At 43.3% G+C, this 51,277-nt stretch overlaps 3 protein-coding genes across 3 annotated transcripts; 1 reads left to right on the forward strand and 2 right to left on the reverse strand.

Annotated features, from left to right (window-relative positions):
- Positions 1-5,330: 5,330 nt before the first annotated feature.
- Positions 5,331-6,922, reverse strand: foxl1 (forkhead box L1). Its single transcript, XM_086109342.1, has one exon. It carries the CDS (start codon positions 6,887-6,889, stop codon positions 5,930-5,932), a length of 960 nt encoding a protein of 319 aa, XP_085965468.1. The 5' UTR covers positions 6,890-6,922; the 3' UTR covers positions 5,331-5,929.
- A 16,028-nt stretch (positions 6,923-22,950) lies between these two features.
- On the reverse strand, positions 22,951-25,068 carry acd (ACD shelterin complex subunit and telomerase recruitment factor). Its single transcript, XM_086110321.1, has 2 exons — positions 24,974-25,068; positions 22,951-24,771 (listed from the first exon to the last, which is right to left on the reverse strand). Exon 2 carries the CDS (start codon positions 24,686-24,688, stop codon positions 23,084-23,086), a length of 1,605 nt encoding a protein of 534 aa, XP_085966447.1. The 5' UTR covers positions 24,689-24,771; positions 24,974-25,068; the 3' UTR covers positions 22,951-23,083.
- Positions 25,069-25,558: 490 nt separating this feature from the next.
- Positions 25,559-49,593, forward strand: gan (gigaxonin). Its single transcript, XM_086108811.1, has 13 exons — positions 25,559-25,672; positions 27,184-27,414; positions 27,532-27,646; positions 27,780-28,130; positions 30,047-30,115; positions 30,257-30,408; positions 32,281-32,402; positions 33,706-33,818; positions 35,372-35,521; positions 43,725-43,861; positions 44,929-45,063; positions 46,828-46,937; positions 47,027-49,593. Exons 2-13 carry the CDS (start codon positions 27,230-27,232, stop codon positions 47,197-47,199), a joined length of 1,812 nt encoding a protein of 603 aa, XP_085964937.1. The 5' UTR covers positions 25,559-25,672; positions 27,184-27,229; the 3' UTR covers positions 47,200-49,593.
- The last annotated feature ends 1,684 nt before the right edge of the window (positions 49,594-51,277 follow it).

Consider the following 51,277-nt stretch of genomic DNA (forward strand, 5'->3'; position numbering starts at 1 on the left):
GTGTGTACTGTATCATAAAATAACAATTATACAACAACAAAAGAAATTGGAAACAGTAAATCAAAAAATACAAAATTAATAATACTAAATCATATACAGTCGACACCAGAAAACAAAATGGTCATCCCAAAGGGAAGGAATGGCAATGGAAAAGGCTTGATCCCCTCTGAGGTTAGTCCTTGGCACCTCCAGTAGCATCTGTTTGGCAGATCTGGGGCACAGGGCAGGTGCGTCGGGGTGGAGAAGCTCAGAGAGGTAAGCTGGGGTGAGAAGATTAAAAGATTTGAAAAAAATAGAAATATCATAAAATGAACTCTAAAATGTACCGGGACCCAGGAAAGGAAATCCAGAATTGGTGCTCCCTCTTATCATCTCCAGTTAGGAGGCAAGCAGCAGCATTTTGGACCCACTGGACCAACTGGTAATGCTCAAAGGAGGACTTATCATGTTTAGGACAAGCACCTTCACATTTCAGTGTCATCAATTGACTACAGTTCCTTACATTCATTGAAGTATTCATTACCTCGTGCCATGCAGGTACACATCATGTACACCTGACATGCGTTGTGTTGCAAAAAAAAAAATGCATGGGTTTTCAATCAACATACTTTATAGCTCAAATTAATAGATGACACAGAAAATCATGAGACACAGAAAATCATGTTCATATTTTTTCAGCAGAGTACATTACTGTAATGGTGTCTTTACCATTTTTAACAACAAAAAAATCAATCAGGCAGCTGCAGTTGATTAACAATGCTACCACAAGAGTCCTTACAAATGGCACAAAACTGGACACACATACTGGTCCTAAAATCACTGCACTGACTTCCTGTAAATCAGAGGACAGATTTTTTTTTCATAGCCCAGAACACGTGCAAGATGTATTAGTTGCCCATGAAACATCCGTAACTCTTAGGCCAGGACTATGGTGTATTCCCAAAATTGGAATCTAACAAAATGAAGTGGCACTGATAGTTCCAAACTTTCTGAATATTTGAGGTCTGCTCAAACCTCAAATATTCTGCTCAGTTGATTTAAATCAAGGCTAAAAATATTTTTTACAGCAGTAGTCTCATGAATTGGTCATTTCTTCACTATTCCGAATGCAACTTTATCATCTTCACTTTATGTTTTATTTTCTTTTGCCTTTTTTTACTGTCATTTTAATCTTGCATTTTAATTCACTTTTACCTTTTGAATGTTCTTTTATTTCAATCATTTTTGATAACACTTTTCTTGATTTCATTTATTTCGTTGCCTTTGCAAAGCACTTTGAATGCATGTGATGGAATTGTGCTATGCAAATAAATGCCTTGCCTTCGATTATTTTTTTGTCACAGAAGAATTATTTTTTAATCTCACTACTATTGAAAACGACCACCAAGGGAGTTGATATTTATGTGGTAAAGGAGTAAGCCTACTCTCCTGAGTAAAAATGTTGATGCTTAAAAATGAAATTGTCATACTTTGTTCGTGTAAACAACTTGTGATTTGAATTCGAATGGTATTAATTTGGACCATGTCTGTCATTGTAATTCTTCCTCCCAACAAAGAGCAAGAATGTATTCAATCCCCATACTGTTTCCCGAAGACTCATTTATGTATGTTACACTACACGGTGACACTGTGACACAGCCGCTGTACTTTTTAAACAAAACCGATATATTCAGTGTCCCTCCAACAATAACACATCCAGCACAACATGTTAGATTTGTTCAAGAACAGCTGTATGATATAAATCTTAACGTGTTTGTTTGAGCTCAGCGCTCAAGATGCAGTGAGGTCGTGTGCATGTTTACATGTGTGTGTACCGAGGGGGTGGCGCTCCTAAGTAATGAAGCTCCGCCTCAATGTAAGATTAAGCGTCAGGGTGGTCCCAGTCGTGGGATGGTAATTCTGCTGCTGTGTAAAATTCCTTTTATCAATGTTCAGACAAAAAACACACACACACACTCACATACACAAACATCAGTATTTATTAAACATTTATCAGAGTAAACTTTCTACACCAAAATCAAACATTTCCACGTTTCAGAATAAATATAAATTGTTAATAAAGTTCTCAACGGGCGTTTGTGGATTTCATGTTAGCAATAAAACCATTGTTTGGATTCCAAAATTGGCTTTATAAATGCAATCCACTTGAGCAGTGTCAACACTTTTGCCTTGGTATTAAGATATTTAAATGTCAACAGGTTTTTTATTTTGATTGCCACATTTGCCTCTGAAAGAATGTTTCCGCAATTGTTCATTGATATGATTGCTACAGCTCGGGCTCAACATCACATTTGACCCTCTGTCTCCGTGCCTTGTCTGGTTGTGTTAAATTCTTTTAAACCTGTTTCTTCAAGGTTTTTAAGAGTATGCGATCCGTCTTTGGTTATGACTCTGTTTCCTCCTCATTTCTTTAAGGAAGTCCTCCCGAGTACTGGTCAGTCGGTTTTAGCCATTATCAACAGCCATTATCAAGGCATGCTGTCAAATTTTAGTCCCCGCCTCCAAGCTGCCTTTTCATTTCTAGAAAAAGCGATGCACACTCAGGTGCCTTCTAAATTCTGCAAAAAGCATTGCACACTCAGGTGAACGATATTGGGATGAACATATTGATTGGGATGAACAAAATAGCATGGACGTTTTCCAGTCAGGTTTTAAGATGCCGCATTGCACACAGAGTCAGCCCTATTACGTGTTTTTAATTACATCCTCCTGGCTAATGACACCAGAGATTATATCCTCCTGACTACGAGGGAAAAAAATGTTGTCCAATTACATTTATTTTGAAATTCCCTAATCTATGTGAAGTAATTGGACTACTCCAAAATAAATTTTTGAAATCCCACTACATTTTTTAAACAGGCTCAAATACACTTAAAACAACTCAAACAACACTTTAACGTGTTCATAAGAGTCTTATAATTAAAATGCCAACAGCATTTCAAGACAAAATGTGTTGGATAAAAAGTCTTACTTTTCCTCTTCCCATAAAAAGTGCTTGCACTGAGGGAAGCCATTTTCTTACTTTTTCTAACCCCTACAAATTTGGTATCATTGGAAAGCACCGAATGTCCTCTTTAGGGTAACAAAATGAGTTAATGCGATTGGAGGCACTGGGTGGGAGATATTTAGGTTCACAAATGTCCTCTACAGAGGACAAATTTGAACTACTGGTAGTCAGGAGGATATGTGTGTCTTGTTTTGTTGCCCTGACTGCAGCATTCTATACGATGGACCACAGTATTCTGTTGGCTCGTTTGCGACACCAGGTGGGCATTCGTGGTAACGCTGGAGAGTGGTTTTGATCCCAGTTGGCAGGATTTTTAGTGTAGCACGTCAGCCTCACATTGCAGAGGTATGGGGTTCAATTCCCGGCTCCGGCCTTCCTGTGTGGAGTTTTCATGTTGTCCCGTTTGCTTGTGTGGGTTTTCCCCGGGTACTCTGGTTTCCTCCCACATTCCATAGAGATGCATGGCAGGTTAATGGAACACAATAAATTGTCCCTAAGTGTCATTGTGAGGGTGAAAGGTTGGTTTTCTATGTGTGCTCTGCGATTGGCTGGCAACCAGTTAAGGGTGTACTGCCCGAGGTCAGCTGGGATAGCCTTAAGCACACCTGCGACCCTATTGAGGAGAATCGGTTTGGATATTGGATGAGTGGATTTTTTTTTTTTTTATTGCTCCGAGTCCCACTTTGCACCAATCATTTTGGCGCAATAAGCTTTTTTCCATCACATTATAATTGTTTTTGACTATTGTTTGCATCGTGCTGGGAGCATTTAGGATTTGTACAACTACTTCTTTAGAGAGATGCCTTAACCTTTCCCTAAAATATATTTAAAAAAGGATAACCACTCATAAATCAAACACATACAGAATGCAACTAAATTAAAAGGTCTTGTTGCTAAAGTTAACCCATCGGACACGTTAATTTGCTTATGTACGTCGTAAGATCAAATAAGACAGCAATTCACATTTTGTCAGTGCTGCTTCTCATGAAGATCATTTACAGGACAGACACTCACCATCAGATAACTGTCACATTTATTAATTACTTTCATGATACAAACCTTCAGAGAAGACAAAAATGCAGCTGGATGGATATTTGTGTTGTTGATCAGCGAGGATTGCAATTCTTGATACGATCTTGTTTCTTTTTTCTTTCTCCTCTGACATTTACTGTATGTTTTATTTCCCAAAAAAAGAGAGAGAAAAGACATGGTCAACACAGGAAATGTGTATAATTGTTTGAGTTCCATCTTCAAATGAGCGGAGATTTATTTATTTCAACAAACATTCCTGATTTGCACAGTCCTGCAGGGCCAGGCGTTCTCAGGCTAGTGGGTGTCCGACCTGTCAAGCTATATTTAGACACAGCGACTCTCTGTTTGCAATGATGCGGTCATCTGACTGCACTGATTTCATGCATGTGTCATAAATGCAGCGGGAGTTGAGATATATTTTCCACATGCTTTGGAATTTCAATAAATTAGACATTGTCGGAAAATCATTTAAAAGTGAGGTTTCCCCTCATGGTCCAAAGTATCCAAGCACAGGGCTCGTCCGCCATCTTGTTTGATCTTCTTCAAAATAAAGTGAATCAAATTTCAGTTTGAACTTTTATTTTGAGTCTTAAGCTTTTCATAATTTGTGACCAAGTTTCAGGAAACCTCAAGATACTTCATACCAGTGGGTGGAAATTCAAAGAATGGATCCCAAATCAAACTATTTACGTTGGTGGACTTCAAAGCAACAAATCTAGTATTTTGGTCATTTTTTTCCAAATGTTTAAGTTTCAGGAAAGGCATTTTTTGTTTTCAGTGTTTTTGTTAGCTCACAGAAATTGTCTGTCTTTGTCATATTGCGTCATACATTTGTAGCATTATTTAAAAACAAAACAAAACACTTTGACTATAACAGGTGATCAACACACTGTTACAGTGATCCTCGGTCATTCAATCACATATTTCGGTAGAAATGTAACAAAAGATTCCATATTTACTAATACAGCTTTTGTTCTCCCCACCCCCCTTTTTTTATTTTATTTTTATTCAACTAAATCCTATTCTGTCCTTTTCTATTCTATTTATATGGTGCCTATCCTGGAGGGGCCCCAAACTCTCGTTGAAAAATATCCTTTAATCTAAACGACAATTTCATTTTGAATGGACCACACACAAAGTACATTTCCAGGGGTTGGGAAAGTTTTGGAGTGTTGGCCCAGACTGTGAAAGCCCTTGATCCTCGTCGCCCTCTGACTTCTGCATTTCCACTTTTTGTCAGTTTTAAAAAATGGCCTCCTCGAACAAACGTTCATTGATTACCAAACTAACCTTTCTTTATTTTATACAAGAAATTCAAAGCAGATGGAAATACAAAGTCATGCATGCGTATAAATCTTACTTGTCAGATTACAAAAGGCTATACACAAAATGTTTGAATTAGCTATGCACACTACAGTACCTTATTCTTAATAACATGCTATCTTATTTAAGAGAAAACTATATGAGAGCCAATAAACAGTTAACTGAGCGATATAGAAGGAGGTATGCGTTTCAAAATAATTAGCTGTGCATCTACATGGAATGTACACTATCATGCAGTGATTTCGGAGCTCGGGTGCTGTGGCAGTGTCCCACAACAGATCACCAGATGCACAGTGGGAAATTATTCCATTTTATTTCATTGGTCCAAAAACGATTTAATAATGCATGTTTGTTCAACTTATCTATGCCAGAGAAACAAATTGAATGCTCTTCCACTTAGATAGGATAATGCCTGATAAATCCTTGCCTCCATTTTAGTGACATTTTTATTTGGTAGTTTACCTTGAGATTTTTTGTTGTTGTTGTTGAAAAAAAATATATATGCCTTAGCCCCCAAAAGTCAGACAAACACAGTTCGAATGAATAAGAATGGACATTTGTGAGGCATTATCCTGATTTGTAATGCAAAGTTTTATCTGGACAAGGGAGTGACAAGCAAGAGCAAAACGGTAATCCCATTCCGTATAAGTGATGCTGTCGAGCGTCCGAAAACACGTTTGGAGCAGCACCTGTACTTTGGCGCTGCGGGCCCAGGTCGCCTTCACTTTTTGCTAGGATGTTCTCGATGCTGAAAGCTGTGCATTTGTCCTTGCTCGGAACACCTGCTTTTGGAAGAGAAGTGGACTTGTCACCGGGAATTCGCAAGCTGATTCCGGGTGCGCCATGTGCCCGTGGTGAAATGTGCCTCTGGTCTTGCTTCCTCCTGGTCAGCTTCATGGCATGACACACTTTCTGTCTGTGTGTTTGGCGGGGTTGCTGTTGCACTGATTCCGAGTGGTGTCGCGTCTCCGATCCCTGCGCGTCGTGCTTCAGCGTCATCTCCACCACCAAGGAAGATGAGCGGGGATGGTCCTTTTCCGATGCTGATGATGTCCCTTTGGTGCGCTCCTGTTGACACTTGACCTTCCTCTTCCTCCGCCGGTAGTTCCCATTCTCAAACATGTTCGTGCACTTGGTGTCCAGCGTCCAGTAGCTGCCTTTCCCGGGTCGGCCCTTCTCCCTGGGCACCTTGATGAAGCAGTCGTTGAGAGAGAGGTTGTGGCGAATGGAGTTCTGCCAGCCCTGCTTGTTATCGTGGTAAAAAGGGAAGCGATCCATGATGAACTGGTAGATGCCGCTCAGCGTGGCGCGCTGCTCCGGCGTGCTCTTAATAGCCATGGCGATGAGCGCGATGTAACTGTAAGGCGGCTTCTGCGGTGGGTCCTGGCTAGCCGACACGAGGCTCAAAGCGGCGGGCACCACGCCGCCGCTGTCTCCTCCGTACAAGTAGATGAGCGGAGGTCCGGTAAAGTTCAGAGCGGGGGATGGCACGCCGAATGTCGTCACACGTCCGCGGTAGAGCGTCATGATGCAGAGATCGAGCACACCGGAATGAGCGCCGGAGGAGAAGCTCTTCTCTCTGTCTCACTCGTTTCGCTTGTGCTCCACTAAATAAATGTCAATCATTGTTGTACTTTTGCTCCGTTTGTGTTGATTTTGGGCCGGGAAATAAATTGTCCACCGTAAACCGTCGGTGCTGTTTCAGCCCACCCACATTAATTCAAATTGCATTGCGCCGGATGCCGCCCACCCCACCAGCCCCTAACCCCGCGTTCCCCATTCGGCCCCGCGACCAATCAGGTGTCGCTTTATTCCTTCGTCTGTTTATAGAATTAGTCGCTTGATAAGCCTGCCCACCCAAGTTGAATCAAGCTGTGTTTATTTGGAAAAAAATTTCCGGCCACCCAATACATAAACGCATTGATGTGCTGTTTGAAAGATAGCGTCCACCCCTGACGCTGAGACTTGCTCGCACAGAAAGAACAAGCAAACACCGCAGACTCCATTGCTGGGACTTACTGTGGCTTCGGTCAAATGAAAAACGTGTTTAAATGGCGAAAATATAGCTAAAAACATTGCATTTACTCTAGTTGTCCATCTATCTCTCTAAAAATATATGGAGCTACATTTGCAAATGTCATGGTTTGTTCTAGTGACGCGGAAGTGGCGAAAAGCCAAATCAATGGTATTAACTCGAATGTTAGACAACTTGATCAGGTTGACTATTAAGTCAAATAGTCGAACTCTGATTGGGATAGTGCGACAACTCGGCTAGGGGGTGTTCTAGCCCCGTCATAAATCTGTTTTGCTCAAGTTAAGCCTCTCAAGCATTTTATTCGAAAATTATTTTCTTCGCCCCCCCCCATATCTGTCACCCTCCCCCCTTTAGCCACTGGAAGACAAAAACAAAAATCCAGCCTCTCTGCGCATTAAGTGAAATATTAAACACCCAAATAAATCGCTTACTAGCTGCCTATTTGGGAAAATGTGGGTGTGAGTAAGCCATTCTGCACTCGTGTTAGTTATATTCCAGTAATTTAGATCCATTGTAAGTGTTCTGTTTTGTTTTATCAGTTTTTAGTTATCAGTTTTACTGTGTCATTGTGAAACATAATGTGGAGCAGGCTACTTTTCCAACTCCCAGTAATTGGCGACATTATTGACCAAAAAAGGAGGAAAAGCTTTTCGTGACGCATTCCTGTTGAAAGTCATTCCTTTGGCAAAATACTATTTGTTAAAATGTGCAAATTTGATTTTGTCCTGTTTTTCTCTTCCTAATAACCCTCCATTTGTGTCCTGTGAAGTAAAATCCGAGCCCCTTTTCACTATTCCAAGTCAGTTGTCATTTGGAACAAACACAAATTAAGAATTATGGCATATGCAATTTTGTCCAGCTTTCGACAGAGCGAGATGGTTGCTGTTTTTGCCTCTGGGTGTGAATCTGCTGTCCAGCTGTGTTTTTCTGAGTAGACCTTTCATGTTGCTCTTTGCTTTGACTTTTTTTTAAGCCTCTCTGGTTTTCACCCACAAACCAAAAACACACAGCTTTATTAGTCACTTTAAATTGCCTGTCGATGTACAGTGTGTGGGAATTGTGATCTGTCAAACCTGTGATTGACTGGTCCAATAGTGATGTGTCGTTCGCGAACGAGCCGGCTTTTAGAGCCGGCTCTTTGAAGTGAACGATGGGAGCCGGTCCGACTTTTTTTTTCTCCTGTTTTTTTCCCCCCTCCTTCGGTTAAAGCCGCACGTGATTGGTCAAGATCCGTGGTAGAAGAGGAAGGGGAGGGTTTTACACACACACACACGCTGCAGTTTAGAGAAGGGGGAGGGGTTAGAGAGGAGACACAGCAGCACACTGAGCAGCACGCAAACAAGACAAACGAGGAGACGAGAGAGTTAGTTAGCGAAAAAAACAACACGGTGGAAAGCGGAAAGGTGAGAAAATGGATAGGAAACGCAGTGAAATTTGGACTCATTTCAATTTAATTGATAGTTCAAAGGCAGCGTGTAGACTGTGCAAGGTTAAAATATCCCATCGATCAGGCTCCACAAATAACCTGCACAGGCACATCAGAAAAGTCCACCCATCAGTACAATTTGAAGAGAAAAGACAAGCAAGGGAACCAGCTATTAATGAAGGTGCTAGTGTGTCTGCAACTGTTGCTGCTGCTGCAATGTCACAACTGCCTAGATGTACAACCCAGAGCTCTATGAGCCACTTTATGCAAAAAGCTATAAACCAGCACTGGGTAAAATGATTGCAAGTGATTTTCAGCCATTTTGTGTTGGCTGTGTGTTGTCGCAACATCTGTCCCCTCAGAGAGAATCTTCTCCAAAACAGGGCAAATATTAACAGAGAGGAGAAACAGGATCAACCCCTCAAAGCTGAGGCACTTGGCTTTTCTTCATGCCAATCTTCGCGAAAGACAAGTTAAAACCTTTACCTGGGTGCTGCTTTCTTCTTTTTGTTTTACAAATTTTAACTTATAATTTGTTGTGTGGTATTCAAAGCTTACTTATGTTGTTTTACTGTAAATAGTTAAAAGCTTATAAATATACACATTCAGAGATTGGAACTTTTTGTTGACCTTGTTTTGATATGGGTCTTTGTACTTTGTTTTTATTTTTGTAGCACTCCATGTTGTACTCCATGTTGAGTATGTTCAGAAGAATATACATAAAGCCATATAAATAATAAATATTTGATATACTGTCTATTTTTTGCATTAGTAATTCATTTTACGCATAATATTACGTTATTTTTGGTAGTAAATTAATTTAAGCAACAAAAAAACTGAGGAGCCATTTGGGAGCCGAAAGAGCCGGCTCTTTTTAGGGAGCCGAGCCAAAAGAGCCGGCTCTCTAAAAGGAGCCGGAATTCCCATCACTATGGTCCAACCCCCTGTGAGATCCCAACATAATCCAGTAAATGAACCACTACAAGTTGAATATGTTACAAAACATAAAACCCTTTTTAAAGTGCATACAGTGGACATGGCATGAGCTAGCATGATATTATTTCGCACAGCCTACCAGTGAAGAAAGACAAACACAAAAAGTTTAGAATGAAATATAATAATGGGAAAGTAGGGTTAACTTGAGGGAGGAGTGGTCAATGTGGGTAACCCAAAGTTCTGAGGTTTGGGTTTGAATCTTGGCTTGGCTGTCCTGAGTGGAGTTTGCTTGTTCTCCTCCTACGCTGGCTTCCTTCCATATTTTGAAAATGTGAATATTTGGACAAGTTGGACACACAGATGGTGGGAATGTGTGCATCAATACTTGCTTGTCGATATGTGACTGGCGATTGGCTGATGAGCAGCAAATAAAATACCTTACTAGGACAAGAAGTATCGAAAATGGAAATACAGTATAGAGAATGAAAAAGTATATCTGTGTCCCAGTGGTCCAGTGGTGTTAGCACGTCAAACTCACAGTGCAGAGGGAGTGGGTTCGATCCCGGCTCTGGCCTTCCTGTGTGGAGTTTGCATGTTCTTCCTGGGCCTGTGTGGGTTTTCTCCGGGTACTCCAGTTTCCTCCCACATTCCAAAAACATGCATGACAGGCTGACTGAACATTCCAAATTGTCCCTCGGTATGGGTGTGAGCGTGGATGGTTGTTCGTCTGTGTGTTCCCTGCGATTGGCTGGCAACCGGTTCAGGGTGTCCCCCGCCTACCGCTAGAAGACAGCTGGGATAGGCTCCAGTGTGACCCTTGTGAGGATAAGCGGATCGGAAAATGGATGGAAAAAGTAAATATTAACATTGTTTTTAAGTTTGGTCATATTATTATTAGTTTAACATTTCCAATTACAGCATTTCAAACAGTGCCCACCCGTTTGATTTTGGGACTATGCCTGCTTTATTTTCATGCCTTTAACCTGACTGGAGAATAGAGTTACGACAGCAATCATCTAACATCGCAAAAAGTACTTAATAGACTACTCTGCATATTGACTCTGCTTTGACCATAACAGGACAAAATGGATTATGATGTTTTTTAATTCTCATTAATGGACTAGAGTCGGGCTCTGAGGGCTCAATTCCTTACAAGGACAAAATGAAAAATGGTTTTTTTTCTTTTTCGGAGATGTGTGTGTATATTCCTTATTATAAGGATTTTCCTGTTTATAGGTCGAAAGAGAAGAGTATTATAACAACTTTACAAGTGCTCGCAGCTGGCTCCTGCTTACATTAGCGGTTGGGAGATTTCAGCGAATAAACCTCCAAACTCAGTCTTTTCTCTGTTTGCGTCTCAGCAGACAATGATTCACTGTAGCATGGGAAATAAAACTAACATGCAAGTACACAGGACGTGGCATGCAGAATGATGAAACTCTCACGCTCTGCATCGTGCAGAAGATATTAGGTGCGGGTGTGCACTCATGATTTATTGCGGCTATTACTAAATTGTTTGTTGTGTCTTTGTAAGGAGTAGATTTTGAATGGACTGTAGCATTTTCAACAATAACAACATTCAGTAATAACATAATAAACGGTTCAGATATGGGCTGCAGCGTGACATAGTTGTTTGTGCTCATTTCCAAATATTCCATCGATGTGCCAAGGAGACAAAGAGATGGCTGACATTGGCACATTTGAGTGACAAAAAAAATGTTGAAGCACATGTTTCGATGCTGCAACGGCAAGCCGTTGTTGTTGCGGGCTGGTGGTTCAATGGGTGCCATGAGAGATGACTTCTATCGGTCCATATCAACTGGAAACCCCCTCGACGTCGCAATGACACGTCAAGATCGAGGAATCTCCCTACCTAGTGTGCCCGCTATAGCAGGCTTGTTGTCAAAGATTTAAGACACCTTTACATTTTTCCTGTTTTTTTTTTTGGTCCTCAGTGGTCTTTCTTATTCGTCACCCCAACAGGTCCAGAAATGCCACGGCAAGGTCTCTTATCCAGTATATACACACACACACACACACATAATATAGCATATGAATAAAAGTCTTCTGTATTGGAATAGTTTTTTAGTCATATGTGTCCTGCAAATGGCTGGAAACCAGTTCGAGGTCAAACCCTGTGTCTTCCGTAAAGTCACAGAGATGGAATCCCAGATAAACGCAACGCCAACGGATCCAAGTGGACACGCAGGCAGTTTCTGCAGTTCTCTTTGACGGAAAATAGGCGGCATCTGCTGGACATGTTGAAGAGCAATCCTGATGGTCCAGTATACCAGTGTTTTTCAGTCTTTTTCGAGCCAAGGCACATTTCTTTCATCGAAAGAATCCCGCGGCACACCACTAGCTGAAAATGTGAAAAACGCTTATTTTAACAATTAAGTGTTATATTGTTACTATAAGCGTTTTTTTAAACATTGAAAATTAACGCAATATTAAAACACATTGAATAGGAATCAAATCAACATCAATCTAATATTTGGTGCATTCGTTTGAATGGCAAGTAAAATGTAGTTAATTACAACTTTAACTTGCCCAGGGTCAGATTTTTTTCTGTGTGACAGCCGGTTCTTTTTCTCCCGGTTGTTTGCGCTCTCCCGCAACATTGGACCGATCCCTTTTCCCATCCTGCGTCTTTAGGGGTGTTCACACGGCACACATTTGCATCGGTGCTGCACCAATGTATTTTGTTGCGATATATCCTACACCGGTGTAAATTTTGTGGAGTGTTCACACGTATGAAGCTGCTTACTAAAGAGAAGCGTGTTCACCCTGGTGCAGCCCCACTTGCGTTCACACGGCAGTTTCTGCGGCCGTGCAATACGATAAATAAAACATGCGCATGCGTTAAGTGTACTTCCTTTTCCCCACCTTGTGTGTGACATATCGAAAAACCGTAGTTTATACTTCTCCAGACAAATCAACACTGTGGTCTATCAGTCACCGTAAAAGGATGAGAGAGAGAAAGGAAAGATGGCAGAAGTACAACAAAGCACGAAAGCAACGCATTCTACCCGTATGTAATCAACTCTTCTCATGCGTAGCGAGTCTACCCCTGTAGCGTTCACACGTCCCATTTTATATCGGTGCTGCCCCGCAAACTAGCATTTACTTCAGAGTAAATTTTTAAACCACCTCCTGAGCAGGGTTAAATTTGCTCCAGTTTAAGCTGTTTTCAGGGGCTACTCCGGTATAACTTTGTACGTGTGAATGCTCTACGGGGGGCAGCCCCAGTGCTACACCGGAGTAAAAGTTGCTGTGTGAACACCCTTTTTGTATAATTCCAACATCATTCAAATTACTTTTCTGCTGAATGTGTCGCTTGAGGTAGTCCAACTTCCATTTCGTCCGTATTTTTCCATCGGAGAATTTGCTTACTGCTTTAGCTTTCCTGCATGTTTTCAGGGCATACCTTTCTCACTCGAAAAAGAAAATATCTCACCCAGTTTCACTGCCTGTTCTTCTATTTGCACATACTCCGGCACCCATTCCAACTTAAAAGAACCGCAATTCATTCTTATTTACTTTACATACTTTACTTTACATACTGTAATGCCCTTCAGTAGCGGAGAGAAGGATGCTCGCAGTCGCTGATACTATTAATCATTTTTAATAACAAAATAAGTAGTAAACACACGCATTCAAAGGAGTTGCTGTTAGCCACAACTCACGGCCATGCACTCCCCACTCAGACTAACTCCCGGAGCCAATATTCCCCCCAACCTGGCTCCTCCCCTCCCTATGACGTCACACAAATACAAGAAACAGATATTACACTGCCCTCCCCTTTATGAAACCCTCGCCCCGAGGGTTCAACAAAAAAAGTCCTCCAGCCGTCGTGGTCGTCGCCTCAGCCTCTGTGGTCGGCCTGGCTCTGAGTCGATACCACCTTCAGCTGGCTGGCTTGGGACAACATTGGTGGGATCCGGGGAACATGGATCCACCACATGTTCTGAACTGGTGGATGAAGCGGACCCCACCTCAAATACAGGAACACCGCTGCCCCGGTAGGGGGCCAACCTGTCCCGATGTAGGGCAACCTTTCTGCCCCTGGGGGGGACTGCCACCCGATAAACTACCTCTCCCACCCGCTCAAGTACCCTACATGGACCGTCCCAATGGCTGTCTAGCTTGGGGCAGCGCCCTTTTTTTCTTTTAGGTGTATACACCCAAACCAGTTCCCCAATCTGGAAGTTCCGCCCCTTGCTCCGCACGTCATAGTTCCGCTTTTGACGTGCACCGGCTTTCTCCAGCTCGTCCCGTGCGAACGCGTGCGCTGCCTCCAGCCGATCCTGCAGTTTCCGGGCATACTCCAGTCCCGGCTGGTCCTCTGAGCTGCCGGGAGGTCTTCCAAACGCCATCTCTGCCGGTGTCCGAATTTCCCGGCCCAGCATCAGCAGAGCAGGAGTACAGCTCGTGGAACTTTGGACCGCCGAACGATAAGCCATCAGTACCAGCGGAATGTGCTGGTCCCAATCACGTTGGTGTTTGGAGGTGAGGATGGCGAGCTGCTGCTGCATGGTGCGGTTAAATCGTTCCACAAGACCATCGCTCTGCGGATGCAAAGGTGTGGTGCGTGTTTTCTGCATGTCCAGGCGTTTACAAAGAGCAGCAAAAACTTTGGACTCAAAATTTCTACCTTGGTCACTGTGGAGGATATCTGCAGTCCCAAACCGACAGAACATGCCCTCCAGTAGCGCATCCGCCACTGTCTCCGCCTCTTGGTCTGGCAGTGCGTATGCCTCAGGCCACTTAGTAAAATAGTCCATCGCACATAGCACGTAACGGTTCCCTCTGTCCGTCACGGGGAAAGGGCCCATAATGTCCACAGCAACCCTCTCCATGGGCGCCCCAACCCTCTGTTGCTGAAGCGGTGCGTGCGATTGGTCTTGAGGTCCCTTGTAGGCCGCACACTCATCACAGCGCCGGCAGAAGTCCTCTACGTCCCGTCGGTGCTGACCCCAATAGAACCCCTGGCGTAGCCGTCGGAGGGTCTTGGTGCTGCCAAAGTGTCCCGAGCCGGTGCTCCCATGGCATGCTCTCAGCACCATCTCTTTAAGAGCTCCGGGCACTACCACCTGCCATCTCTCCTCCCCGGTGGCTGGTTCCTTCCAGGCACGCTGCAACACGCCGTCCTTCATGCGTAACACAGCAAACTTGCTCCAAAAGCCTTTGGTGGCAGCGGAGAGTCCCATCACTCCTTCCCAGGGTGGCCTCCTGCCACTCTGGACCCACTGTCGCACAGGGTTGAGATCACGGTCCTCTTCCTGCTTGGCAGCCCACTCTGTAGTGTCCACAGCCTCCAAAGTGCAGCATGACGGTCCAGCAGCAGTCGCTTCCCCACGCAGCTCCAACTCCCTGGCATCCCGCCGGTCGCAGTAGCTGCAGCCACTAACAGAACATGGCCGCCGGGAAAGGGCGTCCGCATTGGCATGTTGAGCCCCAGCCCGATGTACCACTGTGAAGTGGAACGCCTGCAGCTCCTCCAGCCACCGTGCTACTTGGCCCTCTGGTTCCTTGAATGACATCAGCCACTGTAGTGCGGCGTGATCTGTCCTGAGGGTGAAAGGCACGCCACACAGGTAATACTTGAAATGGCGTGTAGCCAAAACAACTGCTAACAGTTCACGTCTGGTAACACAGTAGCGTCGTTCACTCTTGTTGAAAGTGCGGCTGAAATAGGCCACCACTCGCTCACCTTCCGGCCCCACCTGTGACAACACCGCCCCCATGCCGACATTACTTGCGTCCGTGTCCAGCACAAAAGGTAAGGCTGGATCTGGCGGGGTGAGAACAGGAGCATTCATGAGGGCTCTTTTTAGGCTGCAGAACGCCTCCTGACAATCCGGCAACCAGAGGAAGGGTTGGTTGTCTTTAAGGAGGTGGAACAAGGGCGCCCCGATGCAAGAGAATCCCTTCACGAACCGTCTGTAGTACGAGGCCAGCCCCAAGAAGCTTTTCAACTGCTTCTGGTCCCTTGGTACTGGCCAATCTTTAATGGTGCGGACCTTCTCCTCCAGCGTGCTGATGCCCTCACCGTTCACTCGGTGGCCCAGGAACTCCACCTCCCGCTGCATAAAGTGGCACTTTTCTGGGTGCAGTTTCAGCCCAGCCGCTGCAATTCTTCCCAGCACCAGTCTCAGAGACTCCATTGCAGCCTGAAAAGACCCACCATGGACGAGGACATCATCCAAATACACCAGGCACCTTTGCCTCGGAATGTTCGAGAGCACTGTGTCCATCAAACGCTCAAATGTTCCTGGTGCATTGCATAGTCCGAAACTCATGACCTTAAACTGCCAGTGTCCTCGGGTGGTGCAGAATGCCGTCTTGGGTCTGGACTCCGTGGTGATGGGGACTTGCCAGTAGCCACTGCGCAGGTCGAGTGATGAGAACCACGCGGAGCCTGAGACCAAATCCAATGTCTCGTCTATCCGTGGGAGCGGGTAGCAGTCCTTCTTTGTCACCTTATTGAGCGGCCTGTAGTCCACACAGAACCGTGGTCTGGTGCTCTTTTTCCGGGGGACCATGACCACACCAGACGCCCACGGACTATCAGAAGGCTCTATGATCCCTGCCTCGAGCATGGCACGGATCTCCTGATCCGCGGCCTCCTGCTGGGCCAGAGGCAGGCGTCGGGGCCGAACCTTTACTGGTCGCGCGTCACCGGTGTCGATGTGGTGCTCAACCAAGTGAGTGAGGCCCACCTCATTCTCACTGAGGGCAAAGATGTTCTCAAAGTCCCACAGTACCTGCCACAGCTGCTCACGCTGCTCGACATCCAAGCCGCCACAGTTCTTCTCCCAAATGGACCGGATAGCCCCAGTCCGGTTCTCTGTTGGCCGACCCGGGGTTAACTCCACTGACGTAGCTGGGCTGGATGTCATTGGCCCCGCCAGTGAGAAGTCCATTACGGGGCGAGCGGACTCTACCCGATCTACCGTCGACTGTCGAGGAGTCAGCGCTGCTGCTGCATTGGACAGGCTGGGTCCGGTCATCCGTACATCTGTGTTCTCCGCTGCAGGGTCTGCATTGTTGACGGCCACCCCCGGAGTACCCTGCCTAGACGCCAGGATCAGCCCTACATGCTGACCACTCGGCAGGGTGAGCACCCCAGCTCCCAAGTCCACCACACATTTCGCAGCTTTTAAAAAGTCCCGTCCAAGAATACAGGGATCACTCACGTCAGCTACCCAAGCTGAGTGGGTTGTCGGAAGACCCCCCAGGACGAACAAAAATGTCCCTTTGCCTCTCATCTCGGCTGTTTCACCGGTCACGGTCCTCAGTTTTGTAAAGGTCGATGTTAAGACGGTCCCTACTGGAACAACGTCAGGCCTCACAATTGTGGCTGAAGACCCAGTGTCCACCAGGGCTGTACAGGAAACGTCCCCAATCTGCACACGAACATGACTGGGGTCCCCCACGTCCGTCCAGCCCACCGTTATAGCTTTCTCTCCGAATGCGGGTTGCAGTTCCCGGTTAACAACTGTAGGGGTCCGCGTTGTCGGGGCTACACGGACCCTTTTCCGTTTCCCTGCTGGTTCAACAATTTTGGGCAGCGCCGCAGCAGGTGACCTGGCTGTCCACAACCCCAGCAGACAGCCGGGCGTGCACGATGTCCGCTTCTTTCCTCCTGCTGTGCTGGGCGGGTCTTTATTGCGCACACCAGCTCCTCCAACCACGCTGGCCTGGGCTCCTCCCCTTCCGACAACGAGGTGGCCAAAACGGGGCAGTAGCGCCCCCTTGGTTGCAATCTCCCACTCTGTAGCGAGAGAGAGTGCCTCTCCCAGGGCTGCCGGGTGGGCAAGCTGGACGTGCAGGCGCAGCTCATCCGGTCTGAGAGCTTGGATGAACTGATCGCGTATCAGTTCATTTTGGATCTCATTTGGCATTCCAGCATATGCGCGCCGACCCAGGCTCTCGATCTCATGAGCAAGACAACGGAGTGGCTCACCGGGATGTCGATCCCGCTGCTTGAACTCACAGCGCAAAGAGTCTCTCAAATTAAACTCCCCAAAGCGCCTCTGCAAAGCACCCACCAGGGCGCTGTAATCGAGTCTCTCTCCGGGGCTCAGCAGCAGCAGACAGGATGTAGCCTCCTCCGTCAGCGAAAGCGCTAACTGCACCGCTTTCACCTTGTCCGACCAATCCGCTGCGTTGGCCACCAACTCGAACTGTGCTCTATAAGCCTCCCAACTCCCTTTTCCGGAGAATTTAAGAGCTTTCATGGAGGGCCACGCGAGCCCAAGGGCGCCGCCATGCATGTTTACGTCCGTTGCGATGGCGGCGGCACCTGCCGCTACGTCATGGCGTAACTCAGTTTTGGCGGGCCCGCGCTCATTTTGGCGCGAATCAACAGCTTCATGGCGACCGCGCCCGTTGCAACTCGACTCAGGCATATCAATCACGCACGGTACGGCTTCATCCTTTACCGTCCGCCGGGTAACGGCATCGCCGCACAGAACGGCCTCTTCCTTCACCTTCCGCCGAGTACCGGAGTCGCCGAACATCCTTACGCAAAAACGGGAGTGCGACGGGTGAATCCAAAACTTCTGACACCAATGTAATGCCCTTCAGTAGCGGAGAGAAGGATGCTCGCAGTCGCTGATACTATTAATCATTTTTAATAACAAAATAAGTAGTAAACACACGCATTCAAAGGAGTTGCTGTTAGCCACAACTCACGGCCATGCACTCCCCACTCAGACTAACTCCCGGAGCCAATATTCCCCCCAACCTGGCTCCTCCCCTCCCTATGACGTCACACAAATACAAGAAACAGATATTACAATACTTTGGGGAGTCGAAAACGTATCACGTTCACTGCCCGGTCGTTTCACCATGATAAAGGATTAGTATTTTAGTGTCACTTAACACCGCCTCACCGTTATTTTTATAGAGCAGAGAACATGGGCAACTACTGGCAATGCCGTGATTGGCTGCATAGCATCATTGCATCGTATCGTGTGATTGGCTGGGCACCTGTCACTCACTGAATTCCACAGCGAATTGATACAGAAAAAAAAGTTATATATGTAATTCATTTTTCAGTGCGTTCACTGCGCTGGATAGCGCAGCTTAGAGGGAACATTGATACCATTAAATCTCCTGTAAACGTAAATCTAAATGAAAGATACCTTTCATTGTATTGCCTCGTGTCGGAAACTTCGCTTGTCTCGAAGCATAAGGCAACTTCCTCGCTGCTGCTGCTCCCTACCGGGATGGAAGAGTACTACATGATTACTGTTCCAGGCGATCGACCGCACAGGACAGCATATTGTAAAATCTCCCACGGCACTTCAGAAAATACCTCGCTGATCATCAGTGTGCCGCGGCACAGGGTTTGGAAAAACACTGCGTTATACCACGTTTCTGTTTTGTTGTTTGTTTGTTTTTTTACAGTATACTTATTATACGACTGTATGTATACATTTATTTATATATTTTACTCAAAAAAATAATTTTATAGCAAATTGAGTTTGTTAATCAACACAAACGTGTAAATTCACTTGAATGAAAGACACACTTGGAAAAAAAATTATCATACCCAATATGTAAATGAAAGAAAAATCTGCAGTGGTCACAAAAATAATAAAATAATTTGAATCCGACAAAAATAAAAAAAATACATGAAAATGTTAATGAAAATTAACCATCAAACATTAGACATTGATTTTCAATTGTGGTCTAAGATAATTATTTGGAAAAAAAATACAATGTTATACAGGGCTGGAAAAAATGATAACATTGGAAAAATAGTTGTTTGTGACAAAGTGCACTCCATGGGAGATGATCAAGGAGGACCTCAGGGTTGAAAATAAATTATAACAAAAGCAAGACTGGAATTCACCAAAGTCCATGTTGACAAGCGACAAAACATCTGGGAGAATCTCCTATAGACAGAAGAGAGAAAACTGGAACATTCTGGCAAAATACATCAGAGGCTTACAAATGTGCAAATGAGGTGTGTACCTATAAAAGAACACTGCACCAATTATGGAACAGGTAAAAACACTGTTTTGCAAATTTTGACTCACAGCATCTTGAATATGGGCAGAATACAACAACAGTTTACAAATGTCAAGCATAGGCATCGCAATCAGCGTGTCCATGCATGCAAGATTGGATCATTCTTTATCACACAAGCCAAAGTCAGGGTTTCTATCCATCCATCCATTTTCTGTTCCGCTTTATCATCACAAGGGTTGCGGGGGTGCTGGAGCCTATCCCAGCCGTCTTCGGGCAGTAGGCGAGGGACACCCTGAACCGGTTGCCAGCCAATCGCAGGGCACACAGAGACGAACAACCATTCATGCCCACACTCACACCGAGGGACAGTTTTGAGTGTTCCATCAGAGCTTCCATTCATGTTTTTGAAATGTGGGAGGAAACCGGAGTACCTGGAGAAAACCCACACAGGTCCAGGGACAACATGCAAACTCCACACAGGAAGGCCGGAGCCGGGATTGAACCCACGACCTCTGCACTGCGCTCACGACTGGACCACCGGGCCGCCAGTCAGTGTTTCATGAACTAAAATCCACCCCTATCCAATACAATGTTCAAGCACAAACAAGTCTGAGTAAAAAGCAACAGAATTCTTAATTGTCACAGTTGCCATTTTGCAGACTGCCATCAATGGCTGATTTGTTCAAATCATATCCAAAAATCACAATGACACAAACATTTTTCACAATTCAAAACGTGGCTTTTTACCTCGCTTTGTTCCATCTGCTCTCATGAGTGGCATACGTGTGTATTTTATCTCTTGAAACCATGACTGTGGATGGTATGATAAATGCATTAAATGGTATGATTGCCTTCTCAGGCATGTGATCTGCTTATCATAGTATGAAAGTAATGACTGTTCCATTTTGACTAAAATGGGTGGATGTTTGCAATAAGATCACTTCTATATGAATTTTTTGAAATATTAGCGAGTATAAATCATTTGTGGGAGCATCAAGGAGTCAAGAAATATTGCATACATGTGAAAATGGTAGAAAAATGACAAAGATTAGGGCGGGTGTTGCCAGAGCGTGGTCAGGGGTGACCATGACCTTGCAATCAAGATATTGAAAGAAATGTGCCTTCCTGTGGCAGAAAGCTTGGCCTCAGTCGCAGGTCGTGTGTCTTGCAACAGGACAATGACCCAAAACACGCAGATAAAAACACCCAACAATGGACCTTTCCAAGTGGCCTTCCATGAGCCCTGATCGCAATCTTATTGAACATTGGCATAGGCCAGGGGTGTCAAACTCATTTTTGTCGCGGGCCACATTGTTGTTACGTGCTTGATTTGCTTTCGCGGGCCACATAAAATGGCCTTGGGCTTTGACTTTGACATCAGTGGTGTAAGCGGAGCCATTGAGCAAAAGCACCCATCAAATCTGAGACAACTGCAAGAGTTTGCACATGAAGAGTGGGCCAAAATACCAGCCAAGAGATGCAGATTTATATAAATGTATGTACAGTGTGTAATGAATGCGTGTGTGTGTGTGTGTGTGTGCTTGAACTCAAAAGGATGTGCAGTGTGCAGTTGTGCAACAAAATATTAAGGGTAGCATCATTTTGTCCATTGTTTCATTAGTTTGTTTTTTCAAATCATTCTGTTAAACCTGAATTCAAAAGCAATGTTTGTTTTCCTTGGATAATTTGCATTAAATGTGTATTATTACTTTTGCCAGACTCAAGTTATTTCTGTCACCACTATGGGTTTTTTCATTCATTATCACAGGAGTCCAAACAATTTTGTCCACGCGTACAGTGTATATGTTTTGACATTAGTTGACCAACATTGTTTCCTTTTATTCTGTGTTATAACACATTCAAACACATAGATATTGTCATGATGTACACACGAACATTTTTTTTGTAAATCTATATGTGCTGATCACAAGAGCCATCAACTCAGTGTGCAAAATTCAGACATTCACCAAATCGTGGGCGCGCTGCAGCCTAACCCAGCTGTTTTGGGGGGAGAGGCAAGGTACACCCTTGAAGTGGAAGTCAAGTCAAACATTTTCTCTGTACCCACACTTGCCTAAATCTGGCATTCTGATTAATATTGCATGTACGGACTATGAAATGAGAAAAATCCTCCCTTTTTTTCATCCATCTCAGAGCTGCCCATTTCGCCACTTGCTGTCAACTGAAAATGACATCACAGTTGCTCAGGGCTCAGGTAATGACCAATCATCTATTTTCTGGGTTTGGTCATGGGATGATGATGATGGGGCATGTGGCAAGCTGAAGCCAAGAAACATGCAAGCTCTACACAGGGAAGCAGGAGCCTAGGAGGCGGATGTGCCAGCTAGCAAGTTGGCCTTGTGCCGCTCGGGTGTGCAATATTCAGCTTTAACTGTTAAAACAGGGGTACCCAACCAGTCGATCGTGAGCGACCCGCAGCCCACAGACTGGTCCTATGTCACTCCGGAGGGCTGTAGGGTGGAATGGAAAATAAAAGATGTGTGTCTGTGTGCATATTATTATTATATAGGTTTGGGTTAGTGTACACTGCACCCTAAGCATCCTAATAGTTTCAATTTCACAAAAAAAACCTATTTCAAACATAAAAAAAATCTGGTGACCTGCATCACTAGAAGTGGTTAGCGCTCAGTAGCGGTAGTCTGCAATTGCATCTTGAAATCAGAGCTGTGGCAATATATTGTTTCCAAAAAAAAATCTCATTTAAAGTTTATTTCTCATGGCACTGACAAAGAATGGAAATATGGAGTGCCAGGAGAAACATTTTAAAACGGTACAGGTGAGCAAAAATAATGATGTTCACACACGCAGCAAAAGTCTCCGCGTCAGGTGTCAACTAAGGTAGGAAGTGATTTCCTTTTCTGAAATTCTTGTATCCACTTTATTTTTCTGTTTTGTTCATGTTACGGGCCACTATGGCTGTTGCTCATCATGGCATGTGTGTGCGCGTGTATGCGTGCATGTGTGGTAATGGGTCGATCGCGGGAGGTTGGGTGGTTGCAAGAAAAGTAGATCTTTGTTCAGAAAAGGTTGCACATCCCTGATTTAGAAGGTTCCAAATAAGCAAAATGATAAGTGTGATCACGTTTTAAAGATTCAATGAGTTAAGCACTATTAACTTACAGTGTTCCAGAAGAAAAAAAAATTGACATAAAAAGATGCACTGTGTGTGGCAGTGTATCTTAACTGTTAAAAAAGGATCATTTTATTAGAAACTATGCAGGATGTAACAAACACACAAACATTGTTATTTATAATATTTAACTTTCTTAAGAAACAGATTTTCAATGAAAATGTCAATTAGGAATAACAGAGTGGTGTTTCAATCACTTAGGGTGCAGTCCAGCGTTCTCTGTTTTGGAACAAGATATTTGACAGCCCACGCCAGCAGAGATTTTGCTACTTGAAACTTGCTAAAGTCGTGAAGATTCTGCCCAGACACCATGTAAGTGTATGAGAACGGCTCTCCACCAGCGTGAACAGTCAGAGTTTTTCTTTTTTCAGCACCCAAAGTTTCAACGTGAATGCCGCCTTCATCAGTGCCAGAGGCCATGACCTGAGCTTCATCTTCCTCCACTGCAACTGTTGCTTGCGCTTCTTGCACACACTCAAGATTCAGTTTTCTTTTTGCCTTTCTGTGTTGTCTCCCGATAGTTTCTTGTTGCGCATCTACATTCCCAATCAAGGACTGCTCTTCTTCGGGAGCAGTGTGACAAGTTGGTGTTCCTGTGTTACAATTGCCAGATGAGAATGACGGTTTTTTATACGGCGGAAATGAGTCATGGTCCTCTTTGCTGTGTTGTAAATCCTCAGATTGTGTGCTCGTTATGGGAAGTTGGGTACTGGTTATGCTCAAATGACAGTTTTGTTGGTGGGACTGCATTGACTGTATTGGAATGGCTTCCTGGGACATACCCAAGAAAGAAAAACCATTAGGTGGAGGAAACATTTCCCATGGTTTCTCTAATGGTGTGATCTCCTTATTGGTCAACTTGACACATACACTGTCAGGATCGGTGATGTTATCTCCACAGTTTTGGACTTCTCCCGCTCCCTCCGGAGGTTTTACAGTTTGCCAGTCCACAGGATCAACAGAGGATCGGGTACATGGCGAAGGCTGCAAATTCAACATCATGTCCCCATCAGTTGTCGATATATTGGCGCTTTCTTTCGGTCCATGCATGGCATGTCCTTCTGGGATGAGGAGACACTTGATCGGAATGCTGAAGCATCCCGTGTCATTTTCCCGTTCGATGTCCCAGTTTGTGGGAGTGAACATGTCTGATTCAGTCACTGTTGGATGGCCATTAAATGAGGAAACCCCCAGAACTGCCAACCTAAACATCATCAGTCTCTCCTGCACATCCTGAAGCACGGTTTGAAAATTGTCATTCTGCCACTCCCCAAGCAGCTCAGACAGATTAAAGTCATTTACATTCGCTAGAGAGTCCTGCGTTTCCTGGACCATAATTGCCCTCCATGTCTCAAAGATTTTCTTTTGCGCAGAACGCAAAGTGGTGCAGCATGGGGTGCGGGGTTTGGTCGGGCCAACTGAAATTACTATAATCCTTCCAGCTGACAAGAAGAACTTGGATCTGGTCGGGTCCGTGGCAGTGTGAAACTTCAGTCTGTGGCCTGCGACGTAAACGGTACAATTGATCAGATTACTGAAATTTTCAATCTCTTCCCTTTGAAGATACTCCACGGCAGTTGGGGTGAGAAAGGTGGGGATCTGCACTACGCCGTCAGATAGAAAGATCAGATCTGGGGGGCCTTCTGTGAGCCTAGCTTCAGAATTTGACATCTGACCCACAGCTGTAACATAAGCCCTCGGCGTGCTGCAGTCACTGGTCCCCTCCTCACTCCCATAACTCTGGATGAGGCTCTCAATCCACGGAGCCAGTACGTCCCTCTTACGGCGGAACATGTTTGAGGATTCAGGGGTTGGTTTTTTTTACTGCTATTCCGTTAGGCAATCACTTAAGACATTCAGACGCTCCACCAGACAATCTATGAAACAAAAACAATAACACAGACTATTAGCACTTCACAATACTGTACATACACATGTAATAATGTGTCGCTATTGTTTAATACAATACCGTATTTGAATTACGATCATTTAAGCGGTTAAACAACAGGCAGTTTTACTGAAATACGGCTCCTTCATTTATTTTAACATAGGTATATTATATTATTTAAATCGCATTACGTTTGTTTACTTTCCCTAATTCCAGTTGTTGCTGCAGGCTCGGTGAGATTGGAGTGTACACACGCCGGAAGTATTTGTCACGCTCGTGTGACGCTTACATTATGGCTCCGTTCCGTTTTGCTTCAAGTCGTCCTTTACATATAAACTTTGGAATATAAACATGATACAGTACTGCGTCCTAAAATCGTTTTATCTTCGTACAAAAATATTGTAACTATATTTCAGCACTGTGATTATTTATAAGTGCCAAAAGTGCTAATTTAGAATGCAAACAACAAACCAAAACTACCTATAGCTTATTTGAATGCTACTCAGATACGTATTTCCGGCACGCAGATGGTGTGTTCAAGTACAGTGACAAGTTTGCACTAACAATATTTTAAAATTACGAAGACCGACTTGTTTAGGTTGTTCAGGAATCGTTTACAAAGATTATCATAGTGAAAATATAACATTTATATTATATTATATTTATATAAAATATAAATTTTATATTTTCACTGTCAAATCAAATCTACACGGGTTAAGTTTTTGAATGAATTTGAATATTACAATTTTCCATTGGCTTCAAATGCAACACAAGCACTGTCTTGATTTTCTCAAAACAGTGTGATGTGTGCGGTCTAAAATGTAGTTGGGTTATTCGCACAGACAAGACTGCACCCATGAAAAAGAGTGACGCATTTTTTTCATCTCAAGGTACGGCATATCTCTGTTACATTCGAGTTTGGATTCGTTCATAAATGACATTGCAAGTTTTGAACAATTGCAAACCTACATCAAGTAATAGCGGAATACAGTATATTCTTATTAATCACACAGTTATTGACCTTTTCTGCGAGCACTTTCGTGTGCACTATATTGCTAACTAAAATGTGTCATTTTGGGGAAAGATCACAATAAAATAAACCTTCTGCTAGCCGAGTCTTTGACTAACAAATGGGCTAAAATCCATTTGGGCACCTGGTAGTTTGCGTGTTACTCTCTGTTAATCTCATATGCAATTCGTCTTTCTCGTTGACATATTCTACTGATTCGCCATTTTGCGTATATTTCCAGTATGCGTGGTATACAATAATCGCTGTCTATTAAACCGGTTTTTGTGAGTCATGTTGGCTTCCTAGACAGCACAGTCGAGATAATGTGCTCTCTATTCTCCCCTGTGGCGTGTCGTTGTAAATTCGGATTGTTTTTTTTGTTTTGGTTCGGGTTTTTTTAGGGCGACGTTAATGTAGTTGTGTTTGTCTTTTTGCATGGCTCCACGTTTTATTAAAATAAAGGATATTTTAAAAAATAATAACATCTAGACGACAAATACTTCATAATGCGTCTTAATAGCATGCCTGTGATATAATTGTCAACTTACACCAAGAATCAAGAATTGTATCACAATTTACACACCATATTCTTGTCTTGCTGAAATCAGCCCTATGTAAACCTATGCAAATAATGCTAAGATGTGCTAGCACTGATACTGCAGCTCTGCTTAACCTTTGGCTTTGAAATGATAGTGTTTCGGCTACTATTTAAAAGTGTCTCTTTTCACTCTGGCCAGCATTGCTGCCAAGTTATTGGCTGAGAGGTTGTGGGGATGGTGATTATTTTAGCTACTTATAGTGAGGCAGACACACCGGACAATTCGCTAGTAGAAACATTTTCAGAATTTGGCAGATAATATAGGACAGTGGTTCACCCAACCAGTTCATATGCACGTTCACCGAAGCCTTCATTACAAATCCAAGACATTAAAGAAACACATTTATTAAAAACAGAAAAAGTAAATAAAATTACAAGGCCTAAGTATAGTTTTTAAAAATTGTATAAAGTACAATCACGACAGTCACATGGTGACGACTGAGCGAACGAAATTTCCCGCAGCACTGATTGGACAAGCAATGTAATGTGATTATCTGCAGCCAGTGATGGCCAGGTGGGCGTGTCATAACTAATTGGCATGTTGAGTCACTTTATGTCTTAACCTCCATGGCAGAGGCTCCATCGAACCCCTGGGGTTTGATCGAACCCATGTTAAGAACCACTGATATAGGATGTACTTAATCTTTTAATTTCATACCTGAAGCGTGTGCATAATATGTCCCATTTTTTATTCAATGTCTTTAATCTGATTGGTTCCAACCTTTTTTTTTTTATGTTTGTTTTTTTGTCATTGAGCTATTTTTTCACAATACTGATCTGCAAACTGTCATTAGTGATCAGGATTTAAGAGCACACAACCAGACTTCCCCAAGTCCAGACATGCCAGATTCTGCATCGAGCGATCCTGGTTCAAAGGTATTTGACCCTCAACATTCCCAGAACCTCCTCAGAGTTCTTCGCACGTTCTGGCAAGAGCAAAGCTTCCATGATGCACTGCTGGTAGTAGACGGTGAGGAGCTTCCTGTTCAGAAAAACATCCTGGCTGCAGCCAGCCCTTATATTAGGTGAGGCAATATGACTGAGACATTTTAGCTTCATTCCACTCATGGTAGCACTCATGGTAAATATTTCAATGTGCCTATAAAGGACGAGGGCTGCTCATGTTCATGATTCAATTCTAGGACCAAACTGAACTACAATCCTCCAAAAGAAGATGGGTCAACATACAGGATTGAGCTGCAGGGGGTCTCCATGCCCATTATGAAACAGATTCTGGACTTCATCTTCAGTGGTGAAGTGAGTGCAGATGCTTTCAGAAGCATCTTAGATTTCATGCGTGGTTCCTTTTGTTTCGGTTTGTACGACATCACCTTGTGTGTTGTTTATGTACTTGTTTGTGTTTTAATGTCTGACTGACCTTTCCATACAGATCACTTTAAGTGAAGGCACCATCCAGGACATGGTACAAGCATCTGACCTGCTCCTCATGACTGAGCTCAAGTTGCTGTGTTGCCAGTTCCTCGAAAGCTGCATCACAGCAGAGAACTGTATCGGCATTCGTCTTTTTTCCCTCCATTACTGCCTGCACCATGTCCACTACACTGCCACAGAGTACTTGCATACGCATTTCCGTGATGTGGCGCTCACAGAGGAGTTCAGGGAGTTGTCTCATGACCGACTCTGCGAGGTGCTGGCTGAGGAGAAGCTTAACGTCGGTAATGAGAAGCATGTGCTGGAGGCTGTGGTGCGATGGTTAAGCCACGATCCAGACGCTCGCAGGGTATGTGCTCACCGATGTTGGACCTGGCTCACCATCTCTTTTCTAGTTAATCCAGAACACTTTTGACAGGTTTGAGGTCAGGCTTCTGTGCAACATAGTCCACTCCACGCACAGTCGACATCAAAAGGCTGTCCCTAAACGGTTCCCACATATTTTATGGCATACAATTGACCATCGGTGGTCCAGTGGTTAGCGCGTCGACCTCACAGTGCAGAGGTACCAGGTTCAATTCCAGCTCCGGCCTCCCAGTGTGGAGTTTGCATGTTCTCCCCGTGCCTGTGTGAGTTTTCTCAGGATTTTTCAGGGTAATCCAGCACCCCCCTGCGACCCTTGTGAGGATAAGCAGATCGGAAAATGGATAGATGGATACAATTGACCATCACGTGTTTGTAGAGAATTAAGATGCAGGCAGTATTAGGGTCTCTAGTCCAGCTTCTGTTTGATTAATTAATTACTATGTTCTTGAAGTTATTTTTATTGTTTATTATTGATTCAATTCAGATGTCCTGCCTTTTTATTTTTTATTTTTTTTAGGACCAAATACTACCAAGGCTGGATTTATATGCACATCTTTAATATGGCTATTTTCACATTCACAGGACACATGAACTTTCCCATGCACACAAACTCCCAAATTGCACATACATTTTTTGTACCAACTTAAACCTCATTAGGGTTGTGTTGAGTGGATCTCCACTAATAGTTATGTTACTATCCTACCTAATATTACACACTGGACTGCTCACCAGCCAGTTGCATGGCAGGTACAATCTGGACAAACAACCCAACATTCCCATCGGTCAGAGGACGCCAAGAAAAGTCATGCAAGCACAAATTTTAAACCTCTAATAGTAACAATTTACTGACTGTTCCCCTTAGTGATTTAAATGATACGTTTAAATCATACATTACATTACTCCACTGCCCACCACTATTTTCTTTATTTAATGAGCAACACCTCTCTAATGTAGCATAATTTGGAGCAGGATTTTTCAAATACTTTTCACCAAGCCCCACCTCAAAAAATATTTAGCTCTCTAAGTACCACCATAATGGCCCATTTTAAAATACATTTAAAAACAAACAAAACACAACTGAGATTGAGGTTTCGGTCCTAAAAAGTGCATTTACTGTACTTGCTGACGGCAAGCCCATCAGATACATTGAAGAGATGCGCCAAGCTCTTTCTCAGGTTCGACATCATGAGAGCTGACCTTACAATTGCTCATTTGAATGAATAACGAAATCTCTCAAACTTTACAACATCTTGTAAAAAGATGCAGTGAGTGATGACATGGCTAAGTTTTTCTTTGTTTCGAAAGTGTAGGTTTCCATCCATCCATCCTTTATCTGAAACGCTTTATCCTCACGAGGGTCGCAGGCGTGCTGGAGCCTATCCCAGCTGAATTTGGGCAATAATGGAGTACACCCTGAATTGGTTGTCAAGCTAATCGAAGGGCACACATACATGTAGACAAACAGGTCAACCTGTTACACTCACAATCACACTTCGGGACAATTTAGAGTGTTCCATGATGTTTTTGGAATGGTGGGAGGGAACCGGAGTACCTGGACAAAACCCATGAAGGCACGGGGAGAACATGAATGGACAAATAAAGGATATCTTATCTTATGAAGACACCACACAGGAAGGCCGGGTCCCGCAATCGAACCCATGACCTCTGCACTGTGAAGCGGACATGCTAAACAGTCTGTTACTGTTACCGTTCTGCCTGTTATCAGCTAATGTGCTGTATCTGTGTTTTATTGTTTTTGTTCCTGATTGTAAAGTGTCCTTGCGTGTCTTGAAAGGCGCTTATAAATAAAATGTATTATTATTATTATAATATCAAGAAAACAGCAGCACTGTACTGACTTTTTAAAATGTTTAAACCAATCTCTTTATCTAATTGCAGGTTCACATGAGGGAAGTGATGTCTGCAGTGTGGTTGCAAGGCTTGGATGCAAGCTACCTGAGAGAACAGGTACTGAAACTGACTATTCTTTTGCATTGTGTTGTATAATGTCCAGTCTGCACATTCAGTTCATTATAGGTTTAGGTTTCCATGCTGAACAAATATTTCTCGCCAGGCCAGGTTTTAACTGGTGTCATCATATCCCTTTAGGCCTTGGGGGAGCCACTGATGAGAGAGGTGATTAGAGAGCACTGTCAGCCAGTGCTTGCGGAGAGTCAGCTACAAGGCGAAGCTCTTCTTGCTGCTTTCAAGCCTCGAGGTTACTCTGAGTGCATTGTTGTTGTCGGCGGAGAGGATCGTAGGTAAGATGTGGAAATTAGTTCAATCGTGACTCCAGAGTGATCACAAAACTTAATTTGTTCGACCATTGTGCTAAAATAAGATTTGTTGTTTTTCTTTTGTCTAGTATAAAAGCTATAAAAATCGACCTCACGTTGCTTTTAAATTGCCACTTTTAAATCATTGGTTCTGACAACAAAGGTAATTATAGAGTAATTCGACATTTTAGTAACATAAAAAAAATCATGAATTTCAAACATACTACAATAAAACAAGATAAAATAACGTGGTGTACAACTAAAAATGGACCCCTCTGAAATGATGAATGTACCTTAAAATGTAAACATTTTGAAGTTCCGAGCCTATGCACTACCTTAACATCATTGCTACTTGCAAATATGCATGATCCAGAGATGACATGATAGATTTGTCGGGGGGCTGCTGGATAGTTATTAGCAGCTAAACCGCGAATGTTTATCTGGGCAGGCTGTGCAAACTCTGTTTGCATTTTCATACTTTCCAATCTCATCACTTTGGTGCGACATGTTCAAATGATTCATCAGGTTTGTTGTATTGCCTTGTTTTTGATGACATAGCTTGCACAGCAGTTTCCCTCCATGTTGCTCTGGAGATAACACCACACAAGCAAAGGGAACGAACATCTCTTGTCAAGATAAAAACCCAATTCCAATGAAGTTGGGACATTGTGTTCATATAAATAAAAACACAGAGTACAATGATTTGCAAATCATGTCATTAATAATTAAATATATTGTCTTTGTAGTGTATCCAATTAAATATGGGTTGAACATGATTTGTAAAATCATTGTATTGTGTTTATTTGTTGCACACAACGTCCCAATTTCATTGGAATCAGGTTTGTAACTCCATCTTTGAAAGTTAACGTTAGGTTTTTGGGGAAAATATTCCCCATTCAGGGCGGCCCGGTATCGAGTGGTTAGCATGTTGACTTCACAGTGCAGAGGTACTGCAGGTTCAATTCCAGCTCCGGCCTCCCAGTGTGGCGTTTGCATGTTCTCCCCGTGCCTGTGTGAGTTTTCTCAGGGTAATCCAGCACCCCCCGCGACCCTTGTGAGGATAAGCAGATCGGAAAATGGATGGATGGACACAATTGACCATGCAAACTCCACACAGGAAAAGCTCCTGTGTGGAGTTTGCATGTTCTCCCCGTGCTTGCATGGGTTTTCTCTGTGTCCTCCGGTTTCCTCCCGCATTCTAAAAACATGCATGGCAGGCTGCTTGGACACTCCAAATTGTCCCTAGGTGTGAGTGTATGGGCACGAACGGTTGTTCGTTTCTGTGTGCCCTGCGATTGGCTGGCAACCGATTCAGGGTGTCCCCTGCCTACTGCCCGAAGACAGCTGGGATAGGCTCCAGCACCCCCGGCGACCCTTATGAGGATCAAGCAGTTCGGAAAATGAATGAATGAATGAATGAATATTCCCCATTCAGTTGTGGAGAGGTTGGGGCTAGTGAACTACTAATCTGACAGGTAATGTCTGCTTTTACAAAGGTGACTAGTTGTAGGCTTTTAATAGCAGGGATTTAAAAAATAAAATAAAATAAAAGGAAAATTGACTTTCTCCTGTGAACAGAGCTAAATCATAAGCATGATTAAAAAACAAAACAAAAACACCTATTTTATACTTTGACTGAAAAACATTCATAGATGGGGCTGACTTCTCTTGTACTGGTGTCCTATTCAATTTGTGTGCAGCATAACAACTAAATGCTGCCTCACCATGTTTGCTTTGAACTCTGGACTCGACTATTTGACCCGAATCTGTGGACCTCACAACTTTGCTTGATGCTCTTAATGTTAAAATGAGCGCGTAGTTCCTCTAGATGAGTGCAAATTTGTTTGTTTCATACAGGACCAGGAAGCCCACAGCTCTGACTCGCTGCATGTGTCCACTTTATGACACCAATCGACAAGCCTGGATTGAGCTGCAGCCTATTAGCATCGCCCGTATCGGTCATGGGGTGGTCTCTGCTGGTATGTGACAGGGCATAACAGTGATGCAGAAATTGTCTTTTAACTCAGTTCATTGTTTTTCCCCCTCAATTGGGGCTGATAATGATATGTTAAATGAGTAGTCAATACAGTGAAATTCCTCTACAACGGAACCTACATGGGCGAAAATACCCCCTTGTGTGAAAAAATCTTCATGCATTAACACCATTCCCACTTTCCTGCCCCCCATACAACGAAAAAAACCCATGTTGCGTTATACGAAATCTTTTTCTCTGCTCTTGCCTCGCGACGAGATTCACTACGACAAATTCTAATCCAACAGCGACCTCTACTGTTTCGTTTGGAAACGGCAACAGCAACCACCACACTGGTTGACACATGCGCAGTAGTCCAGGAAGTATTTGTTATTGTTTGTTTCAGACGCAGCAAGAATATTGCATTGCTAAAATGGCTACAAAACGGACCTTTGGATGTCAAGCAGCTAAGACAAGAAGCGCTCTGATCCTGGAAGAGAGGGTAAAAGTGATCAAGATGAAAGACGGCGGAACCAAAATAAAAGACATTATCCAAGAAATTGATGCAAGTGAAAGTGAATGTTGATCATAAATTTCGCAATTTCTTTTCCTTTTTATCTTTCTACACGAACTATATGAAGTGTCAAATAAGTGTATGCTCATACTTATGCACTATTGGAATAAAAATAAAGAGTACACATACGTTTGTGTGTGTGTGTGTGTGTGTGTGTGTGTTTACATCTGAGATCAAATTTGCTACAGTGAAAAACCCCCTGTTGTGAAAAAATTCTTGCTGCACACATGATTTCGTTGTAGAGGAGTATCACTGTACCAGTGATTCTCAACTGGAGGGTTGGGACCCGAAAGTGTATTGTTTTTTGTTTTTTTTAATGTTCCCCCCAGAATAGAAGTGTACCAAGTTCCCATGTAGAATATACAATGTTGTATAAGCATCAGGAAAGGTTACTTACTTGCACTCTAGTCACTAGCTACTCAGAAAAAAACAATCAATGCAGCTCATGGCTAGTGAATGTCATAGCTCGTAAAATATTTTTTGGCAGTATGTCCAACTTATTTTAAATTGTCTTTAAAAATGTAAGGTATGGTACATGTATTTTTTAAAGACTACTTTGACATACACACACAAAAAAAAGATTCATTGTTCTCAACTTCAATAAAAGTAGGTCATGACTTTGCAACAACAGGATGATGTGGGTCCCAGGGTGACAGCAGTTCACAACCACTGGTCTAAACTGTACAAATAAGTACTGTAATGCATTTTGAATAATGTTGAATTTCCTGTGTTTTAGAGGGATTTCTATTTGTGGTGGGTGGGAGAGACGAGAACAACATAGTCTTGGACACTGGTGAGAAGTATGACCCAGAGTCCAATACATGGAGTCCCATCCCCTCAATGTTACAGGTATGCTGACCAATTCATGCATTTTCAAATGAATGAATTGCAATCTTTTCTTTTCACTGAAGTCGAGGTTAAATAGTACGAACGTTTGATATCAGGATTATCTTGGCCAAAATGATCACAGCTATCTGTATAATCATATTTTTTTTAAACACTGGCTGTTTCATGGTCATGTTGTCAGTGGAAGCAAGTCTGTCAACTGGTTACAAGAGGTAAACATTGAATTTGATTCAGTTCCTTTCTATTAAAAAGGTCATCTATATTTAGGTTGAAACATTAAAAGCTATTGAAATAATTTCCATGGCATTTTAGGGTGCACAAAGTAGTAATGATTAATTGGTGTTTGCATTATGAGGGCGTCCTTGAAAAAAAATCATCCCTGTAAGGGGTCCCAGGACCCGAAAGGTTTAGAAACCCCTGATATTCCTGCAGGCTTCAACACACACCAAAAATAGCAGATTGCTCTCTCGATGCACAACTTGACCATATTATCCTTGTTTGCGAATGAAGAGAAGATGCGAGCATTCTTAACCCAATGCGTATCTTTTAAATCAACAACCTAAATTGTTTACATGCAAACTTAGGTTATGTCACCCTAATGATTTTTGAGCACGGTGCCATCATATCAAGAACTAACACATCCCTTTGCCCTGTTATCTGCCAATGCTATTGCTAGTTTTGGTGCTCTATTTGATTGCGTATGACAAGTTAAATAAAAGCGTTAAATAATAACCAATTATAATCAATGCAAATGGTTTGGACAATGAGCGATGGATTACTTAAAAATATCAATAGATTAAACTAAATATCAGGTTTTATCGGTTAACCGTTTCATCACGACGCACAATTTGTATTTCATCTTTTGTTTATATAACATCTGATGGAATCACAACTTGCACACCACGAGTTGCCATGGAGACATTTTGAGGCTTGAGATTTTTATGACCGTCACCACTCGGCAGGGCTCAGAGGTTGAAGAGGACACATCGAACTCACCCTTCACCTTCTTCTCAATTACACACCTGTAAAGTGTCATGACTACAGCTTATGCTTTATGATGTTGCCCTGGTGACAATATCTGTAACTCGACAGATGTGTAAACACCCGCCAGACTGCTCAGCGCCAGTTCTGTAGCAGTTCCTGCTTGAGTAGATGCATCCAAGTAGATGCACCCACGACCGTATTTTATTAAAGGTGACACGCACGAAAGATGAAAAAAAAATACCTGCCAGTTTGTTGTCGAGCTAGTGTTTTGATCTTCTCTATTTTATGTTTTCAAAATATGATAGCATGCATTTGCATGATCGCTTGTACATTTTCTGACTTTTGTTTAGCTCCAATTTGTAATTATTCGCACAAGGCATGTTTTACAGCCTCGTATGCCTTTCAAGTTAAAGGTTATTTCCACATTCTTTAGAATATAGTTTTGTTTAACTAGCTGAGTGAATTATTTTTGTTTTTCACACTCTTGAATTCCATCGAAAATATGAACGCGTTGGACAAGCTCCAGCATCGCAGACGAGCACTGAATAATGTCGTGACACTGATTTGTGCAGACTCGGCAGAACTTTGGCGTGGTGGAGCTGGATGGTCTCATTTATATTCTTGGTGGGGAGAATGCAGAAAGTGAACTGACCACGGTAGAAGTGTTTGATCCTCACGTCAAAACCTGGAAGATGCAGACCAGTATGACCATGATCCGCAAGGTAACACATCCTATAAACGGTCAGGTAGAATAAGTGGGGAAATGTGACTGAGGACATAAAAGTCGCCTGTCACCAACAAAATCAAATTGCATTTTCCCTGAGGACAGTTCTGCTGCCCAGTGTTATCATAACTTTTACTAACGTTTCAGATCCATGTAAGGATTTATTTTCCCCAAAGAAGTGCCAAACGTACTCTTTCAGTTCAAGAGTGTTGCTGTAGCGCTGCATATCAAGTGTGAGGTTTTTCTCCCTCTCCCAGTCTCCTTTGTTGAGTGACAAGAGTGCTATTGTGGGCATGCCGTCACTTTGGTCGTGCACTTTGAGATGAAATACATCTCAGTTTCAGGAGAGCCGCAGCAACCATGACACTGGCTTCAAAATACCGACTAGTAACAAGGTACCATATTTTTTGGACCATTCGGCACACTGTATTAGCAGGTGCAGTATCAATGAATAACTCTATTTTGATACTTTTTCTTACATAAGGCTCACCAGGTTATAAGATGCATTATCTTTGGGAAGTTTATTTGATAGATTCAGTGCTATTATGGTTGATTCAGAACGAGCACAAGATATCTGCTCGCACCGTGTGTCTTGCTTGCTTTTGTTTGCCGTGCAACAACACGGGATTGCTTCCAGCGGAGAAGAGGAGGGGATCTTTCGACAGACTGAAAACAAAGTTTGAACATCGCTCGTCAATCTGGTAGCCAGTGGTTGTATTACTTTGGCTAATGCTAAATACTATCTTGTTTGACAGTTCAACGGCTGTAAACAAGTTAATGCACTCACCATTATCCAAGCTTTTTTGCCCATCCCCGGCAGCAATTGGAAGCTTGTTGTGTCGTTTACCTCACGCCGGCCTTACATTGTAACATTGGCTACGTGCGGCCATAAACGCCTAGTTTACTTTTGGTCTGACCATAGCATTATACAATTAGGGCTACACGGTGATCCTTTGACAGAGAAGCAGGAAGTAGTTTTATTTCCGGTAAGATGACAACATAGACGCCTGCTTGCGGTCAAATGTGGATGAGAATCAGAATGTGAATTTAATGGGAAGGAATTAGAATTCAATACCGTACGACAAACTGAAAAGCCGACATCCATCCATACACAAGGGATGGATTCCAAAAGCCAAATATTGCCAATATTTACTAATTTAATTTAATTCTACAGTAATTTGACTACAATGCTCTGTGTAAATATGACTAGTCTTTACCTTCGTGTTTCATCTGTGTGTGTGTGTGTGAGAGAGAGAGAGAGAGAGAGAGAGAGAGAGAGAGAGAGAGAGAGAGAGAGAGAGTGTATATATAATAATAATAATAATAAAACATTTTATTTATAAGCGCCTTTCAAGACACCCAAGGACACTTTACAATAACAAAATATATACATATATATATTTTTTTTTAAAAATCCTCGTCTCACCCCCCCTCGGGTGGTGTCCGTCCCTCATTCAGCTCGGGTCCTCTACCAGAGGCCAGGAAGCTTGAGGGTTCTGCGCAGTATCCTTGCTGTTCCCAGCACTGCACATTTCTGGACTGAGATGTCCGATGTTGTTCCCGGGATCTGTTGCAACCACTCATCTAGTTTGGGGGTCACTGCCCCGAGTGCTCCGACCACCACAGGCACGACTGTCACCTTTACCTTCCAGGCTCTCTCCAGCTCCTCTCTGAGCCCTTGGTATTTCTCGAGTTTCTCGTATTCCTTCTTTCTGATGTTTCCATCACTTTGGACCGCTACATCCACTACAACGGCTTTCCTCTGCCCTTTATCTATGATCACAATATCTGGTTGGTTCGCCATTACAATCTTGTCAGTCTGGATCTGGAAGTCCCACAGGATCTTCGCTCTGTCATTCTCCACCACCTTCGGAGGTGTTTCCCATTTTGACCTTGGGGTTTCCAGTCCATAATCCGCACAGATGTTTCGGTAGACTATGCCAGCCACCTGGTTATGACGTTCCATGTAGGCTTTCCCTGCCAGCATCTTACACCCTGCAGTTATGTGTTGGATAGGCTCAGGAGCCTCTTTGCACAACCTACACCTTGGGTCTTGTCTGGTGTGGTATATCTGGGCCTCAATGGCTCTGGTGCTCAGGGCCTGCTCCTGAGCAGCCAGGATGAGTGCCTCTGTGCTGTCCTTCAGGCCAGCCCTCTCTAGCCACTGATAGGACTTCTTGAGATCAGCCACTTCAGTTATGGTCCGGTGGTACATCCCGTGTAGGGGCTTGTCCTCCCATGATGGTCCCTCTTCCAGCGCCTCATCTTCTGTTCCCCATTGTCTGAGACATTCTCTGAGTACGTCATCCGTTGGAGCCTTCTCCTTGATGTATTCATGGAGCTTGGATGTTTCATCCTGGACAGTGGTTCTCACACTCACTAGTCCCCGGCCTCCTTCCTTTCGGCTTGCGTACAGTCTCAGGGTGCTGGATTTGGGATGGAACCCTCCATGCATGGTTAGGAGCTTTCGGGTCTTAATGTCCGTGGTCTGAATCTCTTCCTTTGGCCACCTTATTATTCCTGCAGGGTATCTGATCACTGGCAGGGCATAGCTGTTTATTGCCCGGGTCTTATTCTTGCCATTGAGCTGGCTTCTTAGGACTTGCCTCACTCGCTGGAGGTATTTGGCCATAGCCGCTTTCCTTGTTGCCAGTTCGAGGTTGCCATTGACTTGTGGTATACCGAGGTACTTGTAGCTGTCCTCAATGTCTGCTATTGATCCTTCAGGGAGTGAGACCCCTTCAGTGCGGACTACCTTTCCTCTCTTAGTCACCATCCGACTACATTTCTCAAGCCCGAATGACATCCCGATGTCGCTGCTGTAGATCCTGGTTGTGTGGATCAGGGAGTCTATGTCCCTTTCGCTCTTAGCATACAGCTTTATGTCATCCATGTAGAGGAGGTGACTGATCGTAGCTCCATTCCTTAGCCTGTCTTGGTGATTACTTGGCTTAGGGGGTTCAGTCCTATGCAGAACAGCAGTGGGGAGAGTGCATCACCTTGGTATATGCCACATTTGATGGACACTTGGGTAAGTGGCTTGCCATTGGCTTCAAGTGTGGTTTTCCACATCCTCATCGAGTTCGCAACGAAGGCTCTTAGGGTCCTGTTCACCTTATACAACTCCAAGCATTCAGTGATCCATGTATGTGGCATCGAGTCATAGGGTTTCTTGTAATCAATCCAGGCTGTACACAGGTTGGTATGTCGGGACCTGCAGTCTTGTGCGACTGTTCTGTCAACCAGGAGCTGATGTTTGGCTCCTCTGGTATCTCTACCAATGCCCTTCTGTGCTTCGCTCATGTGGAGAGACAGGTTATTGGCCGATAGTTGGATGGGACTGCACCCTTTGAGGGATCCTTCATGATCAGGATCGTTCGCCCTTCGGTTAGCCATCCTGGGTGAGTCCCATCCCTCAGCAGCTGGTTCATTTGAGCTGCTAGGCGCTCATGGAGTGCTGTGAGTTTCTTTAGCCAGTAGGTGTGGACCATGTCCGGGCCTGGTGCTGTCCAGTTTTTCATATTTGAGACTCTTTCCTGTATGTCTGCCACTGTTATGGTAACTGGGTTCTGTTCAGGGAGGTTGCTGTGCTCCTCTCTCAGGGTCACTAGCCATTGTGCACTGCTGTTATGTGCAACCTCCTGCTCCCATATGCCTTTCCAGTACCTTTCAGTTTCCAGTCTTGGTGGGTCAGCTCTGTTGTTAGGACCCTGCCACTGAGCGTACACTTTTGCAGGTTGTGTTGCGAACAGCCTGTTTATTCGTCTGGCCTCATTCTCTTTCGTGTACCGCTTTAGGCGGCTGGACAATGGTGGGTAACGTATCTCATGGCTTCCATGGTTGCTCTTATAGCCAAGCATCTCTAGGATCACTGATGCTGAAGCGTATATCAGCTCATTGGTTTCCGTGATCGTTACGGTAGGGATCGCCCTCAGTGCTGCATTCACACTTTCCATGAGACTTTCAGGTGGTACTTCACATAGCCGTTGTAATCGGTTTCTAGGTTGCCCACCTTTCATTCTCACCATGATCTTAGCTTTCAGGTCAGTTGCTGCCTCGCTCAGCATTTCATTCATTGGGGCTGGCCTCCCAATCTCATCATCTGCATTCATTGGGGCTTGCCTCCCAATCTCTGGTATGACCTCCTCCTCTGATCTGACAGCCTGGGGCCCTTCACCATGGAACCTGCGTTGTACCTCATCAATCTCAAGTTGTGACAGCAGTTGCCGTTTGTGGATGTTGGAACACTGAGCTACTAGTTGTTTCGTGGTCAACCGTGACTGTGGGTTTCGAAGTAACCATTTAGTCCACATTCTCTGCATGTAACCCCTCTGACTAGGGTTGCTTGAGTAGTAGCATTCCAACAGAGCCATGTTATCGCATCTCGCCCATCTCCGCTTTGTTCCAGTAGCCCATTTTTCATCAAGGTGCTCTGGTTCCCCAGCACCTGACGCAGACCTTGTTTGGCCGGGCGACGTATGAGCCGGCATGTCATTCTTTTTATTGTCTCTCATCATTGTATGAGGTAGGCATTAGCGTGAAGGATCTTGCCCAAGGACCCACACTGGATGGTGTTATGCGCCCATTTTTGCCCCAAGCGGGATTCGAACCACCGTCTCCCGTACGCCAAACCGATACCTTACCAACTGAGCTATCCAGCCGCACATATATATATATATATATATATATATACACTGTTTATATCAGTGGTGTTCCGTCAGGGCCAGCAAGGCCTTCTCTGCTGGCCTAAACATTTTTCATAAACAAATTTAATAAATTTACTTCTCTGAGAATCACATAAATTTAATTAGTTTTTTTATTTTCATAAATATGTAAACAAAATTATTCTCCGTATTCTTTACGTCATATTATTTCCAATTTGTCGAGTGGCTTTCAATGTTATTTTAAATAACATTGAAAGCCACTCAATAACTTATTTGTTATGGTAGAGTTTTTAACCAATCATATTTCAGCTAGCTTGTGTTGCCAGGTAAATTAAACTTGCTCGGGGCCTTCAGATTAAACAGAGCAGGCCCCTGTACGCTGCAAGTGAACGGGCACAGTCAGGTTGCAATAGACTCGTCTGCGTACTCGGGCCAGCTAGAAGGCCTTACGTCGAGACTGGCCATGCGCGTTTAGTGATTGGATTGGCGGCTTTTCTGTTTACTGAGAATTGTATCCTGACTTGTTCAAGAAAGATTCTTTAAAAAAAAAAAAGATTGGATTAGCGCCTGCGAGAGCTATCACTGCATTTTAACCCAAAATGGCCGAAGGAGAAGACGTTGATCTGGTTGCAGAACTACTTTCCACACAATTCTCAAGATGGGCCTTCCACAAAAAGTTGGATATTGTGCGAAGAGGTCGCCTAACTCCTGCGCTAGCTAGCCTGTCCCAGCAAGAAAAAGGGTTTGTCCGTCATTTTCAGACGAGCAATTATGAACGGTACCCATGGCTCACAGCCTCTGAGAAACGCTGTAAATTGTACTGCGAGGAATGCCTATTGCTTGCAACTGACCGATTTGGTGTTTGGAGCCACACTGGATTGTTTTACCAAGGCAGCAAGGAAACATCAGAGCACAGCTGGGCATTTATAAGCTCCGGTGCGTTTAAAAACGTTTGGGGACACTCGCGTAGATCTGCACCTCAGTGAACAGGCACTCACTACATTGGTGAGTAAATGAATTTTATTTTACATTTCTTTTTGTCATTTTATTTCGTTAGTATTAAATTAATGGTCAAGAAATAAAATGACAAAGATACAAAAATGTATCAAATAAATCTGCTCACCCTGCAATTTATAATGGCGCATTGACAATGCGCCATTATAAATTGATTAATAAATAATAATTGATAAATTGATTAAAAAATATATATATACAGTATATAATATATGTATAATTTTTTGGGGGGAGGGAAAGTTAAAAAAAAAATCAACTGCAATAATGTGGCTGCATAAATGTGCACTGCACAACCTATAACCGGGATTGTAGCAGATTACAATTCTCCAGTCACATCCAATCTCATGTTAAATGCGACTTGGTGCACACCTGCCATCATTTAAAGTGCCTCTTATGAACCCCAAATAAATGTAATCTGTTCTGAGGGCTTTTCCCATCATTTTTTTTGTAGTCGCATCTGACAGCACAAGCCATGGTCCGCAGGAGCCTCCAAAGCAACTCATTGTTCAAAGGTGTCAGTCAGGAGAGGGTACAAAAATAAAATTCATAATATGAGAAGAAAAGTGGGCAGGGAGCCTACCAAGAGACTGACAGCATGATCGTGATCATTTGAGAGCACATGCCAAATGTTTAGTCCATTTGACAACAGTCTCCAGTCTTCTTCAGTCTGGCAACGGTGGAGTTTGGTTGCTTCTCTTATGAAGAAAAAAAACACACTCTTGAAGTCTCCAAAACTCGAGGAAAATGCATTTAAGGGGAAGTCAAGTCAAAAAAACTTTTCTTTAATCTACGATAATGTTGTGTGCAGCCCCACAGTCTTTTTTTTTTCATTGGGATAAAGCAGGGTTCGGCAACCCAAAATGTTGAAAGAGCCATATTGGACCAGAATAAACCAAAAACAAATATGCCTGGAGCCGCAAAAAATAAAAAGCCTAATAATGAAGGCATCACAAGCTGTATGTATCTATAGTAGCTATATTAGCCTTCTATCAACATGACTAAGTTGGCTACAAATACACGAGCATTCATGATTAAAAGTTTTTTTCCCCCTGCGGTTCATCCAGTAGAGGCGGGGTGACCAAACTTTTTTGACCAAACTTTTGACCGTGATTGACCCGTTACCGCATACGCATACTTACACACGCATTCCGTAATGAGCAACAGCGATAACGGCCGCTAAGATGTACGAGGCACGGGACGCACTTTAGCAGCGTGCTAACTATTGTAGCTCACGTGTACCATTTAAAAATGCTTCTCTTGGCCGCCCAGATTCCCATTCTTAGCAAGTACCCTCAGTGAATTGTACATGAAAGGCAGCTGGGGTTTTTTATTTTTTATTTCTTTTAACGACAGCCGCCCTGACTGACATCCCGCCCTGCGAATAGAAACGTATGTGGCAGGCTATGACGCAAATATTCGTTGATGAAATGTTGACAGTTAATATTTATTCGACACATTTTTATCGCATTTTTTCAGCAACATTAATAATGTTTGTCATGTTTGTCCTCTGACAGAAACCATATTAAAACGAAAAAAACATTTCCCTCCCATCGTTTTCCATTTAGAATTTTTTTTTAAAGCTCTAGGGCGCCACTGGGGGCGCTAAAGAGGCTCATGTGGCTCGAGTGCCGCATGTTGCCGACCCCCAGGATAGCGATTACTATTGCGGTTGTGGGAAATTAATTAAGCAGCAAACTCCACCCGTTTTTATCCATGTCAGAGGGTGGCCATTTTGCCACTTGCTGTTAACTGCAAGGTGGCCCGGTGGTCCAGTGGTTAGCGCGTCGATCTCACAGGGCAGAGGTGCAGGGTTCGATCCCGGCTCCGGCTTTCCTGTTTGGAGTTTGCATGTTGCCCTGCGTGGCTTTTCTCTGGGTATTCCAGTTTCCTCCCACATCCCAAAAACATGCATGGCAGCCTGATTGAACACTCTAAATTGTCCCTAGGTGTGAGTGTGAGCGGGGATGGTTGTTCGTCTCTGTGTGCCCTGCGATTGACTGGCAAACGGTTCAGGGTGTCTCCCGCCTACTGCTCGAAGACAGCTGGGATAGGCTCCAGCACCCTCCGCAACCCTTGTGAGGATAAAGCGGTTTGGAAAATGGATGGCTGCATGGACGTTGACTGCAAATGACATAAGAGTGCCTATCAGGCATGTCTCATGACCAAACCCAGACAACAGGTGAGCTGTGATTGATCGATACCTGTTACACCTCCACTATATAAGGTATTTTCAGTCTTATTTTCCATGGGTTTCTATGACATTCACAAGTCCTAGGGAAACTCCATATTCCAGAATTGACAGCCAGCCGCAGACTGCAGTGAGTTGTGCCTCTTTCGTGATTGCTCCAAATAACCAGGTTACACACGGTGGATGGATTAGAGGTGGTGCTGAAATTTTCAGCTCTTCAGGCTTTTTGTTTGATCTTGTGGCTTTGTGTTTGCTCTGATATGGCACCAGCAACCTGTCAGACCAAATAATGAATATATATACTGTAAATCTGATCTCCCACGCTCCTTCCCCAGGTGGGTTGCTATGCCTCCATGAATAAGAAGATCTATGCCATGGGTGGCGGTTCCTACGGGAAACTTTTCGACTCAGTTGAATCCTTTGACCCCAAAACCCAGCAGTGGACAGGCCTCTGTCCGCTCAAGGAGAGAAGGTAATCGCATAGTTTTGCATCTCGTAGGCTTGTAATAAATTAAGGAGGCTTTTTTATTACCGATACATTTACTGATGCAAACACTTGCCATTGAGAATGTTTGTTTCACCTTACCTTCATTGTTGATGTTACAGATTCATTTGTCTTCATTTGTTTCGAGTGTTTTGAATTTCGAAAAAAAATACCTGTACACGGTTGACTGAGACCGTCTGACCTTCTGTGTTTCGGTATCACACAACAAGAATCGAAACACATCTTCGTGGTCATTGTCACGACACCTACAGTTTCAGTTTGACTTGTTTTTGAGCTATTCTTCATGCTCTAAACTTGCACTGAATGATGGAGCAATAGTTATGACAGTTTTTTAGTCAGAATGCGTACCTTGATTAAATCTCTTGACAAATAAATGTGCCGTGTTGCATGAACTTAGCCATGCAACACCACAGCTGAAACTGAGCTTTTTTTCACCGGCATAGTTTTCATTCAAAAGAGACATGCATTTTTGTCACAAGGATATTTCGGTCCCATGCTTTTTGTCAAATGCTTTGTCTTCCTCAAATAAGCCAATTTACGAGTACCTGTCGAATGCAAGTAGCTGACTCTCATCCCGCCCCACGTACTTCTAGGCCAATAGCAAGTTTGGATTTTACACTTTGAAAACTAAGGGCAGAGCGAGATGTGGCTGCATTTAGAACCCCCCCCCCCCAAAAAAAAAGCAAGTGCAAACTGTGAAGCACATGCAGGCAAGCAAATGACATTTTTCAAATCTAATGTAGATTGTGTAGCCAATGCGTCATGCAGACAGAGGGGCAAACAAATTTGCCCCCACCACGTTGATAACGTCACATAAAACTCAACAAAGACTTACTTTTTGGTGACTTAGATGGACACTGCACGGCCTACTCATGAAGTGATCGGCAATCAAAATTCGGTGTGATTGGATTTTCACTGGTGGATGCAGAGCATTTCATCTCCAAATAGTCATAGGTCTTGCTTCTAAACCATGTACTGTATACAGTATGATGATGACTCTTAAGTTGATCAGACATCCACCCCTTTCTGCTTAGGTTTGGATCTGTGGCCTGTGGCGTCAGTAAGGAGCTCTACGTGTTTGGCGGTGTGAGAAGTCAAGAGAACGACAACCCGGAGCAACGGCACATGATGACCTGCAAGTCTGAATTCTACCACGATGAAATGAGGAGGTTTGTATCTGCAGGCTTCTCTTCCACATCCAAGAACAGTATTAGTGATTCATTTTCTGAGGGAGGACGCTACTCAAGTCAGTAAGTGTATTTTAATTCATTTTAGCTTCCAACGAAAGGCTATCTGTTGTTTTTATCGTCTTGTCTATAAGTCAGGAGGTCTTGACCTGAAGGTTTTTAAATATTAGTTTATTGGTGGTTTATATTTTTTTCATGAATTACGATATTTTTCAGTGAAGCAACGCGCTTTCATACGTACGTGAAATATTTTTACATTAACCTTTTGGAAAAAAAACTTCAGGGTTCCCACGGGTCCTTAAAGTTCATAAAAATCCTTAAAAATGAAGTTTTTCAATTGTTCTTAATTGTCCTTAATTTTCAGGGAAAACTTCTAAAATCAATAAAAATCCTTAGAAAAAAACCTGTGGTGTTCATTTCATTTGTGTATGTCATTTTCCCCACCCTTCCAAGAAATAGTTTTGTCGGAAAATGTGTGTGCAGGTGACCCATATGGCCATGAGCTCTGTTCTTAGTGTTCTGTTTATTTGAAAATAAATTTAAGTTTTATATTTTCTAAATTTAAATTGTTCTTAGTGTACTTCATTTGAGAATGAATTCAAGTTTTTTCATTTTCCTACCTGTGATACAGGTAGGAAAATGAAAATTTGACATACAGTATATCAAATAAAGGGTTAGCTGATTGCCCCTAAAAATAAAGATGTGCCCTTCCTTTGGCAGCAATGATTTGAACACCAGCTTAGTGATATGTGGCTTTCTGTTCAGCCCGCATATTGTTGAGCAGACATTAAATCCACCATGAATCCCCTACTGAATGGAGAAAAAGTCCTTTAGAAAATGGCTAAATTAGCTCTCAAAAGTCCTTAAAAGGACCATAAATAAAAAGCAAGTGGAAGAGTGGAAACCCTGTACTTTCTTTGCAAAAAATGGTCGCAAAAAGGTTCCAGCCCTCTGCGCAGTAAAAAAAGATGAAAAAAAAAGGTTTGTCCCTGCAATACACTTTAAGGTAGTGCGGAACAAAATTAGGTTTGCAGCGGTTCGATCCCTTGTATAATCATGTACAATGATACATCCAGCCATGCATCTTTTGAAGCCACTGTTCCCCATTAGGTTTGTGGTTGGACTCTGGACTGGTTACTAGCAAATCACAGGGCAATACATGATAAGATATTTAAAAATTAAACAGTGCTTTCACAAATATAGTTTCAGCATCCTTGGGTCCGTTGAAAGGCAATATATTAATATTTCTTCTTATCAATAAAAATACAGCTGGATCGCGGTTGGGGCGCGGGTGGGTAAGATGAGTGTTGCTGTGATTTCACCAGAGAAAAGAAGCAGCTGTGTTCCTCTGCGAGTGGTACACTCTGCTCCCTTGCTGTTACGTCATCACTTCTGTAATTTGTGATGTTTTGTAAAGCTTGCCACACTGGCCGTGATCGATGGCACTCGAGTCGCCTCTTGTTCTTGTTCATGTCCCTGTGGTGCCATTTCATTTTTCTTTGTCGGATGATTACTGTCTTCACTCTGTCCCATGGTGCATTTAATGCCTTGGAAATTCTTGTGTAATCTTGTCCTTACTGATTCCATTGAACAATGAGATCCTTGAGATGAGTTGCGTAAGCTCTCTGGATCTGGATCATGGCTAGTGCTGTAAGATGTGACAACAAAATGTCAGAAAAAAAAAAAAACAACTACAAGAGCAGCTGGACTTGATTGTCACCAGTGTGATGATGTGGTTTTGTGCAGGTGGATGTTCCTAGATGACCAAAACTTGTGTATCCAGACCAGCTCATCATTCGTGTACGGTGCTGTTCCCATCGGAGGCAGCATCTACGTGGTTGGAGACTTGGATACCGGTCAGTGGAACGCAAACACGATGAACTGGATGCTTGGAAGCAACTTTGAGATTCATCATCTGAGCGCGTTACCTGTTGTGTGCACACAGGTACCAGTTTTGACTACATCCGCGAGTTCCGTCGCAGCACGGGGACCTGGCATCGTACCAAGCCCATGTTACCCAGCGACCTCTCCAAAACAACCTGCGCTGCACTTCGGATCGCCAACTGTCGTCTGTTCCGCCTTCAGTTGAGCCAAGGCATGTTTCGAATCAGAGTCTGAATTGAGGAAGAACAAATGGGCTGCAGCTGTATGTCTCTCTCTGACTTTTGCACACTTGTAACGTCCAACCGCATACGACATGCTTGGGTTAAGAGAATTGATAAACACTGAAGTATTTAAGTAGCTAAATATGCTTGTTGTGGTTGTTTTAGGGTGACTTTTATTTTAGAATTTTTTTTGCTGCGTGCTGTATATGCTGCCTAACATTTTGTGGGATGAATTTATAAATGAAAAATGTTTACTTTTTTGGCTGATGTGATATGGAACTATTTGACCATTCAATTTGATATTTTTTTTAACAGCCTGAAATTGATCCTTGCTTTTATTGTATTTATTTTTCCTGGAGGTCTACTGCTAAATGGAAGAAATAGCAGTCGGGAATATTTACGGGGAAAAGATCTGACAGGATCATATATACTGTATATCTTTTTTTTTCACACTGGTTTTATGGGCCATTGATCATTGATTTCATCCTTTGGACATCTGGAAGACTGGAGAAAAGACAAAATTGGTTACAAAGACACAAATTTGTCAACATGGGGGAATTCCTGATTACGGGAACAATGTTTGACATGTAGTTTGTGTTGCACTTCTGAGAGGAACCATCATTTTCAGAACATTGCATTGTTAAACGCTAAATACTTTCCTCAGAACTTGTGTTTTCTGCAATGTTAGCTGCTCTTTGTCCGAGTCGTTTGGGCAAATCTTGTGAATTGGCTCCAGTCTGAAATACGGGAATGCAACATGTTCACTGTGAGCAAAAAGAGATTTTGTGTGAGATTTCTGAGCCACCACCTGGCATCTTTCATTCGAAAAAAAAATACTAAGTGGAAAAAGGTTGTTCTGGGTACCGCAGTGGGCTATTTGTTAACATGTCTCCCTCGGTTGAAAGGTTCCATGTTTGAATCGCGTCGCAAATCTTCCATTGCATCTTCTCACCATGCTTGTGTGGTTTTGTTTGGATAGCTTCCTCCTACAGTGCATGCTTCGATGGTTAATTGAAGAATTGTGTATGGGCATGAATACGAGTGTGAAAGCTGTCTACCGTAGACTTGCCGACAACCCAAATGCGGTCATATTGAAGATGGATGGATGAGAAAGGCTGCGTCCACTTTAAATGGCAGCATACCAGCATCACGAACAAATGCAGAAATGTGCATGCGGAGAGCCCTTTCATTTCGCTGCTATCTTTCTTCTACTTTTTATTGTATGCAAATTACGACTGAATGTACATACGTACATAAGAATATGCACAAATACTTGACTGTATTTTGTCAATGAATACATCTCGTAGCCCTGATGGAACCAAATTAGACTTTGCCAAAAGTGCATCGTGAGTTGTTGGGCTGGATTTTTTTTTATTTTTTATTTGCCTTGGTGTGACCTCTGACCCGCCATTCCACTTGGTACAATCGTACCCCGTTTGTTTTCTGAAACTTCCAGCTGTTACTGTCTGACCTCATGTCACAGTCACGCATGTAAAAAGTGGACTCACTCTCGGTGAGAGTTCACGCTGCAATGGAAACGTGATATCGTTTAAAAGGACGACGGTACAACTCCCACCCCGAGCGACATCAAAGAGGTACAAGGCAAGGGTTGTGTCATTTAAAACTTTTTCATTCTGGTGAACATTAGCAGTATTGTACAAACCAGGCGGGTGGGAACCGCCTTATGTTGTATTCATCGTAAATCTCCTTTTTGCTGTCATGTTTGCACTTTTCTGAACCATAGATTCCTGTTTATTGCCAGATTTATACTCCTGATTCCTCAACTCGCCAACCGATATAAATTTGGATAACCACTTGAGTGAAAGTCGTGCGTCAAACTTAATTCCGGAATACATCACTTACTACATTTTAGTGCCATAATTTGAAGCAGTTAACTCCCTTTGGAGACATCGTAGCCCTTTTTTTCTACATTTGGGGGGGGGGGGGGGGGGGGTTATTTTCATTCCTTCATGAGTGCGCTTCCAGTAAAGCCATTCAGCAAGTCCTTTCATACGCTCTTCAACGTTGATGGTTCCTTCTGTTAATGATTCATTTCCTCTATTAATGTTGTAAACAACATGACGTGTGTTAGTTAGAATTATGACTGGTGAATAGGGGACACTTTGCAAGAGCTTGTTAAAAGTCCTGTCTCACCTGCTGGGTTGAACTGCTGTAACTGCAGTGGCTTACTGTACTGTTCTCCTATATCGGCACATAATTATACGGCACAATAGTAGAAATTTAATCTAATAATGATCTTTTAATCTGAATTATTATAAGGATTTGGGGGCAGAAAAATATTTGGCTGTTCAACATGTATGAACGAGTATGTTTTGTAAATTATGGCCTGTGGTTGATGTCAAGGGAATTAAAGCACCAAAAAGATTAAAAATTGGAATCCCTGCCATCTTTGAGTCTTTTTGAATGACTTTGTATCTATGGATCATTGTTCGCCTTATCATGCTGCCTCTCAGATGCAAAGTGACACGCATACACGTCAGATTATATCACTCAGTGGTTTTTACAATGCAAATTGCTCGCTCCCACCAGGCTGATGGTGGAGTTGCTTCCCCGAATGTTAGCCTTTCTCAATCTAAAAATATCAACATTGTATGGACTAAGTTTTTGGTCCCCATCTTTTAATGAAAGAAGACGTCACAGTGGTCACAGAAATAAGAAATTGAGCGGAAATTGCTTTGGAACAGTGCTTCAACAGAATTAATTGGAAAAAAAACAAACGAACAAACTCATGAAACAGGCATGGATACAAAAAAATGGTACCTCTCGAAAAGATTGAAAATAATTCAACCAAAGGGACATGTTCAACCAAGGTGTGTCCTCCAATTGGCGTAACGGCTGTCTTCAAAATTGTTATCAGTCAGTCAGGGTGACAAGTAATCTCTGTGCTGTTTGAGGTGTACGACACTAAACATGGACCATGGAGGAAGTGAAGGAGTCAGTTGTCTCACAAGATTATAAAAGAAATTACAGACAAGCCCGTTAAAAGTAAAGCCCAGCCCAGCTGACTTCGGGCGGTAGGGAGACTACACCCTGAACTGGTCACCAGTCAGTAGCAGGGCATATTTCGAGATGAACACCCATTCACACCCACATCCACACAGTCACTGAGTGGGAACCGATCCCACACCGCCCGCACACAAGTCAGGTTAGTGCACCACTATAGTTGGGGTGCCCAACCTTTTCTGACTGAAGATCTACTTTTCAAGCAACCAACCTGCCGCGAGCATCCCATTACCACGTGTGCGCGCATGCATGCACACCTATGGGCATGCACGCGTACGCACGCACACACGCATGCCATAATGAGCAAGCAAGCCATAACTGCCACAAACATGAACGAAACAGATAAATAAAGTAGATACAAGATTTTATGAGCTTGTGAAAAGGAAATTGCTGCCTCCATTTGTCGAGACCTGACAGATGCGTAGGAACGAACATGCCCTTTTGCAGCATGTTAAATACATGAACGTCACTTTCGTAGCTCACATGTACCGTGTTAAAATGCTTCTCCTGGCGCTCCAAATTCCAATTCTTTGCCAGTGCCATCAGTCAATTGGAGATGAAACAAACTTTGAATGAAAATAATTATTTTTTAAAAAAGAGATTTCGCAACTGCTCTGATCTGTCAGACTGCTAATAACTTCTGGCGATGCAAGTCACACACCACTGTAGGTTATCCCTTTCATGTACTACCGTATTGGCCCAAATATAAGACGCTGTTTTTTGCATTGAAATAAGACTGAAAAAGTGGGGGTCGTCTTATATTCGGGGTCTAGACATTATACCCATTCGCGACGCTAGATGGCGCCAGATATCATCGAAGCGAATGCTGAACTTGACTCCCCAGGCCAAAGTGAACCCGTCACGAAGAAGAAAAATAAAAATAGCGGTAGCACGAAGAAGAAAAATAAAAAAATAGCGGCAAGAAAGAAAAGAAAATAACAGTAGAGATTACAGAAAATGGAGAAACGTAGCGACAATCTGGAGAAAAGTGGGTCGAAGATCAGTCAGGTTAACCGGCAGCTGAGGAGAAGTTATGATGTAATTTACATTTCAAAAACCAGAAGCCA

This window comes from Hippocampus guttulatus, chromosome 4 (assembly GCF_054856545.1).
Source record: "Hippocampus guttulatus isolate MCC_2025c chromosome 4, RoL_Hgut_1.0, whole genome shotgun sequence".
NCBI classification, from domain to species: domain Eukaryota; kingdom Metazoa; phylum Chordata; class Actinopteri; order Syngnathiformes; family Syngnathidae; genus Hippocampus; species Hippocampus guttulatus.

Excerpts from the sequence above, each read along its gene's own strand:
- acd (XM_086110321.1), bottom strand. The coding sequence starts at position 24,688 with ATGTTCCGCCGTAAGAGGGACGTACTGGCTCCGTGGATTGAGAGCCTC.
- gan (XM_086108811.1), top strand. The coding sequence starts at position 27,230 with ATGCCAGATTCTGCATCGAGCGATCCTGGTTCAAAGGTATTTGACCCT. Across the intron at positions 45,064-46,827 it reads TACCACGATGAAATGAGGAG|GTGGATGTTCCTAGATGACC; the intron begins GTTTGTATCTGC and ends GGTTTTGTGCAG. Across the intron at positions 46,938-47,026 it reads GGTTGGAGACTTGGATACCG|GTACCAGTTTTGACTACATC; the intron begins GTCAGTGGAACG and ends GTGTGCACACAG.
- foxl1 (XM_086109342.1), bottom strand. The coding sequence starts at position 6,889 with ATGACGCTCTACCGCGGACGTGTGACGACATTCGGCGTGCCATCCCCC.